Source organism: Solanum stenotomum, chromosome 12, assembly GCF_019186545.1.
Source record: "Solanum stenotomum isolate F172 chromosome 12, ASM1918654v1, whole genome shotgun sequence".
NCBI classification, from domain to species: domain Eukaryota; kingdom Viridiplantae; phylum Streptophyta; class Magnoliopsida; order Solanales; family Solanaceae; genus Solanum; species Solanum stenotomum.
Genome location: NC_064293.1, coordinates 1,356,709 through 1,426,543, shown reverse-complemented (window position 1 = coordinate 1,426,543; position 69,835 = coordinate 1,356,709). Strand labels below are relative to the sequence as shown.

Genomic DNA, 69,835 nt, shown 5'->3' with positions numbered 1-69,835 from the left:
ATTTCATGATAATATGCAAAATAGACCATAATAGGGTGTGTAGTAGTAATTCCATACTTCAAGAGTTCATAAATAACCATAAGGACCCATAAACTTGAAGTAGAAATAGAGGATAAATGGTTGGACTTGTGGAAAGGAAGGTTTCCACAATCAAACCCACATACCTCAACTTTGGAGAATCCTTGATGAAGATTGGAATGGAGAATTGAAGCTTGAGATTGAGTCTTGAATCCGGAATTAGAGCTTGAGATCTTTGAATTTGGTTGAGGATCTTGGTGGAATTTTGGAGAGGGCTTAGAGAGTGTTTTTGAAGTTAAAAAAAATGACTAAGTATGGGACATATGTTGACACCCAATTTTGACCGACCTTTTGCAATTTTAAGAATGCTATTCGATTAAATACGAATTTCTTGAAATTATTTCGAGTTTTAAAATTTTAATCAATTTTATCTAAAAATTATACATTTTAGTATGCGTGCTTTATAAAATTATTGTAAATATTATTAAGGTATTTTTTAGAAGCCCAAAGTAATTATTTTATTTACATGTTTTAAAATTTAAGTGATGTTAATTATATAAAAAAATATTATAATATTGGTAGTATTATAATTGAATAGCATTTCTTAAATTTTCCTCAAAATTATTTAAATTATAGCCCATTTTATTTTAATTCTTTTCAATATTTAGCCAATTCAATCCAAATTTTATTTCAATTATAGCCACCCTTTCATGTCAATTCTAGCCAATTCCATTTCAATTTTAGCCTTTCTTATTCCAAATTCAGATTCCAAGTCTTTTAATCTCGACCATCCTTTCTTAGTTAAAATCTAAATCGAATCCTGACCGTCTAAATCTTTCAAATCAATGGTCAAGATCTAATCTACCAAAACCTCCCTATTTACACCTAAAAGACCTAACCCCTAAAAATAATTTTCACCCTCTTCTTCTTCTAAAAATCAGCCGCCTCCTCTCCTCCCCTTCCTCTTCGTCCTCCCCATTTTCCGGCAAAGAATCACCAGCCAGCAAGGAGGAGGCAACCGCCTCTCCTCTTCTCTCTCCTCCTTTCCCTCTTTCCAGCGAGATCTCCGGCCAGCAGTCGGTGAGAGCAACAGTAGCAGAAGCTGCCAGCGACACTGGCAGCAGCAGCCAGCAGGAGGAGAAGCAGCAGCTCCAGCAGTCGCGAGCCACCAACAGCACAGACCAGCAGCCACAAAAACAGCCAGACAAAAATGCCACTTATACTCCCCTCTTCTCCGTTGAGTTCGAGAAAAACATCGACAACAAAATGATTGCTCCGGCTTGGAATTTCGGTCATACAATAGATTTCGGAGAAGCTTTTGAAAAGTTTGAGTTGGTTAAAAGATGGATCTTAACAGATCCATCCGAGTAAGTTTTCAAATAAATTATAAAGCTCATATATTTTATTTATTTTTTATTTTATTCTTTGTTAGTTAAGATGAACGTGTTGAAATTTGAGTATCATATATGTTCTTGGTTGTTTCCGTTCGTGTGATTATTGCATATCAGTTTATTTCTTTTAGTAAAGCATGATTAGGTTGCGATTTACTTCATCACTCCTATTATGATATGATTTTGTGAAGTTTGCTCCAATAAGTCGGTACTCAAAACTGATGGGTTGCATTTGCTGCATTCATATAATAAAATGGCTAGCTTGTGGTTTCCTCTAATTAATTCTTTTGTATGAGAAAAAATCATATTCTTAGTATTAATTGATTAAGAATCATAGTTGTTCTTTCCCCAATTTAATTATCTACTATCCTTGATTGGTGAGATGTTACTTAGTAAAAAATATATGTTATGTGCATATTTCATTATACATATTGCTGTAATGTGAGTATAAATTTATTAATCGGTTACTTTTTCTCTCATACTTGGCTAATTTAGCACCTTAATTGATTTTTTTTGAATCCGCTAATCCAGTTAATTTACTTGTTCATAATTTCTTTGCTACTATGTTGTGATTTAAACTTCCATTGATTGTTAATTAGTTTGCTCACTTTTTGAAAATCTCTGCTACCTATGGTAAGTTCGAGGCGTGTAAAATCCTAGTGCTGATTTTTATGTGTGGAAAATTGATCTCTCCTTCCCTTAATAGTTATCTTGATTGATTCTTACTTATTTATTTATGGTAATATAACAATGAGTAATTATTTTACTTAGGTGCTTATTGCTTTCCTTATACATGCTAGCCGGCTCTTACCTTATTAGTTGTAACTTTAAATTATATCCTTGTCTTATTTAGCTGCTCTTATAATTGGTAAAAGTTTTTAAATCGGTTTTAGTTCTTCTTTAATAAAGGAAAATGTTATGTTGTTTGATTCCTTAAAATATTTAATTCCCTTATATATGCCCCTCTTCTAATATATAAATAGGACTCCTCCCTTCATTATTCAGACATCCCAACTTGCTCACAATACTCTAATTCTAAGAAAAGAAAAGCATATTACTCTCATACACACCCACACGGTTGAACACACTCACATCCAGAGCCTTGACATATACTTACTTGCTTTAAGAATAAAAATTATAGCTACTCATAAAAATAAATAAATAAGAACTCTAGTAAAGCTTGGATCTCTCTTTGTCTCTTATTGCTGTGTCGTTGTTGTGGATCCGATATTTCCATTCAAATAACTTCATTGCTGATAATAATTCTGCATAATTGGTTAGTTTCCTTCCACTAGTTTAATTTTATTTTTTTTTGCATTGTTCATATTTTATGTATGCTTGAAATAATAGAGGAAGCATCCGGTTTAGTTCCCTTATCCCTTTCTTCCTCAATATGTGATTATATATTCTCCACAACTTGTTTGAATTCTTATATGTCCATACGCTGCTCGTATACATGAATTAGTTAATACTATGTGTGTGCTCAGGAGTTCTACCATTTTTTGCTATATCAAATTGTCTTTTTGTGTTATCATTACTTGCTCCTATTTTTGTTGCATGTTAACAGGTTTAGAACTCAAAGTTCAAAATATTGAAGAGTTGTCACGAAAGAAAAACATTAGACAAGTTGATTTTGTTTACTTTATATTTTGTATATTGTTTAATTACTATTAGTTGTCTTGTAATAATTTGTAAACTCTAACACTATATATATATGATGCAATTTAGGGATCGTCTAAAGGGGGAGGGGATTTACATGCTACGTGTTTACTTTATTGCAACTTAATTGTGTAGAAAGTATGCCCATAGGTTGTGATCGTTTATCCATTCATTGTTGTTAATTTGCCATTTAGGTTAATTGATCACTTAAATTCTTGTTTAAATATCTACCGTCGTTTATTTATTTTGCTTATTTGTTTGTATTAATGCATGCCTAGACATTTTAGCATATAGTAATATAAAATAAATATCTTACATGTCTCCTGCCTTGTTGATTCCGGACCACCTTTATGTATGAGAACTAATTTATTTAAATGTTATTTAGTAATCGATCTACTAAGTAAATTAGAAAGGACGCCCATAGGAATTACTTTAAGCATATTCACTAATTGAAATAAATCTGTTTTGAATATGTCTTGCTCGCTAATAAATGACTTTTGTTCTCTTACATATATAAAGTATAAGCATAGTAATAAAGATAGAAAGCATGCCTATAGGATCTAAGTAATTTTCAATATGTTTTTTTTTATTTAGAAAGCATGCATACAGGTTTAAACTTTATTACATAAATATCATATTTGTAGGTTATTAATCAAATTGTTAGCATGCCACTAAAATTTGGATTTGTAATTCGAATGTTAGGATCTTAATAAATTAAGCTTTAATTATATATCTGTTGCAATTTTTGATGTGTTTAGGAATTAATAAATAATTAATTTCATCATGTTTACATTTAGAAATCATGCCTAGGATTCTGAAAATTATCATATCTCATATAGAAATTATGTATATAGGTTTGATAATATTCTCAGCATGTGCACACTTAGATACCATGCCTATAGGAGTTATATAATTCTTAATATATTATCTGGGTGTAGAAATCATGCATATAGGTTTCAAGTGACTTTTCAATTTTCACTTAGAAATCATGCCTATAGGATCTAACTAATGACATCAAGGTTAATGAATAAAGCAGTTTGCTAAAGTCGTAATCTAACAATTTTCATCATGTTAATCAAACTGCTATAAGTCTGCTATGCATATTTATCTGCTTATATTTAAGCAATTTTGCAATGCATTTATTTTCTGATAATTAAATAAGCTATTAAACTGTCCAATTGACAACTTCCCGCATATTTACTTAAAACCTGTCACTTCAAATACCTGCTGCCCCGATTAAACCTGGCTTGGATTAATTAATTGCACTGTCTTGCCTTTTAAAATTAGCTACTAACTATTTTCCGCACCATATAAACTGTCGCCCCTTTAAATTTCAGCATTAATAATTTGCTATTGCTTTCAAAATATTTTGCCCATGTGCATTATTGTAAAGTGCCCATTTTAAGTAAATTATTGAGTCAGTCTAATAAGCTCTTCATTACTTGTAATATTTTTCTGCCCTTTTAAAATTAATTAAATGTTATATTGAATGTTTGCTTGTTTATACACACACTTTACATGCGACCTCTTCACTCTATTTGTGTTTGCAAGCATGATTAAATAAAACTTAGAGGCCAACTTGGAGACTTTATGTGCTAAATGTCGTCCTCATTGTTTGACTTGGTGTCTAGGTGGGCCTATTATATTTTTATCTTTGTCTAAATCCACCCTAATAGTAGTCCAATGCCTCTTGGACCTTAAGCGGGGACGATAGACACCTTGTAGAGACGAAAAGCATGCGGTGGTGGGGTAGGGGTAGTCTAGGCCCTATGGATATGATGACATCGACTCGGTCTAAATGACAAACCTTGGTTTCGTCTGTCCCTACGAGAAGCCGACCGAAATAAGAAAAGTCGAGTGCTGATCCTAAAGTCCTTCAGAGTCTCCCTTTCCTTTGTCCCTTTATTGGTTTATTCTTATATTTATTTGGGGTAGTCTAATTAAAATAAAAAATGATATTCGCTTATATACTTGTCTACTTTCTATCTTCTCGCTATCTCTTTTAATTTTATTTGCATTAATTATTTAGCGTTAAGTTATCACCTAGTTTTCGCATGCTTAATTAATTAAGTAAATATTTGAAATGACCTTAATTATTTAATATTAGTTATCAATTAGTAACCATGCTATTTAAATAAATAATAAATGAAGTGACATTAATTGCTACTTGTAACCCCCACATATTGCATGAGACACGGCCGGGACCCACATTTGTGGACCTCGAGGGATGCCTAACACCTTCCCCTCGAGGTAACTTGAACCCTTACCCGATCTCTGGTTCGTTGACCTTAGCTAGACTTAGTTAGGTTAGATAGGTGCCCTAACGCACCTTAATTCATTAGGTAGCAACTCTTCATCACCCAAAGCCCAAAAGAGTTGTTAGGTCGTGCACCAGAAACCGTTTTGAGAAAATCGGGGCGCGACAACATATCCCCTTTTTATAAAAAAAACGTCCCCAACCCGCCTCAAAAAAATAGCTCACTGGAAATTGCAAATCTACACAGACAAGTTTTACGAAAATGGTCATAACTCCCTCATCCTAACTCGGAATGAGGTGAAACCAAGTGCGTTGGAAAGCTAACTCAAAGAGATTTAATTTAATAGGTTGTGGCCCTTCCAGTTCCTTGTGTGCTAAGAGATATGCCCCTTTAAAGTTGACCCTCCAAATCACATTTTTTGCGATTTTCGAATTTTGATACGGTTGCTCTAAAATTCGGGTTAGACCCATTTCCCACTCAATTTGACCCCATGAATAAGAATATGAAGTCGAATTTCCGAAATCATGCACAGATTTTGAGATATATGGAAATTACAATTATAGGTGTTTCCGAAGCACATTTCCAGGCATTTTTTTTTGGGGTCGTTTCAGCGATGCGGTCTGGGTTACCAGATTCGCTCGACTCTTTCCTTCTTCATTTTCTAACCCCAGTTTGTCTAAAGTCGGTTCTTTTTCTCAATCTCTCTTTAGATTTAGATTCCCAGCATATGAACACAAGAACCTATTCATACACAACTCTAAAATCCACATGATTTCATCAAGAACTCAACAATCGCATCTAAACTCAAGAACTAAAGCCAATTTCAATAACATAATTCAAGAACATCATACTTTCAACTTTCTAGAAAGAATTTAACGTTGAAATTAACATGATTGGCATGTGGGTGAACAAACCCAACACTATGGAAGCTTACATACCTGAAAGAACCATCTTCTTGAAGAACTTGAAGGAAAATCTTAGAAGATAAACCCTAGCCTTAGCATTTCTTGAGCATAGAATTTTGGAGTGGATGAGAGAGTTTTATTTAAGAAAACTGATTTTCTACACGTTTAGGGAAATTTAGATGACCTCCTAAGGGTTTTTAGGACTAAAATACCCCTAAAGAAATAAATAAAATGAGTTAGGAGTTGAAATAATTTTTCAGTAGGCAGTGAGGTCTGTATTGCTCCGTAACGCGGAGCCATCGCAGAGCTGTTGTCTGGTTTGTACGTCATTAGTAAATCAGTCATAACTTTTTACTCAGAGCTGGAAATTTAGCAAAATTGGTGCCGTTGGAAAGAGGACTCGAATGACTTTAATTTAATATCTTATAGGTCTCCTAACTCATCCTGTACTAAAAGTTATGGTGATTTGACTTTGACCCAAAACTTAATAAAAACTTAGGAATGACTTCAATGAACTCTCTTTAGTTCTTCTTAGAACTCAAGGTGCTACATCTAGTGACCTTATCACTTAGGAAAAATTTTAATTCCTTGGCAAAAATGTCACTCACTACGAAGAATTGTTTGAGTCTTAGCTCAAAAAATTCTGGGGTATTACAGGTGTGCAATTTACTACACAGTTTTTGAAGTCATTCCAAAAAGGCTTGGGTTTAAAGGTGAACTTGAGTACTACCTTTCATCCTTAGATTGATGGAAAAGCAGAGTGCACTATTCAGACCGTAGAGGATATGTTGAGGCCTTGTGTGATTGACTTCAAAGGTAATTAGGATGATCATCTACCTCTCATTGAGTTCGCTTATAACAGTAGCTACCACTCTAGCATCCAAATGGCTCCTTATGAAGCTCTTTACCGAAGAAGATACAGATCTCATATTGGATGGTTTGAAGTTGGTGAAGTTGGGTTGATAGGATCAGACTTAGTTTATCAAGCTATGGTGAAAGTGAAAGTTATTCAAGAAAGGTTGAAAATAGATCAAAGTCGTCAAAAATCCTACATTGATGTTAGGAGAAAGGAGTTAGAGTTTGAAGTAGATGATTGGGTATACTTGAATGTTTCACCCATGAAGGGTGTCATGAGATTTGGTAAAAAGGGAAAGCTTAGTCCCCGATATATTGGTTCTTACCGGATATCCAAAAGGGTTGGTAATGTAGCTTATGAGCTGGATCTACCACAAGAGTTAGCAGCGGTTCATCCGGTATTTCATATTTCCATGTTGAAGAAGAGTATGGGAGATCCTTCATTAATCATACCAACCAAAGATATTGGTATCAAGGATAGCTTGTCCTATGAGGAGATTCCGGTTCAGATTCTAGATCGCCAAGTTCGCAAGTTGAGAACTAAGGAAGTAGCATCAGTCAAAGTCTTTTGGAGGAATCAGTTTGTGGAAGAAGCTACTTGGGAAACTGAGAAGGATATGAAGAAGAGATATCCACATCTCTTTGAGCCCAGAGAAGTTCCAGACCAAGGTACTAATTCTCTTCTTAGTACTTTATAAATTACATACTTGATGTGTTAAATTTCATTGTTGGGTGTTTGAACAGAATGATAGATGTTACACCGTTAGCCTATTAAAAGTAATCTCATTTGAGGACGAATATTCCCAAGGGGGAGATATTGTAACACCTCGCTATTTGAAAGAACTAGGAAGAACGAGAATTGGAAAGAGTTGTTTTTGGAAAGAATGAAAAATCTGGAAAATAGGTTAAGTTATGTTAAGTTTGGTTTTTGGTCAACTTCAAACGACCATAACTCCTAGCTCAGAATGAGTTAGGTGTGTTTCCAAATACCGTAAAAAAGATCTTGAAATTTTATTTCCAACGCTGCTGAGTTTGCTCTATTCCAAGTTTGTATAAGTGAGATATATCCATTGGAAGTTGGGTTGTTTAGATAAGGAAAATCTAATCCGGATTTTTGAAGGGTAGTTTGGTCTTTTCCTTACCAAAGTATTTTATTTCCTTTTTAGGAGTTTAATTGGGGTCTAACCAGAATTAGATCAGTTTAGAAAATTGGAAATTCACGCTAGAGCTTGGAGAAAAGAGGAGAAAGGAGAAGAAAGTTCAAGATTCGTTGATTTCTTGGAGATTTTCGTGTGGATTTCGTCAAGGACTAATCCCTACGAGGTATGTGAGATCATATAGAATTAGGTTAGTTCACCCACGCACCAATCATGATTCAATTCAGCGAAGTTGTATAGTTTTGAAAGAAAATCCTATGAGTTCTTGATGTTAATTCGTTTAAAATCTTGTGGGTTCTTGTTGTTGAAGTTTCTTGTTGTTGAACTTTCTTAAGGTTGATTCATCCATTAAGGTGTGATTTCGAGTTAAATCTTACATATTTTGAACATATTGTCGATTCTAAGTGTTTGGGGAAGAACTAAGTTGAATTAGGGGGTTTAGAGTTGAAAAACAAAGAAGAAAAGTCGAAGTCCTTCTCTGAAATTCAAGGGCTGGCGCCCTGTGCCTCTCAGAGCGCTAGGGACGCCAGTTCTTCCTATTTTCCCCCCTTCCTTCCGTACTAGTTCCCTAGCAGCGTACCTATGTTTCCTAGTTGATTCCAACCCTCTAAGGTACATCTAAACATCGTGAAATCATCCATAAACATGAGATCATGAACTTTGAATCTATAATTCAATTCAAGGAAAGTTAAGAGTCAAGTTAAGAAGTTAAGAATCAAGTCTAGAGAAGTTCATAGAGTTTTTCAAAAGTCTTTTACAAACGTTATAACTTTGTTTTAAGAATTAAACTTTGAGTTGACTAAAGAAAAAGAGTAAGAGTTCATTTCTTCAAAGAGTATACGGAAACTAAGTATTCCCAAAAGTTAAAATATTTTCACATTTGAGTAAGAAAGGAAACGCCAATTTCCAAGAGAGCTTTTAACCTATGTTTTGAGTAATTATCTCAAACCAAAGAAAGAGTTTTGTTTTAAAAAATATGAGCTAAGTATATTTTTGAGAGTAGTATTGAGCACCGATATGGGAATGCGAGTTCATAATAACTCAAGTCTCTATAAACCATGTTGACATCATGGGTAGAAAGGATCATACTTTTTAGATGATTCATTGGTGATTTTTAGCATAGACTAGTGGTTCCACTTAGTTAAGGTGTTCTATATACAGCAAAGTATATGGCAGTTCTGGCAGTGTGGGAAAGACGTTGTATCATCACATAGGCTCATAGTGATGGTTGTCGGTTAGAGAAACTCCCACAGAAATTATATTACTTTATTATATGAGTAAGTTGATTTGCTATTGCATTTCTTTAACAAACTCAGTTGCTTTTTACTATTTTAAAAAGTTTTCTTTATATTGCATGTGTATTGTTGCTTTATATTGAGTTAAGTTATTCATGAGTTGAATAAAGCCAAGGTAAGTTTTCCTATCAAATTCTTTTCAATCTTACGTTATGTTTTAGTATTCCCCTCGTATACTCATACATTTAATGTACTGACGTCATTTGGCCTACATCATTGTTATGATGCAGACACAGGTAACCAGGATCAGCATCCAGCGCATCATTGATTCTAGTTGAGCTCCAGAGTTGTTGGTGAGCCTCCTTGCTTCCGGAGGACTCCTTTTATTGCTTTTTAGTATTTAGTTCATTAGGATGTCGTGTATCTTGTCCCGACGTCTATCTCAGTTGTTTTAGATGCTTCATAGATAGTCAGACAGTTAGTTATGAGTCATTTAGCTTTGTATTTCAGATGTTTTGCTATGAGACTTGAGTAGCCATATTGGCTAGTTTGAATGTTTTCCGTAAAGACATTCTAAATTATTTCATAAGTTCCTTATTTAAGGTTATTTCTGATGTTTAAGTCTTTCGCTAAGTAAGTAAGTCAGGCCAAGGGTTCACTTGGGGCCATCTATGGTTTTCGAGTGCAGTACCGCCCAGGATGTAGGCTCAGGGAGTNTTATTTCATAAGTTCCTTATTTGAGGTTATTTCTGATGTTTAAGTCTTTCGCTAAGTAAGTAAGTCAGGCCAAGGGTTCACTTGGGGCCATCTATGGTTTTCGAGTGCAGTACCGCCCAGGATGTAGGCTCAGGGAGTGACATAAAAGTTTCCAGTCGTATGAGAAATGTTGCTTAAATCTTTCCAGTCCGATCAATAATTCTTACTTCATTAGGTGATTCATGGCTAATATTTATCTCCATTAAGACCTTTCCATATGAAATTCTCATATATTATACCGTCATTAGAAATAAAGGTTTGCCCGGACTACTAGTATTTTTACTGAAGGTCTCAAGTACCCAATAGTGAAGAGGCCTGTTTGGTAGCCTCACCCAAAATGGAATAGTGGGGGAGGGGGGGGAGATCCTGGCTAAGTCAATATATGGGGTCCAAATTTGGAGGACAAGTGGTATGTTGTCAATTGTATAAGGTCCAGAAAATAACACTACATTCATGTCATATAGACTATATAATTTGACTATATAATAGCCTTCCTCATGGTAGTAAAACACTAGATCTGTGGAATGAACTTCTCTAATAGGCTCCTTTGACCTTTCAATCCTAAAATTAATGCCTAGAAATGTCACGACCCTAAAACTTAATTCATGATAACACCTACTATAACCCACCAGTAGGTAAGTCAACCCATAATTCAGAACTTCAAGTAATGGAACTAAGGGTAGAAGCAATGAAATAATAAACAACTGAATAGATAAATTAGGAGAATAAGACGGAAGAAACACACGCGCACACACATACACACCACACACTAACATGTGCGCACACACACACGCACGCGCACGCGCGCACACGCACATACTAGTTTTGATGCACGTGCATTGCACGTGAATATCAAACCATGTACTACACTATTTTTAAAAATTATGTGACCATTATTAAAGAAAAAAATTAAGTAAACAATTATAAAATGAATGATAAAGTATAAGTTCCTATAAATAGTGGATGTAAACTTACTTATGATTACTTCTGAAAGCTAATCACTCTTAATATCTCTTATTTACACCTCTTAAATATACTTTATACTCCCTCCCACATAGTGCATTACTTCAAAAGGATCTAGCTCAATTCCTCTTCTTCTAACTATACATCCCAACAATTTGCCCGCTGGCACTTCGAAAGCACATTTGGCGAGATTTAGTTTCAAATTGTACCGGTGTAGGTGATCAAAGAACTTCCTCAAATGGGTCAAGTGATCCAAACTCTTGTGGGACTTGATGGTGATGTCATTCTTATATACCTCAATCTCTTTGTGAATTATATCATGGAAGATGGTTGTCATAACCCTCATGTAAGTAGCATCGGCATTCTTAAGGCCAAAGGGCATCACTCGGTCATGGTACATGCCCCAAGCCGTGATGAAAGCTTTCATTTCCGCATCTTTTTCATCTATTAGAATCTAGTGATAACCCGCAAAGCAATCCACAAATGACTGCATTTCATGTTTGGTACAATTATCAATATGAATATTCGGTAGCGGAAAATTATCCTTTGGGCTAGCGTTGTTGAGATTTCTATAATCAAAACAAATTCTGATCTTTCCGCCTTTCTTAGCAACTAGAACAATGCTTGCTAGCCAAGCTGGATATTGTATCACTTTCACAACTTTGGACTTAATATTCTTGGGGATCTCTTCTTTGATTTTTAAACTCAACTCCGATTTGAACTTCAGAGTTTTCTGTTTCATTGGACTAAAATATGGATTGATCGGAAATTTTATGAGAAACGATTTCTGTACTAAGTCCTGGCATATCATTATACAACCAAGCAAATTTGTAAATGTATTCTTTAAGCAGATGGACAAGATCTCTTCTTTGAGCTTCAGCCAAGTGAAGGTTGATTCTTACTTCTTTGACACATTCTTCCTCTCCAAGATTCACAGTCTAAGTTTCTTCCAGATTTGGCTTATGTTGGTTCTCAAACTATCCAAACTCCTCAGTAATATGCTCAGGTATCCTAGTCTCCTCATCATAGTCCTCACACTCGTCATCATCTACCTCATTTTGTTCATTCAGCTTGTGACATGACATGATGTTTGTAGATTTTAAATTACTATTACTAAAATCATAAACAAACATAGTTAGATAAGTAAAATATAAATAGATAAGTAAATAAGAAAATTTACAATAACAGAGGCTTTCATTTAAATAAGAATGGGTGTACAAACTTTGTCCATGACCAAGGGTCAATTTGCCTTTTTCAAATATCATGAGGGAATTTAAATTTAATTAAGTAAACACTGCATAAAGGGTAGGTCTCCGGCCTCTTCCGGACTACTACCGATTTTAAAGCAAACAGAAATATATGTTTTATCTACTAAGAAAGGCGGGGAATCACGAGTGGTGTGGAGGTCTAATTAGGCACTTGTTCCTCTGGTTCAGCATCACGAATGCCTAATATCTTGGTCACCTCATCAAGGATGGCATCAACTTGTTCAAAAAAATCCCAGATTCCTTCCCTGAGACTGTAATCATCAATATACTCCCGCACATGAAATGACTGATATAAGTGAGGTGTTTGTTTGGCCAATTCCCAATCAATATTCGTGTTCATTATCTCTGCATCATCATCTTCCTCTTGATATATCCCAAGCCAAACTTCAACATGCTGGCAGGAATCTGAATAGGCTCGACGATTACATAAAAGTACTTTTCCAATCCAAAATCTGGTTCAAAGCCACTTCTGAGCATGATGGTTGTTATAATCTTGTAGACAAAAGGCATAAGAGGTTGCGGAGCTAAGTCATCACCAGTGGCATTCACTATCTCTACCATATAAAATTCAAAACATTTGGAGACCTCATCGACAATCAGTGTTTAAACATTTCAGTAACTTTTTTCACCATAAATGACCAATTCGTTATCATTCCATATGAACTTCATCAACTGATGGAGGATATAAGGCACAACCTCGGCCATATGGATCCATGGTCTCCCCAGTAGCAAGTTGTAGCTAGTGTTGATATCAATCACTTGAAATTCAACACTGAACCAGTGTGTCTCTTTGTCCTCCATCAAAATCCCTTATGTTGACTTGGTTCTGGTGAACCTTTCCTAAGTCAAAATTTAACTACTTGAGGGTTAATAGTGGACAAATGTTAAAACCATATCCGTCATCAACCAAGACATGATTTATAATCTTTTCTCGACACTTGATAGTGACATTCAGAGCTTTCTTGTGCATTGCACCTTCAAAAGGTTAAGTCTTCATCATAAAAGCTAATGTGGTGCCTCTAATGACTTGGCTCACCATAGCTGCCAGATTATCATTGTTTCTATCCACCGACACATAAGTGTCATCCAAAGCCTTCATCAGAGCTTGTCTATGATGTTCTAAACTCATCAACAAAGCCCACATAGAGATCTGAGCTGGTGTCTTTTCCAAATGCTTCACAATGGAATATTCATTTGGCAGCATCTTCCGCCAAAACTCTTGCGCCTTTGCCTCGCTAATCGGCATTTTCTATTGGTCCTTCTTGTGCCATCCCAGGGCTAATTCTTCTTGTAGTATAACATCTACCGAATATGGTTATGCCTTAAGTGGAAGTAGTTTCAATCATGAACCTCTCTTGTGTAGGAACTTCCCTCGGCACCAAAGCAACAACTTCTTGGGGTATCCGAATCACAAATTTTTGCTCCTCCTTTATGCACAATGAGACCAGAGCTTTCTCGAGGCCATCATGATTGGCCAGGACTATTTCCTTGGTTTCACACCAATCATCTTCTATCTCTATTATGTTGATAGTGACACCTCCATGGTTCGGCAAAGGATTGCTATTGACGCTGGGTGCAATATTCTTGAGAGTGACGACTTTCTACTCAATTAAATCCTGGATCTTGTGTTTTATATTAATACAGTCCTCAGTATTTTTACTAATATTGTTGGAATGATACACACATGTTTGATTAGCTCTAAAAATTCTAGAGCTTGTGTTCACTGGTTTAGACTCAACCGAATGAATTATGCATGCCGCAGTTAATTGTTTGAATCATTTTGTTCGGCTTTCCACAAGAGGAGTAAAACTTCGAAGTGCGAACAGGGAGGAGGATAATTGCTTGTTGAGGGGGAGGTACTTAGTGATAGGTTAGAGTGTTTTGGCGAGGAGGTGTTGTTGCTTTAAACCTTTGGTATGAATAGGCTTGGTAGTTTTGTTATGGAGCTTGGTTGTTTGGCGGGGTATTTTGGTAATATGGAAGTAGGGTTTGATATACGGAGGGAGGAGCTTGGTAATTCGGTTGAATGTTTAAGAAATTGAGGGATACATCTTGATAGGTTAGGGGAAATTTGGGTATTGTGGTGGTGGAGTTTGATATAGGTGGGAGGAGCTTGGTAGCTTGGAGGGGGAGTTTGGAAACTGGGAGGGGTACTTTGGAAGCGAGGAGGCAGAGTTTGGGGACCAGATTGAGCATAACAGATGAGATATGAATTTTGTGGAGTTTGAGGATGGCCTCTGTAAGGGGAAGATTTTCTGGCATGTTTCCTCCCTCCAAACGTATAGGAAACAGAGGACACTTATTCTCTCTTCTTTTTTATAATCCAAAAGATTTGGCCAAGGAGGCAACACGAGTGATCTTCTCGATCCTCATCCCATCCTCGATAGTCTCTCCTACCTTTACTATTGATAACGCTCAACTACACTTCATTTGATTCTAAGTGTAGGCGGTCGCTAACAAGTATAAACCAAACTAGGAATTAGGGTCGATCCCACAAGGAGTACCACGGTAAAAAATTCAATACGAAGTAGAATGGTGAAAAACTCGTTTGTAGATGTATAAATGACAAGGGGTTGACAATTAATGTCAAATGGGGGCATTTGAGTGAACAGTTAACAACGACGAACAACCGGGAGAAAACAAGTAGAGGGTAGTTCTTGGGAGTGTGATCAATTGAATGCCAATTTCACAAAATGGGTGATTATTATTTACTAAAAGTCGTTGAATCTTAGTAGGTAGGATAGGCTTTAGATGCAATAGTCATTTCTCAATCAACTATCACGAATCAAGCAAGTTTTCTCGAACCTCGACAAGCATAACACATATGAACAACCCAATACCTCAATCAATCTACTTTTTCAAGCTAGATTAGTAGGATTGAATTTAGACCCACTTTCTCAAGCTAAATCTACAATAACCCAATCACTACAATCATCAATTAATAGTTTTAACTCTAATACTTCTCTCTCTAGCAAGCTTAGAATGCTAAACTAGAATTGCATTTGCAACTACAATTCATCAATTAAAACTCAACTATTAATTGAACCCACTTCAAATCAACAATAAAATCAATAAATACTAACACCCATAAGCTAATTGAAACATTCAATCACATAATCACACCCCCAAGAATGGGGGTTTTAGCCAAACATCATAAAGAGCAACAAATTGTAACCAATTATGTTTTCCATCAGATTGAGAAAACAATCCACAAGTCTTCAAATGCTCCAATTAAAGCTCAAAATCAAAACCAACCCTAATCTCTACTGAAAAAGTGTAAAAAAAAAAGTGTTTAGAATGTTAAGGATCAAAAACCCAGAACTGGACAATGTGGGAACTCTTTTTCTCCAATTAAAACTTGCATTTATACATTCCCAGAATTTCAGCTTCGAAGTCATTAGGCAAAATGAGTCAGGCTTCGCCGACCTGGTCGGCGACGCACTGAATGCTCCCTTCCATCACCTTCTTGGCTTGTCCTTTCACCACTTCTCTTCTGTAACTTTAGGCTATCAAAATTGTCATCGCCGATCTAGTCGGCGCTTCGCCGAATCACCAATCTTCTCACCAAGTTGTTCTTATCCATGGGCTGGCATACTGGAACTTTTGGCGAGTTGAAGGTCCACTCGGAGACTCGCCGAGTAGTTTTGGCGAGTACCAACCTTGCTTTTCTTCAGCTTTTTCGCTCCTTTTTGCCCGGTAATGTCTTTGCCTTGCTCTTTTGCCTTCCCTGTTGCAAATTAGCATATTAACATCAGTTTAGAGCATAAAATAGGCATTGAGGACACTAAAACTTTGAATATCAAGCCCTAAATGAGTCAAAATCCCCGACTACACCCTTAACTTAAACTTTTGTTTGTCCTCAAGTAAAACACAAAATCAATCTGTTCAACAGAGATAACTACAAATAGTACTACTCAAGATTCAACAAGCATGCACACAAGGTTCAATCTACCCGTGCAATGTTAAATTGTGCACTACAAGTTTCAAATTATGACTAGCCATCATCAAATAGAACTCAAGCTCACAATGTTCGCTTCAAATGCAAATTTAAGCTCAACAAAAGTATTTGAATACCCTCACATCAAGAGTGATTTCATTCCCTCACAAAGCTCATCAAAATTTAAGAATTAAGGAATCAAAATCAACACTCACACTCTCAAAGTTAAATACATGCATGATTCTACCCATAGGCTTGCCCGTATTTTCCAATCAACATGACATCAAGCTCAATCAAGATCACTAAGATCTTTCAAGGCTTATAACGGGGTTAAGGGTAAAGGTATGATCATTTTGGCTTAGTGACTTCTACCTTCATAAAGCATGGCTTGCATTCCACTTTTTCTCCTTTTCTTTCACTCTTTTGGATTTTCACAATCCACCCTAAGTTCTTTTAAGCATGATTCATTGGACACCCATTTTCTTTTATCCATTGCACAAGATTCATTGCAAAATTCTTTTTCAATCTTTATATATATATATATATATATATATATGATCATTTTGGCTTAGTGACTTCTACCTTCATGAAGCATGGCTTGCATTTCACTTTTTCTCCTTTTCTTTCACTCCTTTGGATTTTCACAATCCACCCTAAGTTCTTTTAAGCATGATTCATTAGACACCCATTTTCTTTTATCCATTGCACAAGATTCATTGCAAAATTCTTTTTCAATCTTTATATATATATATATATAAGGGCTCCATCTTTTACAACATAATCCATCAAGGGTAGATTTTTCACAAACTTCTTGACTTTCCTCATTTCTCACCACATCCCCAACTTAGGCTTTTAGTCTAAATTGGCTTATTCAAACGGACCAATATTTCATGAAGGTTTTAGGTGATGGGACAGAAGTCAACTACATTCATGTGTCATTCAAAGAAAAGGTTAGGCTCAAATGGTGTCAAGCTAGGTTCACACTCTCACAAGGTGGTCACAAAGAGGTATAATAGTAATTTGGTTCACTCTCCAAAACTGGTGCTTAAGATCATTTGTATCATTCACCTACATTAGTCGATTGGACCAGTGAGGCAAGTTCTAGGTATTACCAAGCACATATTTCAAGAAAATCTCACCAAACACGGCATTCAACACAGTCATCAATTAAGATTCTACAAATTTAGCTCGCGTGCAATGATCATCACAAGATACATTTCAACAATCGGCCAGTCACAATGAGATGCTAAGAGTTCACACATGACTTATGCAACTCAAATTTGCCTCATTGAAATTGCACAAACATATCGTTCAATCAAGAGCACTATTCAAGTCATCGGTATTTATCGCAATCGATACTCAAATATGCAAAAGAACATCCACATTCACAAACATCAAGAGGTGAAATTTTAATTCGGATCAAAAACTAACATTCACATTAAAAGTCAAAACCCACCAGTCACAATNTTGCACAAAATATCGTTCAATCAAGAGCACTATTCAAGTCATTGGTATTTATCGCAATCGATACTCAAATATGCAAAAGAACATCCACATTCACAAACATCAAGAGGTGAAATTTTAATTCAGATCAAAAACCAACATTCACATTAAAAGTCAAAACCCACCAGTCACAATAAGAGAATAAGCATTCAGAACAAGCTATCAAAACCACTATTCACAAAAGAGGTAAAAAGAGAATAAGCATTTAGAACAAGCTATCAAAACCAATATCATAAAAGAGGCAGGTATGAAGATACATATGGAGAGGTTCCATCTTTTTCAACACAATCCATCAAGGGTAGATTTTTCACAAACTTTTTGACTTTCCTCATTTTTCACAACACCCCCAACTTAGGTTTTGACTTAAGTTGGCTATTCAAATGGACCAATGCTTCATGAAGGTTTTAGGTGTTGGGGAAAGAGGTCAAATGCATTCATGTGTCATCTAAATAAAAGGTTAGGCTCAAATGGTACCAAGTTGGTTTCACACTCTCACAAGGTGGTCACAAAAGGGTACAATAGCAATTTGGTTCACTCTCCAAAACTTGTGCCTAAGATCATATCTATCATTCGCCTATTCAACTTGCCTTTTCACCAACTACTATGTAACTTTTTTGCGGGATAAATTGGCATTGCCGACCATTTCGGTGTGTCGCCGAAATACCCATCCAATCGCCAAGTTGGTCCTGCCTATAGGCTGGCCTGCTAGAACTTTAGGTGAGCTGAAGATCTACTCGGCGACTCGCCAAGTGGCTTCGGCGAGTACCAGCCTTGATTTTCTCTAACCTTTTCAGCTTTTTCGCTCCTTTTTGCCCGGTAATGTCCTTGCCTTGCTCTTTTTCCTTCCTTGCTGCAAATTGGCATTTTAACATCAGTTTAGAGCATAAGATAGGCATTGAGGACACTAAAACTTTGAATATTAAGCCCTAAATGAGTCGAAATCCCCGACTCATCATTTGTGTCCTTACCTCAGGCTCAATCTCATCCTCTATCTCAATCTCAACCTCCTCCTTAATAATCGTGTCTAGGGGTGGGGGTAGAGTGGGGTCACTTCCCTTGGTGCCTCCACATTCTGAGCTCTACCTTTGGCAGGTGTTGCCTTTTCTATGCCCTTGCCATGCCCTCTTGTTATAGGCTTAGTCATTGGCTCTACTCTTGGAGCCACTCCTTGTGTCTTTGAGTTTAGTATTAACCATTTACGGACAAAAGAGTGAAAGAGATTAGATACCAATTGGATTGTCCGATACCAATTGGAATCAAGTAATTGCACGAAGAAAGGAATAAAGAGAATTTCTGAAAGTCTTGTAGCATCATGCATAAAAGTACAGACATCTATATATTGTTCTGTAGGACTCTACTAGACCCATTTTGATATGATGAGATCAATGAACCTAGGGCTTTGATACCAAGTTTGTTATAACCCAGGCCATTGTGAGTGGCATCCTTACTAAACTAACCTGGTGGGAGAACCAAAGACTAACCCCATTGAATCCAACAATATCAAAATAACACAAGTTCATTATATAAAGGAAATAGTTTAGAGGGATGGAGAGTTGAGTCCCTTTAAACTCAACCCAATGGCCAGAACATAAAATCTACCTGCAGAAATAACCCTATAACCTACAAGTCACCATACCAAAATTTTAGAAATAATCAAACTGGGATACAACCCAAAAAACTTAATATAAAATAAGTCTATAGTCTTTGTCCGAACAAATGGAAAAGAAACTCCGAAAGAATCCATGAAAGACGAAGCCCATCCTTGGACTTGAAATCAGGTATCTCTCAGTTGAGGTCTCGAATCAGCCACTAGAAGATTCGCTGGACTCAACAAGAAAGGAACAAGTACAATATCAATACACAAACCACAATGTACTGAGAGGATCCCGCGGTTAGTACAATTCATACATATAAGTAATTCACCATCAAATAGTAACATAGAACAATACACGATATAGTTACCTGGTACCTATTGTTGGTGGGAGGCGGCAGGTATCTCGTGGAATTAGTTGAGGTGCGCGAAAGCTGGACCGGACACCATGGTCATAAAAAAATGTCTTGAACCTTGACACTTAAATCTAGTAGGGGTGACATAAATATTAGAAAATAAAAAAATTGAACCAAACCAAAGTAATTTGGTTCTCTGGTATGATTTCGGTCTTTTTGTTTTTCAAAAGTTTGATTCTTAGGTTCAGTGTAAGGGTCTCGGAACTTCGATGCACCAAACAATAAATTTTTTTATAATTTCTTAAAAAATAAAAATAATATAAAAATAAAGGGTTCGAAATACATCCGAACTTTGATTATAATTGTTGTAACAATCCCAAAATTTGGGCAAGACCTATTACCCTCTTGCACTATTTAATAATGCATTTTAAAGATATATATGTGCCCACGTGTACATCATAAATATTGCATCCTTATATATATTAACTTGTCGAGATGAGCACTTATATATCCTTAAAATACACTATTAAATAGTGTAATGGGTAATAGGTCCTGCCCAAAGTTTGAGATTGTTACAACTATTTCAATCAAAGTTCAGATATATTTCAGACATTTTTATTAATATATATATATAGAGAGAGAGAGAGAGGCATTTTCTTAACAAAAATAAAAGTAAACTAATAATCAAACCATTCATGAATAAATCAAAGTAGCATCAAATTTACAATTCAAATAGTTAACTTCAAATATTAATTCCTAAGAAAACCCAAATGTATTTTTCCCCATATACGTCATGTAAAGAAAACTGTCTTCATTCGTGTTTTTCTCGAGCAGTAGTTGAAGTCACAATTTTCTAAACACAATCAAATATTGTGTTTTCAGCAAAATAGTTCCACGGTGAGAAACATCATCACTTAACATAGTTTTAAAATTCTAAGTGTCTTATACTTTAATTTTTCCCTTATTTCATTTTTGTTCTAAAAAGATATATGGATCTAAATCGAACTGAACCAAATTAATTCAGTTTGATATTTGGTGCACACATTTTCAAAACCAAAAACTGAAAAACCAAATTAAAGATTGATATAAAATTGAACCGAATACCCACTTTGAGAGTCTAGGGATAAAATTTATTCAAAAGAAGTACAAAATGTATAAAATATATACTTTTTTTAGCTCAAAAAAAAAGAGAAAGAAAAATAAAAAGAAAGAAAGAAGAAGGAGAAGGAGAAGAAGAAGAAGAAGTTTTTTTTTTAGTTTCATTTTGTATTTATCAAGACACAATTATAATATAATATTATGTTCCATTTAATTTGTTAGGTTTGAAAGATAATGTTATCCAAATAATTTCATTAAAATGATTAAAAATTATTTTTTGCAAGAGTTTTCTCATGAGTCAGGGATGAACTATCAAAGTCAGGCCATTATGAACTTAACCATTATTATCAATATTATTTCCTATAGAATAAGGACCAACTTGAATTGTAGGACAAACTTAATGGTGCTGTAAAACTAAATGGATGCCATATGGGGTCACCCCTTTCATTGTTATCACTTGCCATACTAAATGGATGTCATGTGGGCCACCTATTTGAGATGTGTCATCACTTGGCCAAGTGGATAACTTCCTAATGGACAAGTGTTAGTTTGTATATTGCTTGTTGCTATAAATAGCCATTACTTTCATTCACAAATGAAGAGAAGAAAGTTTGGAATAGATTGTGCTCTCTCTTGTTCTTCTTTTAAATCTAGTTTATTAATTTAAGTTTGTTAAGCTAGTTATTTTATAACACGTTATCAGCACGAGTCTCTGCCAGTTCAAGTAAAGACTTTAAAAGCCTCGAAGGTATAAAGTTTCCTTTCTTAAATAATATCAAATCTTTCTAAACTTGAATTTCTTGCTTTAGACATATCGGAAAAAGTCTATCTATCATGGGTACTAGATGCGTAAATTCATCTTGATGTGATGGGTCAACAGACACTATCCAAGAAAAAAAAATCAGGCATCGAATCAAAACCGTGCCAAGGCAATGATATTTCTCTATCATCACCTTGATGAGAGCTTTAAAATGGAATATCTCACTATTAAAGATCCTCTGGTGTTGTGGAATAATTTAAAAGATAGATATGACCACCTGAAGTTGGTCGTCCTTCCACATGCACGTTATGACTGGATCCATTTGAGACTTCAAGATTTTAAATATATCAGTGAGTAACTCTTCCATGTTTAAAATCATCTCACAATTAAAATTATGCGGAGAAAATGTCACTGACCATATATGTTGGAGAAAATATTTTCCACTTTTCCTGCCTCGAGTATGCTCTTGCAACAGCAATATCGAGAATGGGATTTAAAAAATATTCAGAATTAATTTCACATCTCTTTGTTGCTGAACAACATAATAACTTACTGATGAAAAACAATGAAAGTCGACATACTGGTTCTATGTCATTTCCTAAAGTGAATACGACAAATTTTCACCAATCTAAGCGTGAAAAAGGTCGTGGCCCCAGTCATGGCCGTAGACGTGATCGAGGAAGAAATTTCAATCATGGTGATCGTATTGCATTAAATAATAACCTTCACCACCATCAGTGTAAAAAGAAGGATGAAAAGCATGAAGTGGTGCAGAAGAAAAATTCAGACAACAAATGTTATCAATTGGTGGAAAAGGTCATTGGTCATGTACCTGTCATACGCCAAGGCTGGTTGAGTTGTATCAAGCTTCCCTGAAGGAGGTGAAAAATAACGGAGAAGCAAACTTTATCTATGAAGATCACTACAACAAATATAGTATATAGCTACGAAATTATTAGCTACAATATGGAAATCGTCACTAATTGTTCGCTTTTAGTGACAAGAATTACTTTTTGTGCTTAAATATATGAGATACATACTTTTAGTAACGAAACATAAAAATTCGTAGCAAAGTTTTGTCCACTTAAATTTCCCACCAAAAAATGAATTGGCGCCATTTATTAAGTACTATTAGTCACAAATTTAAAGTTACCAGTGACACATTATTTCATCACTAATGATGTAACTAATTCGTGACAAATTATTTTTTGTCTTAAAATTAATAATTTTTGGAAACGAAAAATATTCGTCTAAAAAATTATGTTGTTACAATAGCGACAAATTAGAATTTGTAGTTAAATATTGTATGTTTTAGCTATAAAATTTTAGATTTAATTGTGACATTTATTTTCGTCACTAATAATATAAACAATTGGTGACAATCATTTTATTGCCTCTAATCAACCTGTGATTTAGTGACAACAAAAAGTTGTCACAAAATATGTAAGGTGTTAATTAGCGACGACTTAAAATTTGTAGTTGTAATTCAACTATTTGCTCTGAATTTTTTTTATAGCAAAATATAAAATTTTCTTTGGCTACGATTGTTCATAATTACAAAAAATTTCACAAATGGCCCCTAAACTATTGTAGTAGGTCTAAAATAGTACCTTACCTATACATTAATATGATTTAGTCTTTTAACTATTTAAAATCAAGCTTGGTCTCTTAACTATATACTTATCATTTTTAGTCCCTTATCTATATACTTACTAGTTTTAGTCTTTTAAGTATTCAAAAATTTATTAGGTTTGGTCTCAGACTATTTTTTATACAAATAGTTTAGGTTTATATTAACAGAACTCATGTCTTTATGAAATTAAATGTTTAACCCATTTTTCCAGTTGTTTCTCTTTATCCACTATTTTTTCTTCAAATTATTCTTAAGAAAATAACCTCAACCTCAAGGATTCAAAATAAAATTCACGAGAAAAGAAGACAGAAATCCTGATTTTATTCAAAGGAGGATGAAATAAAATATACTATTGTTGCTAATGACTTACAAATATCAAAATTCATTATAAAAATAAAAATGTTATTACCCATTAAGTATAGAGAGAGATTTATTTATATTTAATAGAGATGATTTTTTTGTAATCAGAAAAAAATTAAAAGTTACTTACTCACATATTTTAATTCTAAATTTTGTACTCCAGGGACTTTATTGAAGGGAACTTGTTTAATATTTTAGAAGTTTAAATTTATAAAATGGTTAATTTATAACCGTTTTTTCAATTTGTTTTTTTTTTGTAATAGATCGATTTTATTACTCTATTTATTTATTTTATGTAGAGAAATTTGAGTAATAAGATCAAATCTTTTATTTATTTTATCTTAAAAGAATTAAAAAAAATTCACATTGATTATGAATCGTTAACCGCTAAAGAAGGAAAATTTTTAGGTTGAATTGTTGAATTTAACTTCTTTTTATAAGAGTAATTTGAAGAAAAAATATCAGGGAGAGAGAACAATTGAAAATGGTTTAAAACATTTAATTTCCTAAAGGCATGAGTTTCGTTAATATTAACCTAAGTTATATGTATAAAAAATAATAGACAGAGACCAAACTTGACAAAATTTTGAATACTTAAAAAAAGACTAAAAATGATAAGTATATAGTTAAGGGATCAAACTTATAACATTTGGGATAGTTAAAGGACTAAATCTGATAAATGTATAGCTAAGAGATTATTTTAGACCTACTACAATAGTTCATGGGTCATTTATGTCATTTCCTCTTCATATATAATTACAAGTGACAACTGACAAAAAGAATAATACAAGTGTTTCATAAGAAATAGACAGAGTTCATTTGTTAATTAGCGAGGAAAAAAATTAAAACAAATGAATTTAGTCGATTTTGTAAAAAAGAAAAAAAAATCATCAAATTTCTTAAATTACATAATTATAAAATGAATCATTTGAAAAATACAATCCAGGTTATAAACAGAAGCGGACCCACCTGGTTGCGTGAGGGTGCATGTGCACCCAATAACTTTTAATTTTACTATGCACTTTATACATCATAACTCATTTGGGTGAACCGATTAAAGTTGTGACGTTTTATTGTGTAACTGCGAGTTTGAGCCCACCTAAGGGGCTGATTTTTTTTTTGTTTTTTTTCCTTTTTAAGCATTGGTGCTTCCTGTATTTTCAATTCCGGTCATTGCGAGTTCGAGCCCAGCTAAGGGGCTGATTTTTTCTTTTCCTTTTCCTTTAAAGCAGTGGTGCCCCCTCTATTTTCAATTCTTAGGTTCGCCTCTAGCTATAAGTATCGTGAGGGGGTAATATTCTAACACTAGATCTCTAAAATTTATTGGTTTAAAACTTTTTATTTTTTATTTGATACACTTTCATTGATAAAGAAGATAGAAAAAAATAATTTCTCAAGTCTTAGTGCTAATTTTTGTGTGTGTTAATCGATTTTGCGGTTGGTAAATTGTGCAGACTTTTGTTCTTTTCTTATTCTCAAATTTTAAATATATAAAATACTGAAAAAACAAAACAAACAAATTAAAATGGAAGAACCACAAAAAAATTTGCAAATATATATATATGTAAGTGTGGAAGCACACATGTGATAACATGCATGTTGAGGTGATTATCCACACTTATATATTAGTAGTCGGTATATTTATCCACACTTATATATTAGTAGTTGATATATATATATATATTTGTGTATAGTACAAATATGTATTTACTTCCTTTAAACTAGTTAGCTTTATAATTATGTATACTTATTAATTATCTTATGTTTTGATAAATATTTTGTCTTGTTTAAATTAAGAAGCTCAAATAATTAATCGTTTAATTATTCGTCTTATTTCAATTTCGATTGAATTTAGCTAATTGATTTGATTTGACTATATTCGAAATTCAATTAGCTAAATTCTAATATATTAGGTCACTCAAATAGGCTAAATTTGCAATACCTTTGCCATATTTAAATCCACTATTCTGAAATTCCTTATCCTATTAGCCAGAATATACATACATCTATATTCTCCACACACACAAAAAACCGTACACCACACCTGTTGACATTCAATTTTGATCGACCTACAACCTTTTTCAAATTGCTATATGATTAAATATGTATTTTGTTAAAAAAATATATACTTTAACGTTCATAATTTTAAAAAGTATTATTTTACTCTATTATTTCTTATCGATTGCTAAATTTGAAATAATTACTTTATTTATTTATTTAAATTATGATGTTTAATTGTGTTTATTTTATATAAATTTTATTTAATATGTGTGAAATGTTATTAATCAAGTAGCAATTCATTTCCTCTTCTACCAAATTATTTAAATCATAGCTTATTCTATTCAATTTCTATTTCAATTCTAGCCTTTTCTCCAATTTTATGTCAATTCTAGCCTACTTAATTTTCAGCCAATTCATAAATTCAACTTTAATCTCATCCATTCATTTGTATCGATCAACGACCACAATTTGATTTCTATTTTATTCATTCCTATTTCAATGACATTCACCCAACAACCCTACTTTTCATTCTCCACTCTCCTTGAGAACAAACACCGCCCCTCTTTCCTTTTTCCAGTTGACGCACCACCCACACCCTCACCGGCGTCCCTGTCTCTTCGTCGGCGAAGTGTCGCCGGTGGACCACTTCGCTGGTCTACCCTCTCCTGCTCTTCCTTCCCTCTCAACCAGACAGCCACCAAATCGCCTCTCCCCTCCCTTCTTCTCCTTCCAGTAACTTCTCCACCAAAAGACTGGCGAGTATCGCCAGCTTCAGATGTCCCTTGTCCTCTCATCTCCGCCTGACACCAGCGAGGCGAGCATAACCGCATCACAACCTACTACAGAGAAAGTTCTGTACCTAAGCACCAGAGGCTCCTTATCGAAGGATCATTTTATGACTGTAAGAATCTGTCCATGGTATAATCATTTAGCTATTCATTGTGTGCTCGATTAATTTAGATTCATGAATGGTCCTGAGATTTGAAATTAGGTCAGGTTTGGGTTTAAGTTCGTCTGATACTTGTCCACAAATGTTGTGAATTCTGGTTCAACCTTGAACTTTTCTATGATTTTTGCTCATTGATTATACACTGCCACTGTGAGATTTGATTATTCAATTACATGTCTATTTCCTTTCCTTTAAACGATAACCTTTAATTATTTCTGAACCGTGTTTTAAAGTTATTTGCTTAAATTTGAATTTGTGGCAAATTCAGTACTTAATTTTGGTGAGCTTGTGAACATTCTTAATTCTTAGTAACCTATGATCACTTCCATTTTTACTTGCTTCTTTTCATATCAATTCAAATTATGACAGCCTACTCTTTGTGGCTGAATTTATTACCTTCCGTGATTCATGACTTCTCGTCTGTTTCCTTTGATTGCTCGCTGAAACAATGTTACTATTTGTTAATTATGGTAAGTTGTCCTAATTGATTGAATTGTTGTACTACAAGGAGCGATTTTAGTGATCTGATATGAAATCGTGTGATAGTCTCGACATTTGTTAAATTCAGTTTGATTTCTTGCATTTATCTTGATTCAATTTTGTTAATAAAGGAAAGATATTTCCCTGATTTAGCTCTAATTGATTCCTTGCATTTTACTGTTAAGTCTCTATTTTACTATATAAGGAGCATTCTTCTCTTTCTATGGGATCATGAACAGCAGCCCTCGAGCTTTCTTTCCCTCAAAAAGAATAACTGATACAAAGATCACTGGAAAAATAGCCCTTGAGTTCTATTTCTCTCCATAGAATAACTAATCACGGATCACCGATGAAAGATCCCAAAAGGCTCTCTTCCTCTTTTACAATATAACTAGAAGGCCTCGATATTTCTAAAGGACCTATCTTTCCTTTGGATATTGATAGAAAACATCATTCTTTCTCTATTATTTTCTGTTTCCTGCTGGTTGCTAAGCATTAGATAACCTTGATTGCTTTATACTTATATCTTCCTCGACATAAGCACTGCTCAGAATTCTTGAGATTCTTGTGATCTTGATCTGTTGAGGATCGGATACGAATTACGGACACGGTTGACTGAGTTACTGGAACATCAAAGTGTGCTTCCTTATTATAATCTTGGTCTCATCACTGGTTAGTTTTCTTAATGATGCATTCAATATTTAATGTAGTAGTTTTGTATATCTGTAATTGTGAATGGTTCGAATGCGCTAAGTATTCTATGGAAAATGTCCAGATATGTTATCCTGTATTCATATATGTTAATACTTTTAAAGTTTCTTGCCCCAATCTTAGTTGTTTGAATCTATGTTAATCTTTTAACTGAAAATAAATGTCCTGATACTTAAAATATGTTTTGAGTTTACTTTTCTCCTGATTGTATGTTTCCTTTAGGATAACTGTTAAATTTATATTTGGTTGTGTATGTGAAATGTTTGTCTTTTAGTATCTGGCATATCCATGGTTATAGGATTAAATTTATGTCATTATATCTAGGCCCCCTTAAGGTCATAAATCTCTTTTCTGTGAAATGATCAGTATTTGTGAGTCCAAATATCTCAAAAGGAATGTGTCATCACGTACTTAGCCTTCTTTTGGAGAATAGGTCTTGAAAGAGATCGTGCCCCCCTTCCCTCCATATTAGAGAGGCATGAATGTACTTCATCAAGGAAGGCTGCATCTTTGCCAAAAGCTTAGTTGAAATAGAGTTAATTCAGTTAACACACACTTGTAATTTTAGTATATATGTCCAAATGATGTTATGAAGGTAAATGTCAACTTAATCAATTGTTGGGTTTCTTGTTATGGATTGCATCCTCTCTGAATCAATGTCGCATGAAGTACAATTTTGGTTATTATTCTTGTTTGACATAACATTTTTGGTTGCTTCTTCTTAACATTATATTCAAGTATCTAATCATGTTGTGCTTAATTTTGATGGCAATATTGGTGTCCACAGTTTTAGAGTAAGTAATGTTTCATGGAATTTTATTAAGTATTTGGTGCACTTTATATCTGTTATCGCTGATAGACCAGCCATTTGTTTTCCCCCCATTTTCACGCCTATGTATTTCAATACCTAAGATCAAGTAAATTATAATAAAGATGTGACACAACAAATGTTTAGCGACAAGTTTGTGGGTTTATTATCAATGCACACAATAAATGTGTACTTTTTTATTACACATTTTCACTTGCTTTTTTCATCTGATCATATCCTGGATTAGTCGATCATCATTTCAAGCTAATTACATTGTTGTTTTCAGGTTTGGTGAGTGTTTGATACAACTTTTAGAGAGAATTGCAACACAGATCAAGTGATTACATCTCTCTACGTCAACATTTTATACAGATCTCCACTAGCCTGCTCTCGTATTTGAGTGATGCTTTGTATTAGTGGTATTAATCCTCTCTTCTCTTAATTTTTTTCAGCATCTCAGATACTATACTAATCCAATGTGAGTATTCAATTTAGGTATACATTGAGAATTAATTCTTATTTCCTAGAATGTTGGATATAAATTCGTGTTCTATTAGAAACAAAAATGAACCGTGGAAGCCCTTTCATGGTTTATGTTTATGCAATTGAATCGATAAGGAGATAACCCGTGAAATGCACTTAGTTTTTTGGATGGCATAACTGAATCGATAAGGAGATAACCCATGAAATGTACTTAGTTTTTTGGATGGTTAATTGAGATTTATATTAAGGAAATAAAGTTCTAATTAGACATAAAATTATACAATTTTACCGCACTTTGAATATATACATGCTTAAATTGATAGTGTAAAGCAACTCAGTAAACTAATTATTTTTTAACTTAAAGCTGATGCAAATTTTCTAAACCAGTAACTTCAAATTCTCATGAGAATTAAATGAATTGATTCTGTTGTCTTTTGGAGATTTTATTCTCGTGGAATCCAAATTTTTTCCTTACTTGCGATATATTTAAGAACTATTATGAAGACTGACAATGTAAAGATAAATATCTAAGTTGCATACAGTTTAAAAAGGAAAACTCAATCATCCATGAGTATGATTAACTTGACTTCTTTATTCAAGGAACATTTTTCTTCTTGCTCGTTAGTTACTTCCCACTCTCTTTGCTACTTTGAGAAAGTGCTTCTTGTAATCTTGATGGTGGAACATATTGTTTTCCCATTCTCTCGATGAAGAGTGGCCTTGTACCTTCTCTGGAATGGTCACTAGTATCTTCTAAAATGAATGCAGAACTCCTCAAGTGGTCTTGTGATATACTTGGTAGTTTGTTAAGTTGATTGTCCTACAATATACAAAAGAAAATAAGTCAGCTCGTTAGGTTTGATACAAACAACATAAGTAGATAATAAGAAAAGGTAATTACAATTTGTTCAGTTACAAATGAGAAGCTGATCTGCATTGATATCACACTCTCAATAATGGTGTTTGAAACATACAATAAGAAAACATTTATTTTTATTATCATTATCCTTGTGGAGAAAATCATTTTATTTGATTACTTACTTCTGGTATTGCATCTAAGTGTAGAAGGGCCTTCTATTTTGACTTGTTGAAGGACTGGTATTTGTTGAACTTCAGAGTGGTTACTTCCCATAAGAATAGGGCACTCTCTACTGTTGTGCTCTAATTTTTCCACATGATTCACACTTCTTTTTCTGCCCTTTCTGGATGTTTATAACAAGGTACGCTTTCTAGAAGCTGATTTTTTTTTAATTGTCTCATCAATTCCTCTCTTCCTTAGTTTCTTGGTCTGGCTGGTTGTGCTTTGTATATGGGTGGCAGAGGTGGTTCAATCCTTATCTTAGGCCATTGCTCAATGCTGGCAATTGGCAAGATAGATGGACTATAACTTTTCATGTACTGCTCAACTGTGTAGCATTCATGAGCATATATTTTGGGTTCATCCTCTTAACCCATATAGCTGCAATAGCATGAATACAAGGTATTCCTATTAAATCCCATCTCTTACAAAAACAGGTCTTCTCCATAAGATCGACGGAGAATAGTCTAAGATAGATGTCCTCAATTTGATAGTAGAATTGGTCAGATTTAGTGGCAATACATTTAGCAGCTTTAGCCTTATTTTCCTCTAGCTTTAACACGATTTCCGCACAGATTCACTAGCAATACTTCATCATACTATCCTTGTTTCTTTTGAAGTCTGGACATCATATAGATCCTAATTAATTCAAGCACTGTCCAAATATACTTATCTTTTGCATGTAATAGTACACTGTTGAATGACTCACAAATTGTTTAATAATACATCACATTTTGGAAAGAAGAAAAAAAGCCCTTGAATAGTGGATCTGTGGATGGGAGGTTTATTACTAAATCATTCAGGGGCTTTTGATTCTAATTTTTCCATCCCTTCTATAGAATTCATGTTTTGCCTGGTATCTTTTTTTTTTTTTGAAAATGGTAATTGTTTCTATTTCTGCAGAACAGTACAACCTATGTACTGAAACCCGTATTTACATAAGGAAACTCTAATAATACCGACCTATCCCTATAATGAGTCTAAGACATCAATGATAGAGACGGTATCATTAGAGTAAATTTGATTACACCAAAAACACAGAGTCAAAATGCAATTCAGTTTAACTTGTTGCGTACTACTCTCCCTATTCTCAAAAACTCTAAGGTTCCTCTCTTTCCATATTGTCCACCAAATAGTTGCAGGAACAATTCTCCAATTACTTCTGTTTTTTGCTTGTGTCCCTGCTTCTTCCCAGCTAAATAGAGCCTCTGAAATTCTCCCAGGCATGGACCAGGAGATGCTTTTACGTCTCAGGAACAAATTCCACAACTGGCCAGTGACTTCGCATTGGATAAACAAATGATTGACTGTTTTGCAGTTCTCCCACAGAAAAAACATCTAGAGCAAAGTGTAATTCCCCTCTTCATTAAATTCTCCTGTGTCAATACTGCTTCTTTAGCCAATAACCACACAAAGCAAGACACCTTGTAGGGGATCTTGGCTTTCCATATCTGTTTCCAGGGCCACTTGAGTAGCTGCAGATTTGGATGATTCAACTTCTTGTACACTGCACCTATTTTAAAAATCCCTTTACTGTTTCCCAACCACTGCAATCTGTCTCGCCCCATTTCCAGACCACTAAATTGATCAATGCTTCTAAAAAATTCAGTTACTCTTGGAATGTCCCAGTCATTGAGGTGTCTTCTAAATACAAAATTCCACCCTTGAGGAGTCTTCTAAATACAAAATTCCACCCTTGAGGAGTCCATAAGTCAGCTATAGTACTTTGTTGCTGAAGAACTAAATTGTGGATGTCAGGGAAGAGAGTCTCCATGTTTCCTTCTGCATGCCAATCATCCTTCCAAAACCTAGTTTTTATGCCATCTACCACTTTGATCTTGGTGTTAGGTTTGAATTCATTCCAAAGTTCTCTAATGGATTTCCATAAGCTAACACCATAAGGGGTGGTAACCTCCTTTGTCATCCAACCATCACTCTCTTCATATTTTGCCTTTATGACTGAGCCCCACAGATTATGATTATCATTTGAGTACTTCCAAAGCCACTTCATCCTCAAAGCTTTACTCTGGTTCTTCATGTTCTTGATCCCCAAACCCCCAACTCTCTTTTCGGTGATCACAGTTTTCCATTTGACTAAGTGATATCCTCTCCTTTCCTTGTTCCCTTGCCATAAAAATTTTCTCCTGATGCTATCCAACCTATTGATGATTCCCGGTGGGATAGGAAATAATGACATCATATATGTTGGAAGTGCATCAAGTACAAAATTAATCAAAGTTAGTCTCCCCCCTAGTGAAAGGTACTGAGACTTCCACCTTGCTAGCCTCTTCTCACACTTCTCAATCACCCTATCCCAGATTTCCATAGAGTTGGATTTTGCCCCCAAAGGCATACCCAAGTATGTGGTTGGGAGGACACCCACTTCACCTCCCAATATTGACTTCAAAATTTCCATGTTTGGTACTTCATTTACTAGATACAAGAAGCTTTTCCTCCAGTTGACATGTAGCCCAGACATAGCTTCAAAAATAACTAGAATCAGTTTCAATATTTTAAGGTGGTCTTCCTCAGCATCACAAAAAATTAGGGTGTCATCTGCATATAGTAAATGAGTGATCTCTAGACTTTCCCTTCCAGCTCTAGCAACTTCAAAACCTCTCAGCCATCCTTCATTGCATGCATTCTTGATCATATTGTTGAGTCCCTCCATGACTAGTATGAAAAGGAAGGGTGATAAGGGATCACCCTGCCTAAGACCTCTCTGTGACCTAAAAAATCCTGCTGGAGAGCCATTTACCAATACTGAGAAGTTCGCTGAAGATATGCAAAATTTAACCCACTGTCTCCATTTGTGGCCAAATCCCATCTTCTCTAGCATTCCCATAAGAAAGTCCCAATTGACATGGTCATATGCTTTCTCAATGTCTAATTTGCATAGAATTGCTGGTTTTTTTGAGACCAACCTGGAATCTACAACTTCATTAGCTGTGAGGACGGCATCCATTATCTGTCTCCCTTTAATAAAAGCTAATTGTTGTGAACCGACAAGCTTGGACATCACTTTTTTCAACCTTTCAGTAAGCACTTTTGAGAAGATCATATACAAACTACCTATCAAGCTAATAGGTCTAAAATCCCTCAATTCTTTTGCACCTTTCTTCTTTGGGATTAGGGCTATGAATGTAGAATTCAGACTTCTTTCAAACCTCCCTTGTTCATGGAAGTGTTGAAAAGTCTCCATTATGTCACCTTTCACCACCTCCCAGCATTTGATATAAAACCCCATAGTAAAGCCATCTGGTCCTGGTGCTTTATTAGTTGCACACTGCTTTAAACACCTCAGAACTTCTTCCTCGTCAAAGCTTCTTTCAAGATCCTCCTTTTCCTCCCCTGTCAACCTTGGGCAATTTAAAAAATTGTTGGCAGGTCTCCACTGCAACTCCTTTGTATAAAGCTTCTGATAGAACTCCACTATTTCCCCTTGGATTCTTTTTGGTTCTTGGACAATGTTCCCCTGGACTAGCAGTTGGTCTATGTTATTGTACCTCTTGTGTGCATTAGCTATCTTATGGAAGAACTTGGTGTTCTTATCCCCTTCCTTTAACCAAATTGATCTTGATCTTTGCCTCCAGTAGATCTCCTCATTTTTTATCAGATCCTCCAAGTTCAGGAGTAACCTTGCCTTTTCTGTTGCCTCATCCTCAGTTAGACCTCTATCAGTGGCAATGTTTTCCATAGCAGCCAGCTTTTCAAGTAAAGATTTCCTCTGTTGGCCTAGATTCCCTTGCTCACTTCTGCTCCACTCCTTCAGTTTGTGTTTCAGCGCTTTTAATTTGGATGCAAGGATGTAATCAGGCCTCCCAGTATAATCAAAAGAGTTCCACCATGTCCTTACTCTGTCAATGAAACCTTCAGTCCCTAACCACCAGTTCTCAAACTTAAAATAGCTCTTGCTCTTCTTCCAGGAACCACCTTGGAGTGTGATTGGAGAGTGGTCTGATAATATTCTCTGCATAGTGTACTGTTTCAAGTTGCTAAAAGCATCATCCCACTCTTGAGATACCAAGACCCTGTCAATTCTTGAAGCTATCAGGTGGTTATCCCCTTTGAACCAGGTGAACTTTGCATTTTCTAGTTGAAGATCAACTAGGTTTAGATCCTCGATCAAATCAGAGAACTCTCGCATCCCTATTGTTCTCCTGATACAGTTCCCCTTTTCCGAGACATATCTAGCCTCATTAAAATCGCCACAAACTGCCCATGGACCTTCTATTAAACCTCTGATAGAGCCAATTTCTTCCCATACTAGTCTTCTTTCCACATAGCAATTTGGAGCATATACTCCTGTTATATGGCATGAGAAGTCCTGCACCTGTGATTCAAATTTACAGGTAAGGGTATATGTCCCGATCTCTAGAACTTCCCCTTTCCATATTCTACTATCCCAAAGCATCATTATCCCTCCTCTTGTCCCACTAGCTTCCAAACATGCCATTTTGATCCATCTACCACCCCAAATCTGCATTACTAGCCCAGTAAGATCCCCCTGTAGTTTGGTTTCTTGAAGACAAATAATGTCAGCTTTCCAGTCCCCCATAATGTTCTTGACAACCCTCCGTTTGTCCCTACTGTTCAAACCCCTTACATTCCAAGAGACAAGTTTAAATTGCATCAAGAAATAGTTAGAAAGTTTCTCCCCTTATCTCTACACCCCCCACTTTTGAACTTCACATCAAAAGCTACTAAACTTTTCAATTCATTAGAGCCTTTGAACCTTTTCTTCTTGCTTACAGCTACAGCTTCTTGGTGTCTGGCTTGTCTGGCACTGTCCACCTGTAGTAACAGTTCCATAGCTTCCTCTTCATGACCTTGGAAGTCAGCCCCCAACAATTTTCCCAGTTTGATCACATTCTGTTTCACCCAAGCAGAAACTTCTCTCTTTTTCTGTGATTAACAGTTGCTGTTGCATGTATAGTGGCTCTGCTTCTTCGACTTCCCATTCTTCATCAGATGTCAAAGTTCTCTGGTCTTCACTATTGCATACCTCTTTTTCCTCCCTCCCAATCATCACCTCCCCAAATGGAACTTGCGACTCTGATTCTCCCATATTGAGCACAACCACGTCCCCTAAAATACCACTCGAATCTGCTGTTGTTATCTCCTTCTCAGTATTCTGGTGAGCTACCTGCATTGTCTTTTGGCAGAACTGTGTTTCTTTATCTTGAAGAATCCAATCTGGATTGGGCTGGGTGGAATTGGATATGCTATTAAAAATAAATAGGCTTGCTGGATCTGGCCCATTATACTCTTCATTTAATTGTTCTGGCCTAGACCTAAGGCCCATAATAGATTCCTTCATTAAAGAGGTCACATGATTCTCACATGGCTCAATGGGTACCCACCACAGCTGTCAACTTTCCATTCCCCACATGGTTATCTGTACTAGGATCCCTAGTGAAAGGGGATTTCTGTACTCTAGTACAGATGTTACTCCTTATTAACTGCTGGTCCATAACATACCCTGATTTCAAATTGTTATCTTCTTCTCCGGCTAGATTCAAAACTTTTTCCGGCAAGATTTCATATCTTGCTTTGCCTTCGACCCATATCGGAAAATGGTATCTGATTCCGCCACGCAAAATCAAAACCTCTTTCGGAATATTTCTACCACTGTTTGCAACCAAAATTCTTGCCCACTTCATATGGTTCTTCAACTCTGCCTCCTCTTCCGTTGCCACCCAACCACCACAAAGTTGCCCTATTTCTTCAAATACTTGTTGTGACCACAGATGTAGGGGGATCCCTATAATTTTTATCCAAGTTTTGTTAACTTCCACGGAGATCGGCATGCAGCCTACAACTGGGCTCCACCATTCTAGGTTGAAACTTTGGTTTCTCCATTTCCACTGACCTTGAAGAGTTTGTTCCACCATGAATTTATTGGGAAATTCAAAAAGGAACATGTCACCGTATAGCTCGTAAATATCGACTCCGAAGGCCTTCTTCCATTCATAAGATGACCACTTTCTGATTTCAGACAAAGAAGGTTTCTCTTTGCTGGCCTTCTCCAGATACCCTACAAGACACCTACAAACATAAGAATGCTCTCTGGCACATTTCTCGAGGCAGTTCTCTCTCCTCCCTCCTAGGTGGGAGAACCCTCTCTCCTCCGGCACCCTTCCTCCGGAATTCCTTCCACACACCTATTGTCTCTGGTAATTACCTCCTGTGATTACCCTTCTTTTCTTTCTACCTTCTTCCTGTGATTACCCTTCTTTTCTTTCTACCCTCTTGCTTAGTCAGGCCATGGGGGAAAATAGGATTTATTTTAATGCTGGTTTCAAGTCTTTTGATATTACCAAATGGAATGATGAAGGCTCTGTTTGGTACGAGTGGGTGGAGAGAAGTCGAAGAATGATGAGTAGAACTACCGTGAGCAGTAAGGTGATGGAATGGATCGTTTTCCTGCTAAGAGAAGCTTCCACTGATCAGAAGAAAGTCACAAGGAGATGGAGATGTACTGAAAGGAAAGAGAAATATTTCTGCGCTAGGAAACATAATGAATATGGGAGATATATGAGCATTGTAGCTATTAATGCGGGGGGTAGATCTGTTACCATTATTCCAGAACCAGTCTTGAATGCTGGATGGTACGATTTAGCATTTAAGATAGACAAGTTTACCAAGACTAGTAAACCCCAGATACCCCTACTCAAAGGCTGTAAGGGACAGCAAATGGCTATCAAAAAACTACTAGGAGACAGAGGAGACAAGCTCATCAGAAAAGCCTGGTAGCTTTTTATAGGATATCTTTCATTGTTTGTCCTCCAAGACCTTCAGTTTTGAAATAGTTGTTTAGATGCCTCATACAAAATCTGTGCGCAATATCTATCATTATTTCATCAAATGCAGATATTAAACCCTTTTACTTGTCAGAAATGAAAGCCCATGCAACATGGTTTTGTGAGATTCATAAGTCCTCATCAAGAAGTGTAAGAAATCATCTCCATGTTTCCTTCAATTCACCTTCCACTATTGCGAATGCAATAAGATACATGTTGTTTGCATCAACGCCTACTGTTGTTAATAACTGACTCCCTTTTTGGTGCCCTTTCAAATGACATCCACCAAATTTCAGTCACAATTAGCTACGGAGCCTAATTAAATTTATTCTTGTGGGTATATATGAAATTTCCCCTTCTTGTAAGAATTGGACCTCTAACTTAGTAAAATGATTAATTACTTGAGTGGATCTCTTTTATAAACTAATTGCTTATTTTAAATATACTCTTTAATTATTACCATTTATAGCAATATATAACAATACTATATATTTTATTAGATTTTTCTCTCTCGCCTCTTTCTCTTTTTTTCCTCTCAGCTTTTTAATTTTTATTTCTCATTCTCGCTATTTCTCTCTTTTTTATTTATGTCGTTCTTTCTCCTTTATTTTCTTTTTGTTACTGTTTCTTTCTTGCTTTCTTTTTCTCTCTCTCTTTTTGTTGCTTTTTTCCCCTTTCTTTTTTTCTCTCTACTTTCTTTCATAGGGTAGTCAATGATTTGTAGAATTATTTAAATTTGTATCATAATTAATTAATTAAATAAATAATCTAATCGTAACAAATGAAGAGACATAATAAATTGCAAAATGAATTAAACTTGAATTAAAAATGTATTAAACACATATTAAAGTTGAATTAGAAGAGAATTAAACATGAATGCAAAATGTAGCAAACGAAAGAGCATTCTATAATCTGTAAACTGAATGGATTTGTATCAATAATGAATTTAACAAATAATTCAATCGTAGCAAATCAACCAATAAATTGCAAAATGAATTAAAATTGTATTTAAAAGTGTATTGCACAAATATTAAAGTTGTATTGGAAGAGAGAATTAATCATGAATAGAAAACGTAACTAATGAAAGACTAGACAATGATCTATAGAATAAAACTTGTATCAATAATGAATTAAACAAGTAATCCAATAGTAACAAATAAATCAAAAAATTGCAAAATAAATTAAAATGCTTTAAAATTGTATTACACAATATTAAAGTTGAATTATAAGAGAGGATTAAGAATGAATGAAAAACGTAACTAACGAAAGACAAGACAACTATCTATAAACTGAATTAAACTTGTATTATTCATGAATAAAACTTATATTATATGTATCTTACAAATTATTTTTGCTTTTATCACTAAGAAAATGAGCGATGGTTGTAATATGTATTAAAAATGTATTGTGCATGTCTTATAAATGTATTACTCCATTAGTGTGTTACCTAAATTATTCTTGTTGGTATCCGTAAGAAAGGAGTGAAGTGTGCAATACGTATTATAAATGTATTATTCATGAATAAAACATGTATTATATGTCTTATAAATTACTTTTGGTTTGTATCACTAAGAACGTGAGTAATGTTTGCAATATGTATTAAAAATGTATTGTGCATTTATTATAAATGTATTATAACTGTGTTACCTAAATTATTTTAGCTGATATTATTATAAAGGGAGTGAAGTTTGCAATATGTATTATAAATGTAGGATGTATTGTTCATGATTTTAATACAATTATGAAACATATCTAATAATACAACTTTAATACAAGCGCGATATAGTTCTGTAAACTTCATCCTTTTCGAACTTCAATCTAATATTTTTCCTAAAATCAATCCTAAACTTAACCAAACCCTCTTAAAATTGAGATATAAACTCCAAACGATATTTTTAATTATTTGTAGTAACAACAACCTATCCAAACTAATCGCAAACGAAAGAGCAGTCAATGATTCGTAGACTGCATAAAACTTGTATCAATAATTAATTAGACAAGTAATCTAATCGTAACAAATGAAGAGACATAATAAACTGCCAAATGAATTAAACTTGAATTAAAAATGTATTACACACATAGTAAAGTTGAATTAGAAGCGAATTAAACATGAATGCAAAATGTAGCAAACGAAAGAGCATTATGTGATTTGTAAACTAAATAAAACTTGTATCAATAATGAATTAAACAAGTAATTCAATCATAACAAATCAACCAATAAACCGCAAAAGGAATTAACTGGTATTAAAAGTGCATTATACAAATATTAAAGTTGAATTAGAAGAGAGAACTATGCATGGATAAAAACTGTAACTAATGAAACACCTGACAATGATCTATAGAGTGAATTAAACTTATATCAATAATGAATTAAACAAGTAATCTAATAGTAACAAATAATAAACTACAAAATGAATTAAATTTGCGTTAAAAGTGTAGTACACAATATTAAAGTTGAATTAGATGAGAAAATTAACAATGAAAAACGTACTAACGAAAGACAAGACTATTCTATAGACTGATTAAACTTGTATTATTCATGAATAAAATATGTATTATATGTGTCTTATAAATTATTTTGGTTTGTATCTCTAAGAACATGAGTGATGTTGCAAGATATATTGTGTCTATGTTATAAATGTATTACAAGTTTGTTACTTAAATTATTTTGGTTGATATCACTAAAAAAGAAGTGAAGTTTGTAATATGTATTCTGAATGTATTGTTCATGATTTTAATACAATTATGAAACATATCTAATATAACTTTAATACAATTGTGATTCAGTTTCATAAATTTCACCTTTTTTGAGTTTCAATCTAGTATTCTCCTAAAATCAATTATAAACTTAACCAAACCCTCTTAAAATTGAGATATAAACTCCAAACGATGTTTTCAATTATTTGGTAGGAACTACCTATCCAAACTAATCACAAATTCGTAAAATTCAAATAATGAATTCAAAATTTGAAGCTTTATAATGACCATCAATGGTGAACTCTTGCTTCTGTAATTTTAGAGATTTGAAATTTCTGCTTAAAAACGTGATTTTGTACAAATTTCCGGTCTCTCTGTTCCTCTTTTCATCTTGTTTTTGGGTAAAAATAGTGAAAAATATGGGCAAAAACTGATTTGAGGATAGTTATTTATATGAAAAGTTTAAAGAAGAATAAAAAAAAAAAGGAGGAAGAAAAAAAAGAAGAGGAGGAAGATAAATAATGTTAGAGAAAGAGACGAAGAAGCAGAAGAGTAAAAAGAAGAAGAGGAAAAAGGGCTGAGATGAAGAAGCTGAAGAATAAAAAGAAGAAGAGGAAAAAGGGCTGAAAAGAGGCGAAGACCGTACAATTTTCTTAATTCCAAAAAAATGTTATATTTAGTTAGAAAAATTATGTTGCCATATATGGTAAATATTTTTATAATATAGCATATTTATGTGATTAACCCATAGTAAAATCAGCCAATATTTGGCCCATTTTCAATGACCAGCCCACTCTTCTTCTAAAACAGAGGCCCAAACCCATTTTGTTATTCTTCAGTCCAACAAAACAAGATGCGCTCAACATCGCGAACCCAACGAACAGTTTAATTCCCAATTTTATCTGTCATTTTCCACCTTTCTCCTTCAATTCGTACTCTCCGCCTGCATAGCACGAGCTCAAAGACGCCTCAAGCTTCTCTATGGTAATATCCTTCTGATTTTCGATTTTCCTTTTCCAATTTCGTTCAAAATAGTACGAATTTGTTTATCCTCTAAGATTTTTGAATTTGGGATTCTCCCACTTCGGTTCTATCCTAGAAATTCCCCTCAAATCTCTCCTATAAAAATCCCCTCTCTTCACGGAGACGGTTTGGATACCTAAGAGTACCCCTTTAAGGTTTGGGAATTCGGAGTGTCTTCTCAACTCGCTGCTTGGAAAGAAAGAGGTAAATTCTTTCTTGTATCTTGCAGTAATTCACATCTTATGATTAAAATCGCAAAATGTTATTTTCATTAGATTTGAACCTACCTTGGTTACTTCTTCTTATTCTTTCTTTCTTTGTATGTTAAATCGAAGAGATTCAATGGTCAAGACCGTCTTATTTTGATTCTGTTATCACTTCTAAGATGATCTCAGGCCTTGTAGTAAAAATTCCAGAAAAAAGAAAAGGGTTTCTGTTCGCATTTTGAGAACTAAAGTAGTCTATATTGACTTATAGCTATGCTCCCTGTTGTGATGGCTAAACAGCCCGAATAGGAATTTGTTTGTTTATTTTCTCTCTTCCTCGTGTATTAGTTTACACCTACCAATGTGTTTCCAAACCATGATTAAGAGAATGATTTGCTTTCTATGTGTTCAGATCCATGTGTCACTGTTTTATTTTGTTAAGTCAGTGACCAAAATGTTGAAGCACATACACATTTTAGTCAGGTCAGGTTACCGGCTTAGAGGCAAACATGGAGAAGTCCCACATTTTTATAATAAAGGTAATTGGGGAGACTAAAGAAGGAATACTCAATAGAATTGAATTTACACTTGGCTCATTTCAATCAGATACTTGGGATTACCTCTGTTCTCCAAGAAGTGGTCGAAGATGAAATGTCATCAATTGATTGCCAAAATAACCCCGCGGATAACTGTCACTTATTCGAAGAAGTTATCATACACCCGAAGATTACAAGTGATAACGTCAGTGCTACATTCGTTACATAGCGCTTTTGGGGATTTGTCTTTGTACTACCCCAAAATGTTGTTTAAGAGGTGAATAAAATTTGTAAACACCTATATTTGTAAGTCACACTAAAGTCTGTTACTTTTTCTAAATTAATAAAAATAATATATATTTTTTATCAACACCCTAATTAGGATAGTGCAACTTATATTGGACCCTTTTCCGATTAGAGAAATTTCAATAAATAATAGTGGTGGTTCCATATCAGAGTGCAAAGCTCAAAGTGCAAAGAAAAGAAAGAGATGGTGAAAGTAGTAGTGGGAGAAGAAAGTCGGGTCAAACTAGCTGAAAATCGGCTTAGCAAATCTGGAGTCCCTTGTCAGGTATATTAGAAAAATAATAAATTCATGTATGAATGACCAAAGCTATATATATATATATAAGGATAATTTGTTTCGACAGGTAGGGCTTGTAATTGGGAATTTAAGTGGGAAATTAGATCGAGGATTCATATTCGATTTAATCCCAACACCGCTGAATGACAATGGTGAGCCGGCATGTTCCATAATTGGCGGGGCTAAAGATGATCAGAAAAAGGCATCCAAAGGGAAGTCGCTCCCTCAATCTTCCGCATTATTTATTGACAAAGATTGGCTTGCTGAACACGCTCGTCAGGTTCACTTTTTACCCTTCTCTATTTTATAATTACAAATTCACATTCTATAGCACTAGAATTATATTAGGTTACTACTTCTCCTATCTTACTTACTTCCACTCACTGCCAAATTGTGTGGAAGAATTTGTATGAACTACTCTGGAAATCCATGTATTTTATTTTTTTGATAACCATTATGTCTGGTCAAGCTTGCACACATCTTGACTAATTCCATAATTTTTCTGCCTCCTCTCACTAGTAATATGTATTAGGTAATTTTGTCTACCAAGGCTAGGCCAGATGAGAAGAAATCACCTAGTGTATTGTATCTACTGAGATTTGAACTTGAGACTTCATGGTTCTGAACTCACTTCATTGACCACGAGGCCACACCCTTGGTTGCGGGAGATCCATGTATTTTCCTCAAATGAATCTATGTGAGCCTATACTACTAGCCTGTTATTTGCATATTTCTATGTATTAAATAAGGCAAAAAGTATATGAAAGAACCTATTGTTCGCTAGGGACTTTGCTGCGAAGTGCAATTCAGGTGTGGGATTGGTTTAAAATAGGTGCATATGAAGAGAGAAAAAATGTGATACAACAACTATGATTTAGATCCAAACAAGTTGGGTAGGCTATATGAATCCTTGCAAACCATGTTTCCAAACGTACCTTCGTTTAAGAGAATATTTTTTGTGTAGAAAGTCTCAAATTCGGGACCTTCTTCTATGCGAATTTCTTGAGAAATGAAGTCGAATGGTCCTTTGACCTTCGTTTGATTCCGCGAAAGCCGTAGCCCTTTAATTACTTAGGGGAATCGGCCAAAGGCTCCGCAACATGTTGGTGAGCTTTTAGATCCTGCCAATAAAAAGTATATTCTAATCCTAACTGACATGTATGTTGTAAAGTCCATATTCATTTAGTTCAGAACCATTTTAAAATCTTTGATTCAGATGCTAAAATGTAGTCGCAAGTTTCCGGTATAGATTAGTGATTAGTTCTCGAATCCTAGATTTCTAATATATATTCCTCTTCACAAACACATCATATATGATATCTTTTTTTTGGTGGTATCTAGTCATCTCTTGGGTTGTGTAAAAGAAAGAAACCATAGGTGTTCTGATGGGGCATCAACTCCAACTCAATCGCAGGAAGCTAGATGCTTAGTTGTTTTGTTTAGCTGAAATTTCCTACTCCTGATAGCATTGACAGTTTTTTGGGTCTCTGTTAGCTCCATGGTAGTTGAGTTTTTTTGTAATAGAAGCTAACATGTTTTTTTTTTGCTTCAAAACCCTATTGGCTTTTGCATTTGTAATTTGATACCTTCCAGTTGTAATATATCAATGACAATATCTTTACTTCATCTAAAAAAAAATGATATCTTTATTTGGTAAAAATCACCTATGATATCTTCTAACAGTCAAAATATCATGTTACTGGCTGTATATAATGTTAGTGCTGCCCTTTGCTTGACAGAGCTTGTGGGTGTTGAGGCGCATGTAGTAGCACCTTGATGCCTGCACCAACGTGCCTTTCATTTTCTGTGATGTCCGCAAACTATGCAACAGAAATGCTTCAACTGCTGCTACACTGTCTGATGCAAATGCCTCCTCTATTTTACAAACTACCATATGTTTTCTCAACTCTGTAGCCTTGTATGTGAACTTTGTTTGGAAGAACATTCAAATGGGTATAGTGGATTTAAGAAATATCTCTCGTCCTAACTATCTGGGTGTTGTGCTGGCAACTTGTCAATTGACACTAACTTCAGATTTTGTGGAAAAGGCCATCATAGTGAATCATCAAAAATATTATGAATCATGTAAATCCTCTGTAGAGCTTATGCTTTAATATATGCATCTTTCAGGTTGGGAGAATGCTAGTGGGTGGCATGAAGGTGGTTGGCATCTATGTGTGGACCAATGAGAGCTCATTCAAAAATTCAACCATCACTCTTTGTCAGGTTTTACTATCATAACTTGAAGTCAACGCTATATTTTCCTCTCTGTACCCGAGGCTCTACCATAACTGCACTATTGTGTTATTTTCTGGAATAGGAGGCTCTCATGTAGTAAGTCTCTGTTGTTATGCCTTTTACGGTGAAGTTAACTTACCTTCCAGAAAATGTTTAATGAAACATGAAACTTATAATTTCAATTACTCATAATTAGTTTTCGATGTTAACTTCTGTCATTATTTGTATTCTTGCTCTCTTTCTCACTTGCTTATGAAATAACTGTACAGGCTGCAAAAGCTGTTGCTGAAGCGGCCCCTTTGTTGGAAGTGGATTGGGATGAAAGATTGCTTGTGCACATTGGTTACAGTCCCTTGAGGTAATCTTGTCTAACTATGTGTTCTTATATTCAAATAGGCCCTTCCTTTTCAAAAACATATTCGAATCGTCCCTTATTGTTGATTTAAGAGATAAGATGTATTCCAGGTGGACATGTCGAAATTGCTCGTTGGCTTCAAATATTACATCAGGCAATTTACGACCTTGTGATTTCAAAATGGGAAAAATTCTGAGTACTCGTCAGGCATTCCGATGCACATATGACTTTGATTTGAGGTGAACTTTTGTTTGCTAGAATTGCTCATGTTTTAAATCATTCTTCGGTGAATTGGACTGAACATGCGTTTTGATTTCATAGTGCCACATTTCAAACCAAAAAGGAAATTCCAACTATCTCAAGCAACTCATTTGTTCGTTATTTTAATTGCATGATTGTTTGTTAGGATATTTCTTTTTTGGCATGACAACATTGATGAGGAGGCAAAAACTTCCTCCCCGTTTTCCCTGGCACTAGAGAGGTTGGAGAAGTGCCATATTAATGTCGTTGAAGAACATTAGCCAAAATTGTGAGTGAAAAATGGCTTGTCTCAAATATTGGGCAACTTTCGTTGTTGAGCTATTGGCTTGTATCACACTATGGCTTTTGGTTTATTTTTCTGCACTAGTATGACAGAAGAAAGAAATCTTTTTTTCGGGGGGTGGGGAGGGGGTGGTGGTGGTGGGTGGTGGGTGAGTAGGCCTTTTTGATCAAGTGGTATGCAATAAAACTGTTCAACATTTCCTTTGGTTGGTTGCAGCCATTTTATAGTAGTTAGGGTCATTTTGTCGTAATAAAGGTGTGATTGGAAAACTATTATCCCTCCATGTTATGATGAACTGGAGGTTGCATCTAGAGTAGATCCTTTCTCTTCTTTGTTTTGTAGCTTTGCACTTCCTTTTCTTGTGATCCCTATATGGTATATCTCCCCACACAAGCTTAGTAAACCCGCTGTACCAGTGGAAACAATTCAGTTTTGTGACTTTCATAAAAATAGAGATATGTCAAATATGATATTTTCTGCCAGAATCATGGCTCTTAATGACTGCTGTGCATCCAGGACTTTGTGTTACCATCCCCTCGTTTATGTTTGCAAAAACGATTCATTTCAAACTTGTGCTACCTTGTTAGTACCGCCATATAACTCATGAAGTGTTTTCCCTAGTCCTACCTTTTGTTTTTAATTACTCAAATCAATTATGTTTGTTTATTCTTTTTACTGAATTTCTTAGAGATCTCAGAGAAATTCAGAAAAACGTCTCACGATTGAGCAACATGTTTCCAGGTTGCCCATATACCAGGGTTCAAGTAGCAAAAGATTGGTTGACATTCTTCATCATGGCATTTCAATTCATGCCAAAGAGCTTAAAGGTGCCAAAGCATTGATTGATGGGAAATTGGTAATGAACTCTAGACTTGTGGCATGAGTCTAGATCAACCACTATTTTTAAACTTGGATGGTAGTTTTCCTCTTAAAGCATCCTCATGGCCACTCATGATTTCACTACCTCATGTTGCAACTTGTTTTTTCTCTTTCTTTCATTTTAATTAATAATTGCTAAAAGAAAATTTTTACTCTAAACAGTGCTAGCTCTTGAGTAGTGACATATCAAATGGGCCTTAAAATATGATATAGGCTGCTACTCTATACTTGATTTGCTTGCTTTTGTCCTCTATCAAAATATGAGCCCGGTCTCTTTCCTTAGTTATTATGTTTGACAATTTTCACCTTTTTTCTTTCATTTCTAGGCAAATGAGGATGAGCAATTTGATTTAGGTGGTGTACATGATGTTGAATTTCTCCTACCTTTCATGGAAGATAAGTATTTGGAAGGTCTGTAAACATTCTCCAATTTACACAATTGGCCTTTCTTTTGAAGTTGATGAAGTGAGTTAGTTGCTATACAGTAATTATTTTCTTATTGTGAAGTATGCAGCCAAAAAGAGATTACAGGTCTTCTAGTCTTCAGCGGCTCTGTCTGCTCCTATGCTTACTCAAATTCGAAGGAACCATCTTCTCAAGCTTTGGCTGACATAAAGGTATTTTAACTTTGCATTTGATGCTGTTTGTTCCCTACATTAAGAACTAAAAAGTACAGTAAATCTGTTCTTACTTATCTGTTGCATTCATGGATGTTAAGATGTTCTATTAGATTTCAGTCCATTTGTTGGGCTTCAAAAAGCCATATTATCAGAGCATATTAGACGGATTACTCGAAGCAGAGAGATTCATTTGTGTTTTCTCCATAAGATCACAGGCATCGTACACCTGGTTCTGGATGTAACAGTGATTTTTATATCAAAAAGGGAATATTTTACTATTTGGGTTAGAGTGAACTTGGTTTTTAGCTTACATTTGTTCTGCATAATGCTAGAACGTAGATCCTGGTTGTCTTACGGATTTTTTTCTCCAGCATTTAACATCTGGTCTTCTTGGTGTTTAGGGAGACATAATTAAGAGTCTAAGAAGCAGGTTAGATATCATGTGTGATGAGGCAGACAGGAAATCAGATTCTAAAGAGGACAGAACTGAAGAGAGCAACAACCAGATATTAAGTGGGAGTACAGTTCTGCAACTTGATTTACAGTTACAGAGGTATAACACAGTGTAATGGTATCTATTCTCTCCTCTAGATGTCCAGATTTAACCCTGCTCACTTATTTTTCACAATAGCATCAACATCTGTTTGCAAAATTCTCTAGTTCTTTATTTTTTTTTCTGGTACGGACTTTAGTATTTTAATGAGATTTAATTGTGTCTTTATAAACTTTATTCAAAATTGAGGATTTGATACTTCCTCCATTTTTCTGATGAAATTTGATACTTCCTCTACCATATTCTTATTGAGAACTACAAGAGTAATTTTGTCACTGGTCTTATGACTAAGGGTGCTTATGGCTCGGTTCGGCCCGGTTTATCGGTTTGTAAATATGCTAAATGTATTTCATTTTGCTAAACAACTTTGAAGTTATTACACTTTGACCTTTATCGTTAACTGGACAGTAGCAGTTGGCTTGTTAGCGATGCTGAAACGGTTTACTTTCTTTTTAAACAGAAAACATTGCAGTATGTCATTTCCTCGAAGAGTATTTTTACCCTGGCTGGCTGACACATTCCTCTGTGACTATATACAACCATCTGAATCAGTTGAGGTGAGTTAGTTGCACCCTTTATATTCTTTGGTGAAGCAAATTATACTACACTCAGCCGTATTTCTTTTATTTGTCTTCCATTAAACATAAATGACATTTTTTCCTTATATTATGTTGTTTTCTTGCCTTAAAGCAAAAGAAGTTACACCTTTGATGTAGAAAGGTTGTTGGAATAGGCACTACTTCAAAGTCCTGTAACTATACTGAAACTGCAGGCACTTGTCTTTGCGTGTTTGCAGCTCTAAAAGACAAACACACGAGTGTGGTTATAGAATACATGATTCTTGTACATTTTTTCAGTAGGTGTTTCACCTCAAGGAATGTGTTTCTTGTGACAATTTATTCATATTTAGGATTAAAAGTTGTCAAGAAAATCTAATACCTCTCTATAATGGTTGTTGTACTGAAGGAAGCTCCTTCCTTGATCTCACTTGCTCAGTTTTTTAATGGAACATTTTGTTGTCTCTCTGTGATAATTGTATATGCGGCCGTACATTAAAGATGCAGTTGATCTGCCTTGGCAATTAATTTGTCTACTTGGTACAGAAGTGGTTTGAGCAGTATTTGTTAAGACATTGTTTACCTTATTACTCAATGCGACTAAATATATTGGTAATTTTGAGATTATGATTTCAACTCAACTCTGATGTGTGGTACTTTGAGTTAGGTTCTCGTGGATCATTTTGCCGAGCTCATGTCTCTAGAGTTCCCAAGTAATTCTTCAAAAATCTTGGAGCCTGAAGCTGAAGCTCCTGCATTGGTATTATCCACCACAAAATCATTTCGGGAGGTGTCAACCCCGTATGCTTTACTACCTAAGTCAGACGATTCACTCTCAAATCAAAATAGAGCTGCTACAATCTTGAGAAGTGACCAGAAATCGACAAACCCAGCTGGTTTTAACTTCATGATAGCTGTTTTAGTTCTTGTTGTATCAGTTGTGGTTGGGTTTGTGGTATTTTTTGTTAGGTCATCATCCTAGGGAACACGGATGGTGCGAACAAAAAATATGTTTAGATCAAATCTGATGATACTGTCTAATGCATATACCAACTACTAAGGCTATCATTTACAATTCTACACCGACTCCAAATAATTTATTTTGGTCATAAATTCTACCATAGTACAAGTGTGGGTATACTATGTGTTATCAACATGTCTGTTTTTGATAATTATTTTTATTTATCTATGGCATTTTGGTCATTTCAACTCACAACATTCCTTCCATTTTAATTATATATATATATATATATATATATATATATATATATATTCTATATTACCTTAAAAGCATGAACTCTTAACTTAAATGTTAAATTATTAAAATATCTCTAACTTAGGTTGTGACTTTTTCGATGAGTTGCGACTTTTATGATAAGTGGCTACTTTTTTCAAAGGGTTGTGATTTTTCGATGAGTTGAGACTTTTCCAAAGAGTTGGAACATTTTCAATAAGTTATGACTTTTTGGAAAGATCATGATTTTTCAAATTAGACACAAAAAATACTTGTTCATACTACCCTTTGTTGACTATAAATAGAGGGGGTTCGTCTCTTTTTCAACCACAATTTTTTTTTTTATCTTCTATTCTTCTTCTTGAATTTAATTTTTTTTTGTGATTTATTGTCGTTGGGCGTGTTCGAAGTTTAGCAGAATATGAGGTATCCCTATTTTGATGAAGCAAATTGTATTATCCTAAGAAAGTATATTCTTTTAACCTCGAGTAATTGAGGAAAATAATTTTGATGATATACTAATTATTTTTTTCTTAGTATATACATTAATATGTAAGGTTCCAATATATGAAGTTAACAGGATGTAGTCTAAATTCATTTGTTTTTGTTAACAATTTCTCTTGTGATGTAGATATATGCTTCTGAATATGTTTTTCAAAAATTATTAAACTTCTCAAAAGTTAGAGAATTGTCACGATTTGTTTTTTGATGCTCAATACAAAAGAATAATTTTATTTATCAATGCTACTTATGTGATTTAGATTGTCACGAAGTTTTCTTCAAAATAGTTACTACTATATAAACATTGCCCTTTTGTTTTATTGATTTACTATTTCTTAATATTTAAGTATTTTTTACAAAGAAAAGTCTATATGACTTGTAATAACGCTAGTTGAAATTTGTATTCGTTTAATTTTTATTGTAGTCTAAATTCATTTGTTTTTGTTAACAATTTCTCTTGTGATGTAGATATATGCTTCTGAATATCTTTTTTCAAAATTATTAAACTTTTCAAGAGTTAGAAAATTGTCACGATTTGTTTTTTTGATGCCCAAGATAAAAGATTTACTTTATTTATTAATGTTACTTATGTGATTTAGATTGTCAGGAAGTTTGCTTCAAAATATTTATTACTATATAAACATTGCCCTTTTGTTTTACTGATGTGAGGAGATTGTGTTCGTGAGCCATTCCTGTTGTTAAGGTCCATTGGAGGCATCGTCCCGTCAAGGAGGCTACCTGGGAGACCAAGTAGGAGATGCAAGAGCAGTTTCCCGACATGTTTGAGCCTTCAGGTACTTCTTAATCCTTACTTTCGCAAACGAAAGTCCTTTTTAGTAGTGGATGTTGTAATGACCCTCCTGGTTATTTCTATGGTTTGCCTTTTGTGTGTCGTTTAGAGCGTTCTTGTAGCGACCCCAAGTCATTTATGACTTGCTGGGACTCACAGCTCGGTCACCTGGTCGTTTGTTTGGTTATTGTGCGAGTTTTAGTGTTTTTAGAGCTTATGAACCTAGAACGATCATTTTCGATCAAAAATTCAAGAAGAAGACATCTGAATCCAATTCTGACGATTCCATCAGCTTCGGAAGGGCCATTTTAGGCTAGTTGCATGGTCGGCATGACTCATGAGGTTTTCAGTGTGAGTCGGTGCGATTATGCATTTTAACTTTAAGTTTAAGCCTAAGTTTGACTTTAGTCAACATTCTGAGCAAACGCGCTCGGATGAGAATTCTGTCAGCGCTTTTAGCTCCAGAATATCGTGTTTAGTCTAGATTGAACCTCCTTTTTTATCTCGAGGATTCCAAAAAAATTTCGAGCCCTTTTGTGGTTTTTGACTTAAAATAACGATTGGGTGTGGGATCCACTTTTTGTCAAGATGACCTCGTATGAAAATTTTGACTGTACCATTGAGCCTGAAATATCAAATTTGGTATGGTTGCATATCTTTTTTGAGTGCACGGGGTTTCGAACGAGTTCGGAGAGCCCCGTCGGAATTTTTAAGTTTTCAAAAAATGCTGAAAATCTGGTGTATTTAAGCAGAAAAATCAACACTTTCTCAGCCAATTAAGGCGATTCAAAGTGCGGGAACTTCGTTGTGTTGGTGTATTTTCTAGAGACTGATCAAAAGTTGTTGGGTGCACGTTGTTCAACGTAAAAATTGTGATAAACCAGACTATTGTAAGCCTTTTTTGAGTTTTTATTCTTGGCTTTCTTGAATTGGTGATATCTTGCTCATTTTAGCTCGGTTTTGGGTGATTCGAAGTCCCACGTGTCGGGAATTATTGAGGCTATGTCGTGGAGTATTCATGGACTGCAAGGCACCCTTTGATTTTTGTAAATTCTGAGTTTAGCTTGTTGCATGCTTTCATCTTAAGTTGGTTAAGTGTGGGTTTTCTTGCATGTTGGGTTTTGCAACATTTTAAACCCCGAATCGTGTTCCATTTTGAAACACAAGTTCAGGGTACTGTTTTGGGTCTCTTGGCGGAGTCAAATCCAGACAGTTCAATGCGGGTTCCACAATTTTCGTTTCAACTCCAAAATTGACTCGTCTCCGTTTGCTGTAATTTTGGTGTCTAAACAACCGTACCAACGTTGTAATCCTATATTTGATAGAGTGACAACGTTCAAAGACCGTTTGGGAAGGAAAAGCTCCGGCAAAGTGATTTGGAGCCGCGCGGTCGACTTAAAGGTAAGCTACGACTTCCTTTCTATTAGATTGAGCTTAATTGTGTAAAACCATGTGGATTGGAGTGAATTGGGGGTGGGTACCAGTCACTTACTTTATTTTGATTAGATACCTTGTGCTAGGATTGATTGACCATATTTCGGGTGTAGTACCATGCTAGACGGGTTAGTAGAATTGCATGTTTATATGCTAAATGCTATTGTATGCTTATATGTTATGTGGTGTATGTTTTGTTCATTGTCAACTGTAAGAATGATGTCCTTAGTCTAGGTTAGGCTAGCATTGCCTTAGACTTATGACCAGTGTGGGCTGGATAGCCTTGACGTTCTGCCGACCTCGTTCGGATGACTTAGCTCCTTGTAGAATGGAGTAGCAAACTTGAGTCTTATAGTTTGAGCCTGAGATTAGGCGTTATCGTTGCTTGTTGCACTTATGTATCTTCTCCCCCTAATTCTGTGGTTCTTATGTGTTCTCGGAGGTTCGGTGCATCACTAGAGGTGTGGGATTGAGATAGTATAAGGTTGGAGCTTTTTCTGTGATTTCTTGGAGTGGACGTCATTCCACGATGGATGTTGTTGGATTGGATCCTATTGGAGATACCATCACCCTCGGGGTCATTCTTTCTAGCTGGGCTGGGAGCGTATCGCTGGCTATGACTCGGTGATTTCGGCGATCGCCCCCGGGCCTCGCTTTCTAGCTGGGCTAGGAGTGTACTGCTGGCTTGGTGTCCCGGGTCGCTCTTTCTAGCTGGGTTGGGAGTTGACTGCATGGTAGGACGATTCACGATAGCTACCTTACCCTCGGGTCTCTCTTTCTAGCTGGGCTGGGAGTGGACTGTATGGTTGGGTGCCCCCTGGGGTCACTCTTTCTAGCTGGGCTGGGAGTGCACTACTGGCTGGGTGAAGTCTGATGGATTATCTTGGTTACTTTGGGCTGGGAGCCCGGTTTTCTTCTTTCTCAGTAAACTTAGCTATTATGTGTACTTGTCGGGCTTATGGGGATCCGTTCAGGTTTTATTTAAACGCACGAGTGTACCTTCTGGACTTATGGGGGTCCAGTTAGGTTTAATTCAGTTGTAGTTAGTTTACTTCTGGTATGCTCGTGTGCTTTCTTTTCATATCTGTTTTGACCTCTCTGTGTCTAGATTCTATCCTTTCTTATTGTTTTTACCTCTTTTTTGCTCAGTCGACCTTTGATGCATACTAAGTACTTGTTTTTTTGGTACTCATGCTACACTTTGCATCNGTCGCGTGGTCGGCTTAAAGGTAAGCTACGACTTCCTTTCTATTAGATTGAGCTTAATTGTGTAAAACAATGTGGATTGGAGTGAATTGGGGGTGGGTACCAGTCACTTACTTTATTTTGATTAGATACCTTGTGCTAGGATTGATTGACCATATTTCGGGTGTAGTACCATGCTAGACAGGTTAGTAGAATTGCATGTTTATGTGCTAAATGCTATTGTATGATTATATGTTATGTGATGTATGTTTTGTTCATTGTCAACTGTAAGAGTGATGTCCTTAGTCTAGGTTAGGCTAGCATTGCCTTAGACTTATGACCAGTGTGGGCTGGATAGCCTTGACATTCTACCGATCTCGTTCGGATGACTTAGCTCCTTGTAGAATGGAGTAGCAAACGTGAGTCTTATAGTTTGAGCCTGAGATTAGGCGTTTATCGTTGCTTGTTGCACTTATGTATCTTCTCCCCCTAATTTTGTGGTTCTTACGTGTTCTCGGAGGTTCGGTGCATCACTAGAGGCATGGGATTGAGATAGTATAAGGTTGGAGCTTTTTCTGTGATTTCTTGGAGTGGACGCCATTCCACGATGGATGTTGTTGGATTGAATCCTATTGGAGATACCATCACCCTCGGGGTCATTCTTTCTAGCTGGGCTGGGAGCGTATCGCTGGCTATGACTCGGTGATTTCGGCGATCGCCCCCGGGCCTCTCTTTCTAGCTGGGCTAGGAGTGTGCTGCTGGCTGGGTGTCCCGGGTCGCTCTTTCTAGCTGGGTTGTGAGTTGACTGCATGGTAGGACGACTCACGATAGCTACCTTACCCTCGGGTCTCTCTTTCTAACTGGGCTGGGAGTGGACTGTATGGTTGGGTGCCCTCTGGGGTCACTCTTTCTAGCTGGGCTGGGAGTGCACTACTGGCTGGGTGGAGTCTGATGGATTATCTTGGTTACTTTGGGCTGGGAGCCCGATTTTCTTCTTTCTCAGTAAACTTAGCTATTATGTGTACTTGTCGGGCTTATGAGGATCCGTTCAGGTTTTATTTAAACGCACGAGTGTACCTTCTGGGCTTGTGGGGGTCCAGTTAGGTTTAGTTCAGTTGTAGTTAGTTTACTTCTGGTATGCTCGCGTGCTTTCTTTTCATATCTGTTTTGACCTCTCTGTGTCTAGATTCTATCCTTTCTTATTGTTTTTACCTCTTTTTTGCTCAGTCGACCTTTGATGCATACTAAGTACTTGTTTTTTTGGTACTCATGCTACACTTTGCATCTATTTCGTGATGCAGGTCCCAGTACCAGTTACTAGCGGTGATTAGTTCCAGCCTTCTTTTGCAGCTGTGATTCGGAGATGAGGGTGAGCAGTTGGCATTTTGGGTTTGTCATGTCTCCTTCTTTTGCTTAGCTAGTCTTATTGCTTTTGAGACACACTTTGTTGTGGTCCACTTTTGGGACTTATACTCTTTATTAGACAGCTCTGTACTAGTGACTTCCAGGTTCTGGGAGGGATCTATGTATACATTTATTTTGGTTTGCTTCTGCCTTGTTGTCCTTTTTTAGATTATTATTTTCGCTAGTTTCTGCCTTGCGCTCATTGCTTGATGTTTTGGGTTACGTGTTGGCTTATCCACTGGTGGGGTATAGTAGATGCCATCAACTCGAGAAATCGAATAGTGACAAGTGGATCGTCATCTCCTTCAGTATGACATGTTAAACCAGGTTTGCACGAATTATATTTGTATTTATGTTATATTTTCTACTGACAACTTTTTCCAAACTTTGCAATACACGAAGTGGATTACATCAAAATAGGACGCAACACAATGTGAAACTTTTTCTTAGCAGCAAACTGGACATAGTCTAAAGAGGAATATCAAACTCTTAAGACGCGAGTTGAGGAGCGACTTCCACCACAATCAAACCACATCCCAATCATTAGGAGTGTGGGTTTTTCTTAGGTTTAATAGTTTCAGTTTTGCCCTTTGTGAAATTTTCAACTCTCACCAGATGCAAATTTTCAAATTCGAATGACAATACACCTAGAGCTTTGGAAGTTATGTCCATGCAAGTTCTTACCTATGAGTGTGAAGGGCCCCGTTTTCATAGTTGAGATGTTTGCAAGCCTCTTTTCCACACTCATTTCATTTGTCCCTCATCCTTGAGCTAAAGGGATTTCTGCATATGAGATTTCTTTTTCAACTGATTGAATCGAACTACAAACAGTCTGATTTCAAAGTTTAGGAATGTGTAGGTGGGTTCGGTGTTGAAAACTCGATTATATTCCAATAAACCACTTCTCACTCTATTCTCGAGCTTTTCGGTCTTTCCATACTTCGACACCGAAATAGCTTTTGGAATTCTTTGAAAATCGTGCTTAAAACCAAGTGTTTCGAACTACTAGTGGCTTGAGTTCTCATGTAATCTGAGATAAGTAGGAAACCCAATACCAGGGTCCAGCCATAATTCTTCAAAAAATCCTTACCGTTTGCCGTTCCGAAGAGATGAATTAGTGGTCGGACAAAATTGGATTCGTCAATTTCATTTGCCTCGAATATCTTTCACCGATCCTAAGCAAACGAGGGGCAGTTGTTGACACCCAATTTTGACCCTCCCCAATTTAATTAATTTTCAAGCTTCTTCAATTTCAAACAATTTGAAATAATTATTTTCAAAAATCAAAAATATTTTCAAAAGTATTATTCATGATAATTTTGTCATTTTTCCTATAAAATAATTTCTATATATTTATAATATAAAGTTTCATATATTTATTACTTTGAATAAATATTTGGAAGAGAATTTTTACCTAAAATTATGTTCAAATTAAGTACACATTTTATTTCCTTTAAGTTGATTAATTCGTTAGGCTTATAAATGATCTTTTCATCTCAAAATAATTATTTTGTGTTGTCGAAGTTAAGAAGTTTAAATAAATTAATTAGATTTATAATTTATCTCGTTGCTGTTTTGTCGAATTTGAACTAAAACAATTGGAATTTGGTGAAAATGTGAACCAAAAGACCTATTCCCTCTTGAAATTCTTCTAAGGGAAAATTACGCGGTTAAAAAAAACTTGTACTAGTTAATTAGTCATTATAGCTATAGTTCATTTTAAATACCATTCGTCACAAAATTTCAGTCACAATTAGCTAAGGAGCCTAATTAAATTTATTCTTGTGGGTATATGTGAAATTTCCCCTTCTTTTAATTGAATTGGACCTCTAACTTAGTAAAAGGATTAATTACTTGAGTGGATCTCTTTTAAAAACTAATTACTTATTTTAAATATACTCTTTAATTATTACCATTTATAGCAATATATAACAATACTATATATTTTATTAGATTTTTCTCCCTCTCGCCTCTTTCTCTTTTTTTTCTCTCAGCTTTTTAATTTTTATTTCTCATTTTAGCTATTTCTCTCTTTTTTTCTTTATGTCGTTCTTTCTCCTTTATTTTCTTTTTGTTACTGTTTCTTTCTTGCTTTCTTTTTCTCTCTTTTTGTTGCTTTTTTCCCCTTTCTTTTTCTCTCTACTATCTTTTATAGGGTAGTCAATGATTTGTAGAATTAATAAAATGTGTATCATAATTAATTAATTAAATAAATAATCTAATCGTAACAAATGAAGAGACATAATAAATTGCAAAATGAATTAAACTTGAATTAAAAATGCATTACATACATATTAAAGTTGAATTAGAAGAGAATTAAACATGAATGCAAAATGTAGCAAACGTAAGAGCATTATGTGATTTGTAAACTGAATAAAACTTGTATCAATAATGAATTAAACAAGTAATTCAATCATAACAAATCAACCAATAAACTGCAAAAGGAATTAATTTGTATTAAAAGTGCATTATACAAATATTAAAGTTGAATTAGAAGAGAGAATTATGCATGGATAAAAACTGTAACTAATGAAACACCTGACAATGATCTATAGAGTGAATTAAACTTATATCAATAATGAATTAAACAAGTAATCTAATAGTAACAAATAATAAACTACAAAATGAATTAAATTTGCGTTAAAAGTGTATTACACAATATTAAAGTTGAATTAGAAGAGAAAACTAACAATGAAAAACGTACTAACGAAAGACAAGACTATTCTATAGACTGAATTAAACTTGTATTATTCATGAATAAAATATGTATTATATGTGTCTTATAAATTATTTTGGTTTGTATCTCTAAGAACATGAGTGATGTTGCAATATATATTGTGTCTATGTTATAAATGTATTACAAGTTTGTTACTTAAATTATTTTGGTTGATATCACTAAAAAAGGAGTGAGATTTGTAATATGTATTATGAATGTATTGTTCATGATTTTAATACAATTATGAAACATATCTAATACAACTTTAATACAATTGCGATTACTACAACAAATTCGATTATTAGGGACAAATAATTTCTTCATCAATAAATCATATTTCGTCGCTAAAAATCTTGTGTGACGAAAAAAAATTCGTCAGTCAGTCATCACTAAACGTACGTCACTAAAAGTATACAAAGACGATTTAGTGCTTCGTCACTAAAAGTATTATATTAACTACAAAAAGAAAAATCGTCCCCAAATGCATAAATATTTGTGACAATTTTATTTGTCATAAAAAGTGTAAATTTTTTGTAGTTAATAGTATATTTTTTCACTAAAAAGGTTATTACTACCGACAAAATTATATTATCGCTAATTATATAGTTCAATGAGTGACAACATCAATTGTCGCTAAAGTTAAAATGTATTTCGTGGTTGAACAAATGTTACCGTCACTAATGACTATTTTTTATATACAAAAAATAATTTGTCCTTAAATGTATAAATTAGGGACAAATTTCTTATTACAAAAAAGGTTAATAATTTTGTGGTTAAATCTATTATTGTCACTAAAAGTAATGCTTTTGCAGACAACATATTTTGTCACTATAAATTATCATGATTAGTGACAATTACAATTGTCACAAAATAAAAAATTAATTTGTATTCAATAAAAAAGGATACTAGGGCAATACAATTTTGTCATTGAAGGTAGTCAACTTGTGATGAACTAATTTATTTCAATAAAAAGGGATACATTTTTTGTCACTAATTTTATGCTAGATAATAATAAAATTCATCCATGATCATATAACTAAAAACAACTAAAATTATACTAAGATTAATACATCATTACAAACTCCTTAAATAAAAGTAAGATATGTCCAATAGTAAGAAAATCTAACTGAAACATACTATATATTACTCCACATTCTCAAAAAAAAAAAAAAATACATTCTCAAAAATAACATACTATATATTACTCCTAAACTAAGACATATAATTAAGTAAAAGTTCCTCCTAAAAGTACCAATAATGTGGTGACACATAACTTGCCATCAATCTTAATTCAATTCTCACCTTTTATACCTGTGAAAAAGAGAAAAAATAAAAATCTAATTTGAAGTTTTTCATACTAGATTCAAAAGTAAATTTTGTAACACATTGCCATTCATATGTTGAAATGCCTAGTTTTATAAGGCTCATATGAACAAGTTTACAAATCGTTCCATAACATCTTTTCATATACACAACCATATCCAGCCCTCCTCCCTTATTCCATTAGGATGTCAATCCTCTAATACACGGATAATAGTGACATATTATTTGTTATTTGATGATCAATTATTCTCTTTAGTTGCCTATCCTCTTATGTGAGAACACGATTTAGCAACTCCTCTTGCTACACCTAAAATAATTCAATGCACCTGTTAAAGAGAAACAAATTCATTTAGTTTGACAATGGAACTCCGTTATACAAGTGGGCTACAATTCACATCAACGTGTAAGTATTTGATCAAATTAATTAGCCTAAATCTTCAATGTTGATTGATAAAAAAATCCAAACCCTTCAATTACACTATCAACTATCAACCCCTTTGAAGATTCAAATATGCACACTATCATTATAAGGGTTGGTGGGTGTTTGAGCCAGTGATGAACTATGTTGATGGACAGATCACGTATTACTATTATTGTAAGGGAGATGAAAATTCCATCATTCAGATGAGACGGTGTATGAAAAAGTTGAAAGTTAATGATAGAAAAGTGAAATTTTGGTTCAAGTTTGGGCCTTATTTTGAGACAAATACAAGGCAGTTATCGACTGGTTTACATATAACTTTGTCAATGAAATACCTTACAGTAGAGAGGTGGAAATATTTTTCAAGCACACAGATAAAGACCAATGAAACTATGATGTGGTTGATTCTGAGGGCCACCCACTACATAATAAGGGTTGATGGATGTCATTTGAAAGGGCACCAAAAAGGGAGTCAGCTATTAACAACAGTAGGCGTTGATGCAAACAGCATGTATCTAATTGCATTCACAGTAGTGGAAGGTGAATTGAAGGAAACATGGAGATGATTTCTTACACTTCTTGATGAGGACTTATGAATCTCACAAAACCATGTTACATGGGCTTTCACTTCTGACAAGTAAAAGGGTTTAATATCTGCATTTGATGAAATAATGACACATATTGCGCACAGAATTTGTATGAGGCATCTAAACAACTATTTCAAAACTGAAGGTCTTGGAGGACAAACAATGAAAGATATCCTATAAAAAGTTACCAGGCAAAACATGAATTCTGTAGAAGGGATGGAAAAATTAGAATCAAAAGCCCCTAAATGATTTAGTAATAAACCTCCCATCCACAGATCCACTATTCAAGGGCTTTTTTTTCTTCTTTCCAAAATGTGATGTATTATTAAACAATTTGTGTGAGTCATTCGACAGTGTACTACTACATGCAAAAGATAAGTATATTTGGACAGTGCTTGAATTAATTAGGATCTATATGATGTCCAGACTTCAAAAGAACAGGGATAGTATGATGAAGTATTGCTAGTAAATCTGTGCGGAAATCGTGTTAAAGCTAGAGGAAAATAAGGCAAAAGCTGCTAAATGTATTGCCACTAAATCTGACCAATTCTACTATCAAATTGAGGACATCTATCTTAGACTATTCTCCGTCGATCTTATGGAGAAGACCTGTTTTTGTAAGAGATGGGATTTAATAGGAATACCTTGTATTCATGCTATTGCAGCTATATGGGTTAAGAGGATGAACCCAAAATATATGCTCATGAATGCTACACAGTTGAGCAGTACATGAAAAGTTATAGTCCATCTATCTTGCCAATTGCCAGCATTGAGCAATGGCCTAAGATAAGGATTGAACCACCTCTGCCACCCATATACAAAGCACAACCAGCCAGACCAAGAAACTAAGGAAGAGAGGAATTGATGAGACAATTAAAAAAAAATCAGCTTCTAGAAAGCGTACCTTGTTATAAACATCCAGAAAGGGCAGAAAAAGAAGTGTGAATCATGTGGAAAAATTAGAGCACAACAGTAGAGAGTGCCCTATTCTTATGGGAAGTAACCACTCTGAAGTTCAACAAATACCAGTCCTTCAACAAGTCAAAATAGAAGGCCCTTCTACACTTAGATGCAATACCAGAAGTAAGTAATCAAATAAAATGATTTTCTCCACAAGGATAATGATAATAAAAATAAATGTTTTCTTATTGTATGTTTCAAACACCATTATTGAGAGTGTGATATCAATGCAGATCAGCTTCTCATTTGTAACTGAACAAATTGTAATTACCTTTTCTTATTATCTACTTATGTTGTTTGTATCAAACCTAACGAGCTGACTTATTTTCTTTTGTATATTGTAGGACAATCAACTTAACAAACTACCAAGTATATCACAAGACCACTTGAGGAGTTCTGCATTCATTTTAGAAGATACTAGTGACCATTCCAGAGAAGGTACAAGGCCACTCTTCATCGAGAGAATGGGAAAACAATATGTTCCACCATCAAGATTACAAGAAGCACTTTCTCAAAGTAGCAAAGAGAGTGGGAAGTAACTAACGAGCAAGAAGAAAAATGTTCCTTGAATAAAGAAGTCAAGTTAATCATACTCATGGATGATTGAGTTTTCCTTTTTAAACTGTATGCAACTTAGATATTTATCTTTACATTGTCAGTCTTCATAATAGTTCTTAAATATATCGCAAGTAAGGAAAAAATTTGGATTCCACGAGAATAAAATCTCCAAAAGACAACAGAATCAATTCATTTAATTCTCATGAGAATTTGAAGTTACTGGTTTAGAAAATTTGCATCAGCTTTAAGTTAAAAAATAATTAGTTTACTGAGTTGCTTTACACTATCAATTTAAGCATGTATATATTCAAAGTGCAGTAAAATTGTATAATTTTATGTCTAATTAGAACTTTATTTCCTTAATATAAATCTCAATTAACCATCCAAAAAACTAAGTACATTTCATGGGTTATCTCCTTATCGATTCAGTTATGCCATCCAAAAAACTAAGTGCATTTCACGGGTTATCTCCTTATCGATTCAATTGCATAAACATAAACCATGAAAGGGCTTCCACGGTTCATTTTTGTTTCTAATAGAACACGAATTTATATCCAACATTCTAGGAAATAAGAATTAATTCTCAATGTATACCTAAATTGAATACTCACATTGGATTAGTATAGTATCTGAGATGCTGAAAAAAATTAAGAGAAGAGAGGATTAATACCACTAATACAAAGCATCACTCAAATACGAGAGCAGGCTAGTGGAGATCTGTATAAAATGTTGACGTAGAGAGATGTAATCACTTGATCTGTGTTGCAATTCTCTCTAAAAGTTGTATCAAACACTCACCAAACCTGAAAACAACAATGTAATTAGCTTGAAATGATGATCGACTAATCCAGGATATGATCAGATGAAAAAAGCAAGTGAAAATGTGTAATAAAAAAGTACACATTTATTGTGTGCATTGATAATAAACCCACAAACTTGTCGCTAAACATTTGTTGTGTCACATCTTTATTATAATTTACTTGATCTTAGGTATTGAAATACATAGGCGTGAAAATGGGGGGAAAACAAATGGCTGGTCTATCAGCGATAACAGATATAAAGTGCACCAAATACTTAATAAAATTCCATGAAACATTACTTACTCTAAAACTGTGGACACCAATATTGCCATCAAAATTAAGCACAACATGATTAGATACTTGAATATAATGTTAAGAAGAAGCAACCAAAAATGTTATGTCAAACAAGAATAATAACCAAAATTGTACTTCATGTGACATTGATACAGAGAGGATGCAATCCATAACAAGAAACCCAACAATTGATTAAGTTGACATTTACCTTCATCACATCATTTGGACATATATACTAAAATTACAAGTGTGTGTTAACTGAATTAACTCTATTTCAACTAAGCTTTTGGCAAAGATGCAGCCTTCCTTGATGAAGTACATTCATGCCTCTCTAATATGGAGGGAAGGGGGGCACGATCTCTTTCAAGACCTATTCTCCAAAAGAAGGCTAAGTACGTGATGACACATTCCTTTTGAGATATTTGGACTCACAAATACTGATCATTTCACAGAAAAGAGATTTATGACCTTAAGGGGGCCTAGATATAATGACATAAATTTAATCCTATAACCATGGATATGCCAGATACTAAAAGACAAACATTTCACATACACAACCAAATATAAATTTAACAGTTATCCTAAAGGAAACATACAATCAGGAGAAAAGTAAACTCAAAACATATTTTAAGTATCAGGACATTTATTTTCAGTTAAAAGATTAACATAGATTCAAACAACTAAGATTGGGGCAAGAAACTTTAAAAGTATTAACATATATGAATATAGGATAACATATCTGGACATTTTCCATAGAATACTTAGCGCATTCGAACCATTCACAATTACAGATATACAAAACTACTACATTAAATATTGAATGCATCATTAAGAAAACTAACCAGTGATGAGACCAAGATTATAATAAGGAAGCACACTTTGATGTTCCAGTAACTCAGTCAACCGTGTCCGTAATTCGTATCCGATCCTCAACAGATCAAGATCACAAGAATCTCAAGAATTCTGAGCAGTGCTTATGTCGAGGAAGATATAAGTATAAAGCAATCAAGGTTATCTAATGCTTAGCAACCAGCAGGAAACAGAAAATAATAGAGAAAGAATGATGTTTTCTATCAATATCCAAAGGAAAGATAGGTCCTTTAGAAATATCGAGGCCTTCTAGTTATATTGTAAAAGAGGAAGAGAGCCTTTTGGGATCTTTCATCGGTGATCCGTGATTAGTTATTCTATGGAGAGAAAGAGAACTCAAGGGCTATTTTTCCAGTGATCTTTGTATCAGTTATTCTTTTTGAGGGAAAGAAAGCTCGAGGGCTGCTGTTCATGATCCCATAGAAAGAGAAGAATGCTCCTTATATAGTAAAATAGAGACTTAACAGTAAAATGCAAGGAATCAATTAGAGCTAAATCAGGGAAATATCTTTCCTTTATTAACAAAATTGAATCAAGATAAATGCAAGAAATCAAACTGAATTTAACAAATGTCGAGACTATCACACGATTTCATATCAGATCACTAAAATCGCTCCTTGTAGTACAACAATTCAATCAATTAGGACAACTTACCATAATTAACAAATAGTAACATTGTTTCAGCGAGCAATCAAAGGAAACAGACGAGAAGTCATGAATCACGGAAGGTAATAAATTCAGCCACAAAGAGTAGGCTGTCATAATTTGAATTGATATGAAAAGAAGCAAGTAAAAATGGAAGTGATCATAGGTTACTAAGAATTAAGAATGTTCACAAGCTCACCAAAATTAAGTACTGAATTTGCCACAAATTCAAATTTAAGCAAATAACTTTAAAACACGGTTCAGAAATAATTAAAGGTTATCGTTTAAAGGAAAGGAAATAGACATGTAATTGAATAATCAAATCTCACAGTGGCAGTGTATAATCAATGAGCAAAAATCATAGAAAAGTTCAAGGTTGAACCAGAATTCACAACATTTGTGGACAAGTATCAGACGAACTTAAACCCAAACCTGACCTAATTTCAAATCTCAGGACCATTCATGAATCTAAATTAATCGAGCACACAATGAATAGCTAAATGATTATACCATGGACAGATTCTTACAGTCATAAAATGATCCTTCGATAAGGAGCCTCTGGTGCTTAGGTACAGAACTTTCTCTGTAGTAGGTTGTGATGCGGTTATGCTCGCCTCGCTGGTGTCAGGCGGAGATGAGAGGACAAGGGACATCTGAAGCTGGCGATACTCGCCAGTCTTTTGGTGGAGAAGTTACTGGAAGGAGAAGAAGGGAGGGGAGAGGCGATTTGGTGGCTGTCTGGTTGAGAGGGAAGGAAGAGCAGGAGAGGGTAGACCAGCGAAGTGGTCCACCGGCGACACTTCGCCGACGAAGAGACAGGGACGCCGGTGAGGGTGTGGGTGGTGCGTCAACTGGAAAAAGGAAAGAGGGGCGGTGTTTGTTCTCAAGGAGAGTGGAGAATGAAAAGTAGGGTTGTTGGGTGAATGTCATTGAAATAGGAATGAATAAAATAGAAATCAAATTGTGGTCGTTGATCGATACAAATGAATGGATGAGATTAAAGTTGAATTTATGAATTGGCTGAAAATTAAGTAGGCTAGAATTGACATAAAATTGGAGAAAAGGCTAGAATTGAAATAGAAATTGAATAGAATAAGCTATGATTTAAATAATTTGGTAGAAGAGGAAATGAATTGCTACTTGATTAATAACATTTCACACATATTAAATAAAATTTATATAAAATAAACACAATTAAACATCATAATTTAAATAAATAAATAAAGTAATTATTTCAAATTTAGCAATCGATAAGAAATAATAGAGTAAAATAATACTTTTTAAAATTATGAACGTTAAAGTATATATTTTTTTAACAAAATACATATTTAATCATATAGCAATTTGAAAAAGGTTGTAGGTCGATCAAAATTGAATGTCAACAGGTGTGGTGTACGGTTTTTTGTGTGTGTGGAGAATATAGATGTATGTATATTCTGGCTAATAGGACAAGGAGTTTCAGAATAGTGGATTTAAATATGGCAAAGGTATTGCAAATTTAGCCTATTTGAGTGACCTAATATATTAGAATTTAGCTAATTGAATTTCGAATATAGTCAAATCAAATCAATTAGCTAAATTCAATCGAAATTGAAATAAGACGAATAATTAAACGATTAATTATTTGAGCTTCTTAATTTAAACAAGACAAAATATTTATCAAAACATAAGATAATTAATAAGTATACATAATTATAAAGCTAACTAGTTTAAAGGAAGTAAATACATATTTGTACTATACACAAATATATATATATATATCAACTACTAATATATAAGTGTGGATAAATATACCGACTACTAATATATAAGTGTGGATAATCACCTCAACATGCATGTTATCACATGTGTGCTTCCACACTTACATATATATATATTTGCAAATTTTTTTGTGGTTCTTCCATTTTAATTTGTTTGTTTTGTTTTTTCAGTATTTTATATATTTAAAATTTGAGAATAAGAAAAGAACAAAAGTCTGCACAATTTACCAACCGCAAAATCGATTAACACACACAAAAATTAGCACTAAGACTTGAGAAATTATTTTTTTCTATCTTCTTTATCAATGAAAGTGTATCAAATAAAAAATAAAAAGTTTTAAACCCATAAATTTTAGAGATCTAGTGTTAGAATATTACCCCCTCACGATACTTATAGCTAGAGGCGAACCTAAGAATTGAAAATAGAGGGGGCACCACTGCTTTAAAGGAAAAGAAAATGAAAAAATCAGCCCCTTAGCTGGGCTCGAACTCGCAATGACCGGAATTGAAAATACAGGAAGCACCAATGCTTAAAAAGGAAAAAAAACAAAAAAAAAAACTAGCCCCTTAGGTGGGCTCAAACTCGCAGTTACACAATAAAACGCCACAACTTTAATCGGTTCACCCAAATGAGTTATGATGTATGAAGTGCATAGTAAAATTAAAAGTCATTGGGTGCACGTGCACCCTCACGCAACCAGGTGGGTCCGCTTCTGTTTATAACCTGGATTGTATTTTTCAAATGATTCATTTTATAATTATGTAATTTAAGAAATTTGATGATTTTTTTTTCTTTTTTACAAAATTGACTAAATTCATTGGTTTTAATTTTTTTCCTCGCTAATTAACAAATGAACTCTGTCTATTTCTTATGAAACACTTGTATTATTCTTTTTGTTAGTTGTCACTTGTAATTATATATGAAGAGGAAATGGCATAAATGACCCATGAACTATTGTAGTAGGTCTAAAATAATCTCTTAGCTATACATTTATCAGATTTAGTCCTTTAACTATCCCAAATGTTATAAGTTTGATCCCTTAACTATATACTTATCATTTTTAGTCTTTTTTTAAGTATTCAAAATTTTGTCAAGTTTGGTCTCTAGCTATTATTTTTCATACATATAACTTAGATTTATATTAACGAAACTCATGCCTTTAGGAAATTAAATGTTTTAAACCATTTTCAATTGTTTCTCTCCCTGATATTTCTTCTTTAAATTACTCTTATAAAAAGAAGTTAAATTCAACAATTCAACCTAAAAATTTTCTTCTTTAGCGGTTAACGATTCATAATCAACGTGAATTTTTTTTAATTCTTTTCAGATAAAATAAATAAAAGATTTGATCTTATTACTCAAATTTCTCTACATAAAATAAAATAAATAGAGTAATAAAATCAATCTATTACAAAAAAAAAACGGATATAAATTTAAACTTCTAAAATATTAAACAAGTTCCTTCCATAAAGTCCCTGGAGTACAAAATTTAGAATTAAAATATGTGAGTAAAGAACTTTTAATTTTATTCTGATTACAAAAAAATCATTTCTATTGAATATAAATAAATATCTCTCTATACTTAACGAGTAATAACACTTTTATTTTTATAATGAATTTTGATATTTGTAAGTCATTAGCAGCAATAGTATATTTTATTTCATCCTCCATTGAATAAAATCAGGATTTCTATCTTCTTTTCTCGTGAATTTTATTTTTAATCCTTGAGGTTGAGGTTATTTTCTTATGAATAATTTGAAGAAAAAATAGTGGAAAAAGAGAAACGGCTGGAAAAATGGGTTAAACATTTAATTTCATAAAGACATGAGTTCTGTTAGTATAAACCTAAACTATTTGTATAAAAAATAGTCAGAGATCAAACCTAATAAATTTTTGAATACTTAAAAGACTAAAACTAGTAAGTATATAGATAAGGGACTAAAAATGATAAGTATATAGTTAAGCGACCAAACTTGATTTTAAATAGTTAAAAGACTAAATAAGATTAATGTATAGTTAAGTGGACAAAACTTTGCTACGGATTTTAATGTTTCGTCACTAAAAGTATGTATCTCATATATTTAAGCACAAAAAGTAATTCTTGTCGCTAAAATCGAACAATTAGTGACGATTTTCATATCGTAGCTAATAATTTCGTAGCTATATACCATATTTGTTGTAGTGACCATGCATCTAGATGTAGCAGATTTCTTTGAGAATCCTGAAGGAAAAATAGATCACCTGATAGGTGATGGGTCTGTAATAATGTGAATATATTTCATTTCCATCCTTTGAATGAACTAGTATGAATATGTTTTCCTAGTCTTGTAATTAAATAAAAGATTGTGTAATGCTTTTTTAGTTATACTAATTTAATGTTTACTTCATTTATATCTTGAAGAGTATATACCTCTCAAATTTTGTTTGGATCAATGATCAATCATGAAGATATTTGTGTAATTGATAGTGGAACAACATATGTCATATTCAAAGATGAGAAATACTTTTCTTACTTGCTTAGAAGGAAAGCAAATGTTACTACAATTTATGGTAATTCAAACTTAATAGAAGGCTTCGGAAGAGCTACTATATTTCTGCCTAAGGGGACAGAACTTGTTATAGAAGATGTATTGTTCTCTTCTAAATCCCCAAAAAACCTGTTAAGTTTTAAAGATATTCGCCGAAATGGATATCATGTTAAGACAATAAATGAAATGAATGTTAAATATCTTGGTATTACCAAAATTGTCTTAGACCAAAAATATGTGTTGGAGAAATTATCAACTTTATTTCTGGCTTGTATTATGCAAAAAATAAGTACAATTGAAGCACACTCTATCGTATGCCAGAAATTTACTTACTTAAAAACTTTTGTGCTTTGGCATGACCGAATAGGTCATCCTGGATCAATAATGATGAGACGAATCATTGAAAATTCAAATGGACATCCGTTAAAGAATCTGAAGATTCTTACAAGTGATGAGTTTTCATGTGATGCTTGTTGTCAAGACAAATTGATTACTAGACCATCACCAATGAAGGTTAACATCGAATCCCCTAAATTTTTAGTTAGTATATATAGGGATATATGTGGACCTATTCACCCATCTAGCGGATTGTTTAGATATTTTATGGTCCTAATAGATGTATCTTCAAGATGGTCTCATGTGTGCCTCTTATTATCTCGCAACCTGGTGTTCGAAAATTATTGGTACAAATGATATGATTAAGAGCGCAATTTCCATATTATCCCATTAAGGCAATTCGCCTTGATAATGATGGAGAATTCACATCCCAAGCTTTAGATGATTATTGCTTATCAATAGGGATAAAAGTTGAACATCCTGTAACTCATGTTCATACTCAAAATGGCCTTGTTGAGTCATTTATTAAGCACTTACAATTGATAGCAAGACCTCTACTTATGAAAACTAAGTTGCCCACTACTGTGTCATGCTATCTTACATGCAACATCACTTGTTCATCTCAGACCAACTCATTATAATAAATATTCTCCGTCACAATTGATATTTGGTCATGAACCAAATATTGCTCATCTACGAATTTTTGAATGTGTTGTATATGTGTCATTAGCACACCACCTCAGCGAACTAAGATGGCCCCCAAAGAAGACTAGACATATATGTTTGGTTTGATTCACCCTCCATAATTCGCTATCTTGGGCCATTGACGAGAGATTTATTCACTGCAAGATTTGCAGATTGTCGATTTGATGAAATAACTTTTCCTCGATTAGGGGGAGATAAAAAGGAACTTAAAAATGAAATTGCATGAAACGTTTCATCATTATCTCATTTTGATCCACGTTCCCCTATGTGTGAACTGGAGGTCCAGAAGATCATCCATTTGCAAAACATAGCAAATCAAATGCCAGACACATTTACTGATTTAAAAAGGATAACAAAGTCACATATTCCTACAGTGAATGTACCTATCCGGATTAATGTCCCAAAAGGACCATCTACAAGTGTCATGGTTTCTGAATCATAAACACGCCTAAAGCATGGTAGACCATTGGGTTCAAAGGATAAAAATCCTAGAAAAAGAAGTACGAAAAATGACACTACAAAAGAATCCCACAAAGAGATTTAAGATCTGATTAATCCTGATATTCCTGAAGAGATCAGTGAACCCGAGATTCAAGTGAATGAAGAACTTTCAATAAGTTCTACGGGTGATGGGATAAATTTAGACTGATCGAAAGTTATAGTGGCTAATGTTTTCGCATATAATGTTGCACTTAATCTTATGCAAGATAGTGAGGCTCTTGAGCCTAAATATGTCGAAGAATGTCGATGAAGATGTGATTGGCCAAAATGGAAAGAGGCAATTCAATCAGAATTAAACTCACTTGCTAAACGTGAGGTTTTTGGACCTGTAGTCCAAACCCCAAATGGTGTAAATTGGTTGGCTATAAATGGGTTTTTGTGCAAAAAAGAAATGAGAGAAATTAAATTGTAAGATACAAGGCACGCCTTGTTGCGCAAGGATTCTCTCAACGACCCAATGTCGACTATGAAGAAA

General features: G+C 34.5%; 1 protein-coding gene across 2 annotated transcripts; it reads left to right on the top strand.

The window, feature by feature from the left end:
- The first annotated feature begins 26,468 nt into the window (after nt 1–26,468).
- Nucleotides 26,469–48,979, top strand: LOC125846715 (uncharacterized). 2 transcript variants are annotated; one of them, XM_049526293.1, is made up of 14 exons: nt 26,469–26,605; nt 28,939–29,071; nt 30,229–30,355; nt 41,935–42,049; nt 42,129–42,341; nt 44,192–44,287; nt 44,569–44,657; nt 44,765–44,893; nt 45,940–46,054; nt 46,404–46,488; nt 46,585–46,694; nt 47,099–47,250; nt 47,711–47,807; nt 48,475–48,979. In XM_049526293.1, exons 3-14 carry the CDS (start codon nt 30,342–30,344, stop codon nt 48,787–48,789), a joined length of 1,530 nt encoding a protein of 509 aa, XP_049382250.1. In that variant the 5' UTR covers nt 26,469–26,605; nt 28,939–29,071; nt 30,229–30,341; the 3' UTR covers nt 48,790–48,979. The 2 variants fall into 2 exon arrangements, with proteins under 2 accessions (XP_049382250.1, XP_049382251.1); XM_049526294.1 differs by lacking the exon at nt 26,469–26,605 and having other exon boundaries at nt 28,903–29,071.
- Nucleotides 48,980–69,835: the final 20,856 nt, after the last annotated feature.

What these genes read in the sequence shown, in the direction of transcription:
- LOC125846715 (XM_049526293.1), top strand. An exon ending in AATCTGGAGTCCCTTGTCAG is followed by an intron (nt 42,050 to 42,128) that starts GTATATTAGAAA and finishes TTGTTTCGACAG; the next exon opens with GTAGGGCTTGTAATTGGGAA. An exon ending in ATTGGTTACAGTCCCTTGAG is followed by an intron (nt 44,658 to 44,764) that starts GTAATCTTGTCT and finishes GATGTATTCCAG; the next exon opens with GTGGACATGTCGAAATTGCT.